The sequence below is a fragment of the Cornus florida genome, unplaced genomic scaffold, assembly GCF_030987335.1.
Source record: "Cornus florida cultivar Cherokee Brave unplaced genomic scaffold, ASM3098733v1 CherokeeBrave_3.0.0_Hap2_Chr10, whole genome shotgun sequence".
In the NCBI taxonomy this organism is placed as follows: Eukaryota; Viridiplantae; Streptophyta; class Magnoliopsida; order Cornales; family Cornaceae; genus Cornus; species Cornus florida.
Window position 1 is genome coordinate 86271427 of NW_026775580.1, and position 71645 is coordinate 86343071.

A 71645-nucleotide genomic window follows, 5' to 3' on the forward strand; every position below is an offset into this window, starting at 1 on the left:
TGAGAATTCATCTCTCTCCCACTCTTTCCCCTTGCACATCTGGTGGAATTCATTCCTTCCTCTCATTTTAACTCCTCTACAACCCCTTCTAAATGTCAACACTTATATTAAAGTTATTTCCGTTTTCTTTCAACAAAACACATAATCATTTCTGTACTCTATTAAGCACTGGGAAGCAAAGTATCCTTGATGTACAAGCAAAGATTAAATTATAAGGAGGATCCTCCGTCACACTTGCACACACTTTGAATGGTCATGCATATGTTTTGAAAACATTTTGTCACGGGACAACTAAGAGTGAACTGTCAAAAAAGAACTTCAACATTTTTTTTTAACATTTCAGTTTGTTGTGGACAGTGGCTGTCGTGCATCTATTTCTCTGAATATATCTTATATCTACAAATAAAAAATACGTATTACATGATTTGACAATCATTTTGTGCAACTAATCAGACCTTAAAGAAACTGGTTCAGCTCATTTGGTGAACATGATTTCTGTTTGTTGTGGACAGTGGCGGTTCAGCTCATTTGGCGAACAAGATTTCTGTACCTTACTAAAACCCAAGGGGTAGATAACTCAAGGGGAAAAAGAAAAAAAAGATACCATCCTGGCTTTAGTGCCCTAAAATAAAATTTGACATTATAAATGTCCAAATTAGGATTTATCACAAAACTGAAATGCAAATCTTCATCAGACTTCTAGGAAGAAGCAATGTTTAGATCCCAAACATGCTTAGATTAAAATTCATAGAGAAAAGATCCTCAATTAAATAAGCCCAAATGAGATCCAGCTGAGCCTCGTATGGCATTTAACCATTTCCTATAGAGCATATTGATCAAGTCATTTAATTAAAGCAGCAACCATTAAAAAAGGATAAGAAGGTATGTTAGCAATTATTGAGTAAACAAAACATCAAATGAGAACATGAAACCAAACTTCCACTCACTAATATTACAACCTCAATGCTAATTGCAATTTCAGGAAGCAGGAAAATTAATATCTCTGAAGACACTGAATTGTATATATTACAGTGCTAAATTTGATCAACATAAAAGAGAACATATGTTCACATTCAAAATTCAAGAAAATAAAAAATGACCAAAAACTGCCATTCTAGATTTGAAGAATTGTCAATACATTGAATAACACAGAGTACATAAACTATATATGAACAATGGTAGCGCAAAGTGATCGGCACATTGGGCAAGAATTGTTTTTTGGCAACCAAGTGCGCAAACAATCATGATGAAATATATGTGAACAGGGCGTGGTTGCGATCTCTGTCCCTGTCAAGAACCTTTGCAGACAAATTGAACAATTATCTACTGATGGTGAGGTATGATTATCGTTCAATCTGTTAACTTTCACTGCAGTCTCAATTTCTTTGAAAAGAAATATTGGTTCGTCCCTAGGAATTGATCCATCGTCTCTTAATGTGCTTAGAATTTCCAAATGATCTTTCCTTGGTACCTCCGCATAGTAACTCTCCTCATCAACCATGTCTGAAATATTATTGTTATAATCCATTAAGTCCTCCTCCTCATCCTCAAATTCTTGTTCTAAATCATCAACACAGTCAACTTCATGTTCTTCTTCAACATTTAAATCCGTTGAATCATAGTTCATGTCCTCATCATCTTCTTCATTTTCAGTTGAGGAAACCATGTCTTGTTCTTCATCTTCAACGTTGCCATATTCGCATTCTTCTTCTTCTTCTCCTTCTTCATTACGAAAATCTTGGGAAGAAGTGGTTTTGAAAACAGAAGTACTCTCCGCAAAAATATCAACAACGACAACAATTTTGGACTTTCTGGAAGGAAACGAGTTTACTGTGGTGGTAAACTGAAAATTACTTACAAGGTACTTAATTAAATGTGCAGATAGAATACGATCATTAGTGTCTAGCAAGAAAATATTCTGGGATTGGGTGGGCAAATCGAACATTGATTCTAAGGATTCTCGAGGAAATAAGTTGTCGAGACGGAATGGAAGAAGAATATCCTTGTTTACTCTTAAATCAATCTTGACTTCCCCAACAAGAACATCCGTCGATACACGGATCATCAACATTCCTTCAGATTCCGAACCCTCGTTTTTGAAAATCCTTTCGTCCCACTCGAATACACGAACATCTGCTTTACGAATTCTTTCGACTACTGCCATCTCTCTGTTTCTCTCTCTCTACAGGACCGTGGTGTTTGCAGTAGGCGGTGATGGAGGTTTTGGGTGGACAGGGTTTTGCACCGGTGGGCCGTGTAGTTCGATCGGGACTGTGGTCGGCGGTGGCAGAGCAGTGGTGGCTTATTTGTGTGAAAGATAATAAAAGAATGAGGATCGGGTGGTGACGCGATGCCGGTGGTGGTTTGGTCTTTCAATTCTTCGGATTGGAGCGACGGAATTCCCGGATTAGTCTCTGGGCAATGCAAGAAAACGGATTATAGCTAACGAGTCAGAGAGAGACCCTTCCTTGTCTACTCGATGATAAGATTTATAGTCATATCTTTCTTTGGTAGCAAGTTTCATATCTTTCTTTGGTAGCAAGTTTCATGTATTTTACTGATCGCTACGGTTTTCCTATTTTGGTAACTAATTTTTCCCTGCTGTTGTTTAAACATAAAATAGAACAATGTTATAATTTATACTAAAATGGAATCAAATTAGGCTTTTGGCCCTTATCCAACTCTGAAATCATTCTTAATTAAGAGCATTCCAAAACTGAAAATTTACTGGTCAATTCTCCTTTTTGTCATGCAACCAGTAAATTATTACATGAAATCACCAACAAATGATATATTACATTGTTCTGAAATGCAATGCAGAATGAAACTACAATTTCCTAACTCTCAAGCAAAGCAACTGCCTCCATATCGAGGACTGCAGTTCTCCCTGTTAGACCTTTCAAAGCTTTTGTTTTTTGCTAAACTTTTGCACTGTCGAGAAAGCCTCTTATTACATTAGCAATTCAATTCACTAACCAGCTCGTGGAAACCTTGGCGGCAACCTCAAATACATTCCATCCTCAATCTCAATTGGCAGATGTGTGCGTGTGCCCACAATCACAATCCCTCCTTTCTTTCGGTGCTCTGCAACAATATACTCCAGCAACTTAACCCCTTCACCATCCAATGCCACTGAAGGCTCGTCTAACAACCAAATTGGCCTATCAATTGCCAGCAACCTTGCAAGCTAAAACCAAAGTGGCAAGCTAAAACCATCATCAAAATACAGCAGACACAGCATACCATGTACATGAAAAAGAAAATTCAATTCTCAGCACTACTATAAATAACAATCATTCAGTTCCTCAAACCTACCAAATGGTCTTTTAGGTTAAAACCGCTATAGAAATGGTCACTTCGACGACTTCAATCCTTCCAAGAACGCCCCCACGCCCTTGTTGAGTTTCTTGAGTTCTTCCTTAAACTCCATCCACTGCAGTCTGCAGTGGCTTCAGCGCCGCCTCAGCATCATCTTAACTTACATACCTAGGGACTTCAGCACGTTTAGAACTATCACGCAAAAAAGAAGTATGAAGCTTAATTACATTCTTGTATCATCGAGCAGTGAGCACCAAAATAGAAGGAAAAACAAAGAGTAAGCGTAACTAAAGTTTCAAAACAACATGAACCTCTTTGTGATCGAATCATGAAAATAATATGTACACATTCTAAAGTATTCATCCAAATCAAATTCATTACCATGTAAAGAAAAGCTGTAAAAACTATGTTATAGAACAGAACCAATATTTTTCCTCAAGTTTTTTATAGCTTCATTAGTTTTTCCCAAGTCTCTTTTATTCTTGTTGTTTTCTTTTCTTCCCTATGGTGTTTTGAGGGTTAAAATTAAGAAAAGAAAAACCACTCCCTTGAACTAAAAATAAAATTCAAAAGAACTAGGCTGAAAATTCATACTACAAGAATTTTCTGAAGCTGATAGAATTGATTGTTCAGCTCTGTTGCCTAATTAGAGAAAGAGTATCCTACCCATCGGACCAGACCTGCAGAAGGGATTTTATGGCTAACTTTGACACTGCGTATAATTAACCTTCAATGGAGTGTAGTGGAGGCTTAGCTTTAAAAGTGGCTTCAGATTTTCTGCATCATGTGAGTACTGCAAGCAGAGATTTTGGTTCATAAACGAGCTTTAAAAATATTACAGAATTGGGGATATAGCAGGAATGTGATGGGATATTAACGTTTTTTTTTCTGCTGCAACAACACCTATTACTGATATCTGAGAGGTTGCAATGGTGCTGATCATTGTGTGAGCAGAATTGCTCTTGAAGCTAAAAGGGGTGATTGTGACTTGGATATTTGGCCTTCTGAGTTGTTGGAGGATTTGGAATTGGACTGTTATTCTTCTTGGGGAAAAAAAAAAAAAAAAACGAAGAAGAAAATTTTCGACAATTTCACATCCAGAACATAATACAAATGCAAACAATGTTAAGCGTCATTGAAAATTGCTTCAAGGCAAATATTAAAGCATGTTCAAGGTCCGCATAGATAAAGATACTGCAAGCTTGTGAATGCAGCTGATATAGTCTAACATGAACATTCCAAAAGAGCAAGGCCAATGCACAATGAATGATTCACAGCCTAAAATGAGAGTTTTGCTTAGCCAGTGCTGCAACTAGATTCAACAAATCAAAATGAAAAGAAACTGAAACAAAAACAATATGCAAAATCACTCACAGTGTTTGACAACCAAAGCATACACGGGGTACAAAGTCTTAGAAAGGAAAGCCATATATCATGAACCACAAACTCAAACCAAAAACAAAAACAAAAACAAAAAGAGGGTTTAATGAGCAGCAAATAAGTGCAGAAACAAAAAGTTAACAGTTAAAAAACAACCAGGGCACAAACTAAACTACAACTCACCATCAGAACAACAATAAACTACCAATAAGGCCATGGACATCAAGGATAAAGCCCCAGAAATCTGAAACTAAACCAGAATGCAGTGAAATATCAACAGCCTAACAAGATAAATATGTGAATAATTGTACAAAAAAAATATTTGTATACCAATAAGGCCATGGACATAAGAGGGATGAATGTTACCAATTGCAAGGTAATGATTTGTATGTATGTGAATAACCGTACAAAGGTAGCAACCCTTAGGCTTGCAAAAAAACAGCAAGGGCTTAGACTAAGAGTTGGATATAAGAATGAAAGAAGGTTTTCTTATATGATGAGGTAAGACATGCTATTATGGTATTACCTGTGAGCATTCTTGGAAATTATCTTTGAGCTATTTTTTTCTCTTGTCAGTTTTAGTTACAAATTCAACAGAAAAAAAAAATTAAAATAAAATACATTGCCCAGTGCATTACACCTACGTTGGCTGCTGGGAGGCGAACAGCAGAAACAAACCTAACCTGTAGTATTATTTAACACTATTAGCAAAGAAAAGAAACTTAACTCAATAGGACTGCAGCAAAGGAGCACAAGGATGCTTAGAGGCCGCAGATGAAGAAAGCTATAAGTCTGAAGGGGGGTAACAACCTGCAAATTGGAATACAGAAGAACCATCCAAACAGCTACAAGTTGAAGTAGTCCATCACACACGAAAGGCTTAGAGAGACCGCAGACTCAAAAAAAATAAAAATATGTACACAGTTTATTAGAAACAAACAAGATTAGAAAAAAAAAAAGGTTAAAAGTTAAACAGGAATTCAGCAGCAAACTGAAACCCATGCACACACTAAGAATTGCGAAGAAGAACGAAAGAAGGTTTTCTTATATGATGAGGTAAGACATGCTATTATGGTATTACCTGTGAGCATTCTTGGAAATTATCCGTGTGCTATTTTTTTTCTCTTGCCAGCTTTAGTTACAAATTCAACAAAAAAGAATTAAATTAAAATATATTGCCCAGTGTTATTTTACACAAAGTGGCTCCTCTAAGACTTGAAGTGTTCTTCGAACCAGGGACTTGTTGGTCTGAGTTTTTACCAGTGTACAAGACAATGTATGACCCCTATATTCAACAGAAAATGTGTTTCTCAATACATTTTCACCTAAATTGCTAAATAAGGAGTGAATAGAAACTTCTCTAATTTAGTAACACAACAACATGGGACTGCAAACTCCTTTCACTGTAATCATGCTAATCAGATAAATTTCTGTCACAAACATTATCCACTTCAAGTCAAAAAGATGATGACAAAATAGAAGTGGAAGAGGACTTACTATTTGCTGAAGCTAAACCTGAATGCAGTGAAATCACCAAGAGCATAGCTAGACCACACAAGACAACGTGTGGATGGGCATCAATCAATAAGAGCAACGGCAAGGAATGCTTCAAACTGCAGCAGTATTTCTGTTAGGAACAAAATCAGAAAATTTCAGCCCCCTAGTGTACACCTTATATTGTAAACTCTTTCAAATTTTGGTGACATCAGTCCCCTGCACACTTTCGAATTTCTCTGTGCAGTGCTTTAAGAGTTTCTGCAATCTTTTGAGAAGCAAGATTATGAACTTTTAGTGGTATGACAAAACAAAACAGATTTCTTGGGATAAACTGTGTGAGCCAAAGGAAGAGGGTGGTTTAAGTTTCAGAAATGTTGAAGCCCTTAATCTAGCTCTTTTGGCAAAAAATGCTTGGAAATTTGACGTGGATAACTCATTACTTTTCAAATTGTGCAGATAGGGCATCTTGGGTATGGAAATGTTTTGCAAGGTATGGAAATGTGAACTCGTCTTTGATCGCATCCTTGAGGGAGAGCCAGTTGAGCCGAAGCTTGTACTGGTGGAAAACCCCTGATTCAGTTATATCATGACCGTTCAAGAGGATCTCACCAGCTGAGGGTCAAGAGAATTCAGCTAAAATGCGCAAGAAAGTACTTTTGCCCGAACCATTGGTGCCCATCAGCACAAGGGCACCACCATCATGAATGGAGACATTTACGTGTCACAGGATTTGTTGTGCATTTCTCATGCAAGAGACCTGGTTAAGGAGGATCCGAGGGAGTGGGGGTTTCCAGAGAGACATTGAGGTTTGGAAATGGAAAATTATGGTGAAGGATTTTGGAAAGAGTTTCAAAATTTTAAAATTAAGATTAGGTGGGGGAGGTCAGAATCCAATAGCCGTTACCGTCCTTGTCTGATTGTATCTTGCAGGAGCCAATTGGCATTTGCCAGCTAGGAATTTCCTGTCAGAAATATAAATAAAGAAAAAAGTAAAAAAAAATATAACAATCATGATCTCTGATGTATTTTAAGTGAAGATATTCTGAAATCAGGATCTAATCAAGAAATGAATTATTCAAAAGAAGTTCTAATAAGAGCACATTGAACCAAAAACAGGTCAAGGAGAAACCACAATCATCTGCCAGTCTAATAAAAATTGTGTTTATGCTTTGGATGCACAAGAGAGTATAAAAGGAACAATTGACATGCAACACCCAAGTCAGCGAACAATACTAATGAGTGTGTCAAAACCCTGCAAAAAATGCTCCATTTATAGAGGTTCTAGAGGCTGAAGTAACTGAAGTCCATTATTACATATCAACCCCATGGATTATAGATGAGTAGGAAGTAAGGATTGCCTCCTTCCTGTCATGCTGTGTATTTTCGGCTGAAAATTAAAGCAGCCAATAGTTTTCAATAATCATCTTTTTCGAGTCATTTACAGTTCAAGGATCTTGTTTTGGCCAAACAATATAAGAACCTTAATCCCCCTTGATCCCATGCTTTATACCATTGAACACCATCCAATACTGTCAAGGCAAAGCTCTAGTACTTAAAACAAGTCATTCGTAATTACAGATTAAACTTAAAAGCAGAGCAATGTAGCTTTCATGATAAATGATATCATGACGTAAACTCTTACGTCATCACAAAACCATGTTTGAGTGGAAACAAAAATGACAATAATCTTTTCAAAAAATCGAAATGTTAACTAGCAAGCAGGATGGTACATGAAAAAGAAGTCGATGAATTTCTTTGAATGCCAGGCTTGCTCAACAAAAAAGATTCATTCTTCCTACTTTCTTGACAGTTGTAATATTATACAAGCATGGGCAAATTAGCTATGTAATAGAGAAAATTGTAACACATTGCCTAAATTAATGAAACTAAAATCACAAAATAGCCCAGACTATCTCATGTCAATAACTCAAACTCATTTACTTCAATGGTATTTCAGTCAGTTCGCCATCAAAATCACAAGTTAGCTTGTAACAGTAATTCCGAAACTTGATGGACTATTGATTTCATCCAAAGCGCCATGAATTACCAACTATTTTTTTTTCACCTGATAAGATATTACTAGCTGGATTAACTATATTAGTTGAGGCATTTTATCGAACAATTATCATTCACTAAAATTGATCAGCCAATTGTTGCAGGGTTAATTACATTAGGAATTCAATTCAATAAACAGCTCATGGAAACCTTGGCGGCAACCTCAAATACATTGCATCCTCTATCTGCCACAATCACAATCCCTCCTTTCTTTCGGTGCTCTGCAATAATAGACTCCGGCAACTTAACCCCTTCAGTATCCAATGCCACTGAAGGTTCACAACCAAATTGGCTGATCAATTGGCAGCGACCTTGCAAGCTGCAACCTTTTCCGTTGGCCCATTGAGAGCATTCTTGCTCTATCTTTCGCCAATCTTCCAAGCCCCATAAGCTCTAGTGCAGGCAGAGACTTCCCTTGCTTGCCTTCAAGAACTTCAAACCACTGAACATTGTCGAGGACTGTGAACTTGTCTTTGATCAACGATCACATCCTTGAGGGAGAGCTAATTGAGCTGAAGCTTGTACTAGTGGAAAACCCCTGATTCAGTAATATCACGACCGTTCCAGAGGATCTCACCAGCTGAGGATCTAGAGAATCCAGCTAACATGCGCAAGAAAGTGGTTTTGCTTTGGTGCCCATCAGCACAAGAGCACCACCATCATGAATGAAGACACTTACGTATCGCAGGATTTGTTGTGCATTTCTCATGCAAGAGACCTGGTTAAGGAGGAGCCAAGGGAGTGGGGGTTTCCTGAGAGACATTGAGGTTTGGAAATGGAAATTTATGTTAAAAGATTTTGCGAAGAGGAATTTAAAAATTAAAACTGGGTGGGGGAGGGGAGTGAGAGAAGGTAATGGCAGAATCCAAAAGCCGTAACTGTCCTTGTTTGATTTTATGCTTACAGGAGCTAATTGGTGTGCTACCAAGGAATTTCCCCTGTCAGAAATATAAACAAAACAAACCAAAGAAAAAGAAAAAAAAATAAAACAATAACAATCTTGGATGGGTTTGAAGTGGAAAATAGTCTGAAATCATGACCTAAATCAAGAAAAGAACAATTCAAAATAAGTTCTAATTAAGAAATAGTGAACCAATTAGCAATTCAATTCACTAACCAGCACGTGGAAACCTTGGCAGCAACCTTGATTACATTGCATCCTCAATCTCAGTTGGCAGATGTGTGGCCACAATCATGATCCCTCCTTTCTTTCGGTGCTCTGCAATAATATACTCCAGACACTTAACCCCTTCAGTATCCAATGCCACTGAAGTCTCACAACCAAATTGGCTGATCAATTCCTGTTGGCCCATTGAGAGCATTCTTGCTTTATCTTTCGCCAATCTTCCAATCCCCATAAGCTCTAGTGCAGGCAGAGACCTCCCTTGCTTGCCTTCAAGAACTTCAAACCACTGAACATTGTCGAGGACTGTGAACTTGTCTTTGATCAATGATCACATCCTTGAGGGAGAGCCAGTTGAGCTGAAGCTGTACTGGTGGAAAACCCCTGATTCAGTTATATCATGACCGTTCCAAAGGATCTCACCAGATGAGGGTCGAGAGAATCCAGCTAACATACGCAAGAAAGTGGTTTTGCCCGAACTGTTGGTGCCCATCAGCACAAGAGCACCACCATCATGAATGGATTACGTGTCGCAGGATTTGTTGTGCATTTCTCATGCAAGAGACCCGGTAAGGAGGAGCCGAGGGAGTTGGGGTTTCCTGAGAGACATTGAGGTTTGGAAATGGAAATTTACGGTGAAGGATTTTGCAAAGAGTTTCAAAAATTTTAAATTAAGATTGAGGTGGGGGAGGTCAGAATCCAATAGCCGTAACCGTCCTTGTTTGATTGTATATTTCAGGAGCCAATTGGAATTTGCCAGCTAGGATTTTCCTGTCAGAAAATAAATAAAGAAAAAAAGTAAAAAATAAAATAAAACAATCATGATCTCTGATGGATTTTAAGTGAAGATATTCTGAAATCAAGATCTATATCAAGAAATGAATAATTCAAAAAAAGTTCTAATTAAGAACACAGTGAACCAAAAACAGGTCAAGGAGAAACCACAATCATCTGCTAGTCTAATAAAAATTGTGTTAATGCTTTGGATGCACAAGAGAGTATGAAAGGAACTATTGACAAAATGCAACGCCCAAGTCAGTGAACAATACTAATGAGTGTGTCAAAACCCTGCAAAAATGCTCCATTTATGAAGTCCATTATTACACATCAACCCCATAGATTATAGACGAGTAGGAAGTAACGATTGCCTCCTTCCCGACATGCTGTTTATTTTAGGTTGAAAATTAAAGCAGCCAATAGTTTTCAATAATGATCTTTTTCGAGTCATGTACAGTTCAAGGATCTTTTTATCGAAATATCAGTTAAAGGATCTTGTTTTGGCCAAACAATATAAGAACCTTGATCCCATGTTTTATATCATTGAACACCATCCAATACTGTTAAGGCAAAGCTCTACTACTTAAAACAAGTCATTCGTTATTACAGATTAAACTTAAAAGCAGAGCAATGTAGCTTTCATGATAAATGATACCATGAAATAAATTCTTACATCATCACAAAACCATGCCTGAGTGGAAACAAAAAATTGAAATGTTAACTAGCAAGCAGTATGGTACATGAAAAAAGTAGTCGAAGGATTTCTTTGAATGCCAGCCTTGCTCAACAAAACATATTCATTCTTCCTATTTTCTTGACAGTAGTATTACTATACAAGTATGGGCAAATTAGCTATGTAATAGAGATAATTGTAACACATTGCCTGAATTAATGAAACTAAAATCACAAAATAGCCCAGACTATCTCATGTCAATAACTCAGACTCATTTACTTCAATGGTTTTTCAGTCGGTTCGTCATCAAAATCACAAGTTAGCTTGTAACAGTAATTCCGAAACTTGATGCACTTTTGATTTCATCCGAAGAGCCATGAATTACTAGCTAATTTTTTTTCCCGTATTACTAGCTGATTAACTACATTAGTTGAGGGATTTTATCGAACAATTATCATTCACTAAAGAGTTTACATCTTGTAGACAAGATCGGTATTTTTCTTTGGATCATAGAGGTGAGAGTGGAATATTAATACCATATGTACGTCTACACTATGAACATCACTGCTGGCTCTGAGATAACATATACTGTACTACATTGACATCAAAAACAAACTTCACTTCTAACACCTCGAACAGAAACTTTAGTTCAGACACAAACATCAAATACTTACTACCCAAAACATGGTTTCCATATTTGGGTCTTTTTCGAGGCCAAAAAAAAAAAAAAGAAAGAGAAATATTAAATACCCAAAATTAAAGCAAGTTTAGTTAAGCAATTTACAGTTTATATAATCGATGCCGTAGTCATTTCCGTCGCCGACCGTCGCCTCATGCCCCAAGCCAAGCGAGGTTACGGCTTAATTTCAGTCACCGATAACGTGGCCGTCCGGGAGATTCCAAGAATGAACAAGAAGAGTAACCGAATAACCTCAGCTTCCACAGTTACACATCACTTTATATATGTACAATGACCCCTGAGACCTATTTTTGAACAATGACGCAAACTCCGTTAAATTTGAAACATGTGAAAAGTTTTCTTTTATTATTTGATTAATTTTTTCAATTGGGGTTGGCTTTGTGATGGGTGGAGGTTTTTGGTGGTTGTTGTGGTGTTTGCAGTAGGCGGTGATGGAGGTTTTGGGTGGACAGGGTTTTGCAACGTTGGGCTGTGTAGTTCGGGACAGTGGTCGGCGGTGGCAGAGCAGTGGTCGCTTATTTGGGTTAGGGTTGGAGAGGGGAAAGAGAATTAAAGAATGAGGATTGGGTGGTGTCGCGATTCCGGTGGTGGTTTGGTCTTCAATTCTTCGGATTAGGATTTGGGTTCTCCATTTTTTTTTTTTTTTTCTTTTTTTCAATTGGGGTTTGGCTTTGTGATGGGTGGAGGTTTTGGGCGGTTGTTGTGGTGTTTGCGGTAGGGGTGGAGGTTTTGGGTGGACAGGGTTTTGCACCGGTGGTCTGTTCGGACAGTGGTCAGTGGCAGAGCATGGTGGCTTTGTTTGGGGAGGGGGAAGAGAAGTGAGAGAGGAGAGAGAAAAAATTGGTTTTTTTTTTTTTTTTTTTTTTGAACCGGTAACCCATTTAAACCTTCCAAAGGTGAATTGTATTATTTAAATTGATAATTTAATGCGTCTAATAAAGTAAATTCACCATTGTCATTTTAAATGTTCAACAAATTGTCCTTACTCTTACTACAGCACATATGTCGTCTTAATTAGGCCATGTGCTTTTGGGATATTAAAATGGGTGACTACTAGCCAGGGTTTTGTGGTTTACTACAGCACATATGTTTGATATATTAGCAAAAGAAAAGAAAGGATGATATTAATTAGAAGGGAAAAGAAAAGAAAGGAAATGAAAGAATATTGTTAACTACTTATTGTTAGGTTAATTAAGAAAGGAAAAGAAAAAAAATAATAGTAATTATATTTGGGGAAAGAAATAAAATGAAACTATTTTAATGAATTTACTATCATACCCGTTTTTATAAATTTTGCCTTCTATAAAAATAAGGACAAAATTAGTATTAATAAAATTTCATAAAAAATTATTGTTTTTCCTTTATTTTCCTTCCATTTCCTCTCATCTTTGAAAGGATAACAAAACCAAGATGCCTAAATTGTATCTTTCCAAATCCCTCAATTTCCTTTTTTTTTTTCTTTAATGACGCCTGATCAAACATGATACTCCCTCCGTCCCGAAATAAACGTCGCCTTTGGTATTATAATGTGAGTCACAAATACATTATGTGAGTCACAAATACCAAATGCGACGTTTATTTCGGGACGGAGGGAGTATTTCATTTCCTTCTACTACCTTTCATTTCTTTTCCTTCCATCACCCTCTAACCAAACTGACTTAGTGTCACTGGCGGAGCTGATCTTAAGGTCTGGGGTGCCTCTCCCTACGACAATTTTTTTGTTAAGAGTGCCTACAAGGTAGCTCTTTCTTTCCTTCAATCAAAGTCTAGCTTGTTTATCCCCAATAAAGGGCTGTAGTTTTGATGCTAGTAGAGGGAATCTATGGAGAAGTTATGGAAAATCCACTCTCACAAGAAAATAATTATTTTTTTGTGGCAAAGTCTTCATAACCGCCTTGCCATTAACTCTTAGCTTCACCTCCGTGGGGCGTCAGAAGTTTCTTTTTGTCTGACTTGTGATAGTTCAATTGAAACGGTTGATCATCTCTTTTGCACTTGCCCACTTGCTTGCTTGGTATGGAAGCTTAGCCCTCTTCGTGTGGATTTTAGTGGTCATCAATCGTCCTTTTGGTCAAAGAGGTGGGGCAATTTATGTGATGGTTGGGCGAACTCTGATGCTCTTGGTGATTACATTAGCTTGGCGGCATTCATTTGTTGAACCATTTGGAAGTGTCATAATGACCTTGTGTTCAAACGTAAAAAGTGGGATCCTTTTGATGCGGCTCAAATAACTCTTACTGCTTTCCATGAATTTTTGGAGGTGTCTCGGCAGCACTAGCTGCTTTCCATTGCCCCTGTCCCGCCTTCGCCATCTATGGGGGGTGGTCTGTGTCAAAGTCTGGTTGCCTGAAACTAAACTTTGATGCGATGTTTAATAGTTCCTGTAAAACTTGTGGAGGTGGCATAATTTTAAGGAATTTTTTGGGTCAGTCTATTAATGTGGCTTCGGTGTTCCTTGTTAATGTTTGTGATCCTATGCTTGCTGAATGTTTTATATTGAGATAAGCATTGGTGTTTCTTAAGGCTTGGGGTTATCATCATATGGTCGTTGAAAGAGACTGCTAATCGATTATGAGGCTTCAGGCCTCTAGTGCCGTCTAGCTGAGGGTTTTCAACGATATTGTCTTGCTTATGAAGGATTGCGTTGGTTCCTTTCTTACTTGGGTTCCTCGTACAGGAAATGGTGTAGCTCATTTATTGAGCAAGAAGGCTTTAGAAGCCGAAGTTAGTGACCTAGAGTGGAGCATTTGGGCCCCATGGTTGTTACATGCCCTACTCCCTGAATGTATTCTCCCTGTTTCTTGAATGAATCTCTCTTGTTGGTGTAAAAAAAAAATGTAAACGGTGCGGCTTAGAGTCCCCAAACAGGCAAAATAGGTATGTGTATTCATTGCCAATGAAAAAAAATACTATAATAAGAACTTGACTATTCTTATAATTTTTTTTTTTTATTTATTTTAATCCAGACAAATTAGGGAAAGGAGCGACTTCATAATGATGGAGCTGGAGTGATTGACCATGTAATAGATAGCGTAAAGCAACAAGAAAGACAAGTCATTGTTCAAATCAACTAAGTTATTAGAAGTTTCTACTGCTCTCAGAGTTGAACTAGGATGGAGGGGGCCAAGGTTGCATGGTCAGCCATTTGTAAACCAAAAATCAATGGTGGACTTGGTTTTTCTTGCCTGGAAATGACTACCAGAATTTCAAGCCTCAACCACTTATGAAAGTTATGTATTAAGATGGATAGTTTATGGGTTGCTTGGATTTACAAGCACCTCATTAAAGCTAAGTGTGTTTGGACCATCAAAATGAACTCTCGATTTTGGAAAAGACTACTCAAAATGAGAGGAATGTCAAGAGGTTTAATTAGGCACACCATTGGTTACCACAAGCATATGGGCAAGTAATAGGAGTCCGATCCAAATTTAAATTTTATTTTCAAAAACTTTATTCACCAAAAAATGTTTGATTTAAATGTTATTTTTCTTAGTCTTTTCTATAATTTTTCTTTAACTCGAAAAAAAATTGATGTTATGTTTTGGAAGTATCAAGTTGGTGACTTATCTAAAATAATCTCCCTTCTGATTCAAAATCATGGTGTAACGTGTATCCTCCCCTGTTCCGGTCAAAAATTTGTTAAAACAAATTTACAATAGATTTTCTCTAATCTCAAATCAAATTCATATTCAGAGAACCAAACAGTAACAGGTATTAATTTCATGTTCTTTGGCTGCTGAAAGTGTGAGTAATTAGAATATGTTTGTTTGTGTGTTAAGCTTTTAGATATATCATCACGAAGAAAAGTAAGATTGACATTGGACAAACAGATATATTAAGTGACCCACACGTGTCAGTTATGTGGTCTGATTCACTTTGAACTCTTTGAACTCCTTTCTACCAGATAGAGTAATGGTGGGATTCATTGGATGCAATAACTCATTGCTTTATACCCTGGATTCTGGAATCATTGCTAAAGTTTATATTTTCTTATGAATGAAAGCAACAAGAACAAAAAATCAATCAACCTACCATGGAAAAGGATCTTGTTTGGAGGGAAAGAAAGTCAAATGTCGAGATTAACACAATTTTTTTATGATTCTTGAAGATCCATGGTTGATTCTCAATTTTATCTTATGTGATATTTAGAAATAGTGCTAATATTTTTTACACATTAATAATACTCCACGTTTTATTTGTAATTCTCACGGTTATCGAATTTGTCTTCTGTTCTATTAATATTATGAGTAATGATAGCGGAACCGAAAAGGAATAACCGAATTAGTATCGAATTTGACGTGAAGACTGTTTAAGTAGATGAGGTGAACAAAAACACGTCAGATTTGATATTTATTTGGGGTTAATTCATCGGTCTCCCTATCATTATTTTAATATTTTATTAAGGATGCAACAATCATACAAAATATTTAAGAGTAATGATAGGGGAACCGAAAAGGAATCACCGAATTAGTATTGAATTTGACGTGATTAGCCATTCTTATCATGTGTTAAACAATTATTTTTGGAAACTGTTTAAATAAATGAGTTGGACAAAAACACGTTAGATTCGATACATATTCGGGGTTAATTCATTAATTTTTCTATCATTATTCAATATTTAATTCAAGAATATAACACACCTGTAACAAATTACAATGTCAATATACAACAAGCCTTGAGAATTTGGTGCCTAAAATTTAACTCAAGAAATCTTTGCCACCGATGGTGTCATAAGACGTGTGAGGTTCGACGCAGTCTAGTAATACACTAATTGGATACGAAAAAAATTCACAATTTTGTTTAAGGTTTTAGCGTCTCTCTCAAGTTCTCAACAGAGAGATAATGAGCTCATTCGGTCCTTAGCACAAGGTCTTATTATGTATCAAAATTTAGTTTAGTCCAAGAAGAGAAATTAAAACTCACTTACAACTCAATTATATCAAGAAGATAGCCTAACAAATTCATAATCCTATCATCCCAAACCACTCTGCTTAATTTTAGTTTGGATTAATCAATTTAAGTTGCCTAACATTGAAGTTCAACCTAATCCAATATTACTAATTTTTTAATTTTTTTTAACAAAAAACCAACATGATAAAATTCCAACACAAGTGTGCCCCCATAGTTGTATCAGTTGCAGTACTTTTCTTTTCTTTGATTTTTTGCGTAAATAGAAAATTAGGAAAAAAAAAAATTAAGTCGAACAAATTGAATGTGAGAATTAAAGTACGTGCATAGCGTGAGAAAAATCACCATAATAGAAAATTAGGCCAATTGTAAGAGGAATGCTAAGTAGCGAACTGTTTCTTCACCATATTAATTTTAACATTCATTAATTACAAATTTTCTACGTTTAATGAAATGATAAAATTTTTGAACAAAACAACTCTTTTAAGCATTTCATCAATCTTGATTACACACACACAAACACGCGCGCGCGCTCACACATATATATATAAAGCATTACTTTACTTTTCTTGTTTTTTCTTTTTTTCCATTTTTTATTTGGGGCTTTTGGCTTGTATTCGAAATCCACCAGCATCATTTTCTCTCCCCCTTAACCTTTAACTCCCTAAAAGCAACTCCAACGATCCAGACTTCAGAGATTCTAGGCCCTTTTTCGCTATTAGACTGCTCCAATAGCATCTCCAAAAACTATGGGTTGCGGAATGGAGTGACCCTCTTGGCGAGCTGCGGGCCTGCCATGCAGGCCCACCTCTGTTTTGTTTTATTTTTTTAATTCTGGTCCAGAACACTATTTTAGCCCATAACACTATTCCTAAAGGCATGTTTGGCTGAAATAAAGGCTAAAAATTAGATTTTTGGCTTTTTTTGGTCTTTTCCCCCCTCCCCCCCCCCCCCTTTCCCCCTCAAAATAATTGAACCAAAGAGCCGTTAAGGCACTGTTTGTGTTAGCCAAATAGTCCCTCAAAGGCTTTTTTGGGCAAAAAAAAGTTTTAGAAAATTGAAAAAAATGTGATTTTATTTCCTTTTCAAAATTTTCAATGTTTATATTGATATTATAGCTGTTTTAGGTACTGTTTGGCTGACCCAAACAGTGCCTTAATGATTATATTGGTTAACCAAACAAATTTTTTTTTTTTATAGTTGTTTTCCCTAACAAATTGAAATTTATTTTAAAATATAATTTTTCTATATAAAAAAAAAATGTGTTTTTGTTTTCACCATAAATTAATAAATCAAATGATATTGAATATTGATTTATAAATATAACTATTAGAAATATAAATGTTAGGAAAAAGTTAAAAAATAAAATTTATTAAGAGCGAAAATGCACCATTCAAGTACATGCAATAGTTAAAATTTAGAAATTCTAAAACGTTGACGTAGTTATTGAAAAGTGTTGATGTAGCAACTTTAAAGAACTTAAATTCCAAGAGCCCATCAAAAATGCTTTAGTCCCACTAACCATTCCCAAGTTAAAAATAAATAAATAAATAAAGAATCCACTCACAAATTGTTAGCTGTATAGGTAATTAAACACCCATATGTGAATGAGGAAACAAGACAAGTCAGCAAAAGTACCAACTATGAGGAAGTCCCACGTGGACCAGAGGACATAATGGGTGGGATCCAGGCCCATCGTCCAAATGGAGCAACGCAAACCAGATGGACCGAACGGTGGAACAAAGACCAGCAAGCATTCAAGACCGGCCCAATGTTTCAGCGAAGTCCGGTTGGGATCCACCACTTGAAGCCCTGCTCAGCTTGACCTTACTGAAATGGAAATTCTTCAACTGCATAACCTAATTTTCAGTTTGCGCGGGCACTCCCAAGCTTCCTACAACATGTTCCATTCTTTGGATCACAATCTTTTCTTGCACAACTCCATAGCATTGCATCTCCTACAACAAAGCCAGACTTGATACAATGGTTACCAAGTGCTCCAGTCTATTTATATGCCCTGCTTTTCTTTTCTTTTCCTTGTTTGCCCTTTTTACTTCTACAGGTTGGTTGGTATGGGTAGCCTAGTGTAAAGGGTATTATGGTCATTTAGGTATAACAAAAGAACGGGCATGACTTGTCATATTGGGAAAAGATTGAGGATATTTGAGTCATTTAATCCCCTATTCCCAACCAAGTTTGGGTTTGGAAATTCTCAAAGTTCGTTCACCATCAAAGCCATTCAACTTTCAAACACAGATGCAAACAAAAACCTGATTAAAAGAAAAAATGCGACACTAAACATGAGACAAAGGCAATTAGCCAACACTAACTCTACACTAGTAGCTAAAGCTAATATGTATTGCTTTTTTCATTCCAATACCACAATGCCATTCATCAATACAGCTATACTGAACAATGTTTTAATTACTAGGACACAATTTATTTTGCTGCAGTTTCAAAATGCAATCAAATTATGCTTTGGCCCTTATCCAACTCTGAAATCTTTGTTGAAGCATGTCTACTAAAGTCATCCTTCGAGGAAACCTTGGTGGCAACCTCAAATACGTTGCATCCTCAATCTCAATTGGCAGATGTGTGCGTGTGGCCACAATCACAATCCCTCCTTTCTTTCGGCGCTCTGCAATAACAACCTGCAAATTGGTACTAACTAATTTTTTTTTTCACCTGATAAGATATTACTAACTGGATTAACTACATTAGTTGAGGCATTTTATCGAACAATTATCATTCACTAAAGAGTACTGCTGACTCTGAGATACATATACTACATTGACATCAAAGACAGCCTTCGCTTCTAACACCTAGAACATAAACTTTCTTTGACAGTTCAGACACAAACATCAAATACTAACTACCCAAAATAGGGTTTCCGTATTTGGGTCTTTTTCAAGGAAAAAAAAAAAAAAAAATTGAGAAAGATTAAATACCCAAAATTAAAGCAAGTTTAGTTAATCAATTTACCGTTTATATAATCTATGCCGCGAATGTAACCGTAAAAATTCATGTTTTGCTATGTAAAATTGTTTAATGAACAGACTTTGGAACATCTACTTATTACTTACTTTATTGCTTCACCTTTAAAAAATACATGATAAGAGTCGAAAAACATTCATGAATTGTATATATTACCGTGTTAAATTTGATAAACATAAAAGATAACATATATGTTCACACCCAAAATTCAAGAAAATAAAAAATGACCTAAAATTGCCACACAAAAGATACAATGGATCACTAGATTTAAAGAATTGTCAATACATTGAATAACAAAAATAGTTAATATGATAACAAGGTACATAAACTATATATACAAGGTACATAAACTATATATGAACTATGGTAGCGCAAAGTGATCGGCACATTGGGCAAGAATTGTTTTTTGGCAACCAAGTGCGCAAACAATCATGATGAAATATATGTGAACAGGGTGTGGTTGCGATCTCAGTCCTTGTCAAGAACCTTTGCAGACATATTGAACAATTATCTATTGATGGTGAGGTATGATCATGATTCAATCTGTTGATTTTCACTGCGGTCTCAATTTCTTTGAAAAGGAATATTGGTTCGTCCCTAGGAATTGATTCATCGTCTCTTAATGTGCTTAGAATTTCCAAATGATCATTCCTTGGTACCTCCGCATAGTAACTCTCCTCATCAACCATGTCTGAAACATTATTGTTATAATCCATCAAGTCCTCGTCCTCGTCCTCATCCTCAAAATCTTGTTCTGAATCATCAACGCAGTCAACTTCATGTTCTTCTTCAACATTTAAATCCGTTGAATCATAGTTCATGTCCTCATCATCTTCTTGATTTTCAGTTGAGGAAACCATCGCTTGTTCTTCATCTTCAACGCATTCTTCTTCTTCTTCTTCATTACGAAAATCTTGGGAAGAAGTGGTTTTGAAAACAGAAGTACTCTCCGCAAAAATATCAACGACGACAACAATTTTGGACTTTCTGAAAGGACACGAATTTACTGTGGTGGTAAACTGAAAATTACTTACAAGGTACTTAATTAAATGTGCAGATAGAATATGATCATTAGTGTCTAGCAAGAAAATTTTCTGGGATTGGTTGGGCAGATCGAACATTGATTCTAAGGATTCTCGAGGAAATAAGTTGTCGAGACGGAATGGAAGAAGAATATCCTTCTTTATTCTTAAATCAATCTTGACTTCCCCAACAAGAACATCCGTTGATACACGGATCATCAACATTCCTTCAGATTCCGAACCCTCGTTTTTGAAAATCCTTTCGTCCCACTCGAATACACGAACATCTGCTTTACGAATTCTTTCAACTACCGCCATCTCTCTGTTTCTCTCTCTCTCTCTACAGGACCGTGGTGTTTTGCAGTAGGCGGTGATGGAGGTTTTGGGTCGACAGAGTTTTGCACCGGTGGGCTGTGTAGTTCGATCGGGACAGTGGTCGGCGGTGGCAGAGCAGTGGCTTATTTGTGTTAGGGTTTGAGAGGGGAAAGATAATAAAAGAATGAGGATCGGGTGGTGTCGCGATGCCGGTGGTGGTTTGGTCTTTGAATTCTTCGGATTAGGATTTAGGAATGCCTGCTTGACGACGGTAATAGAGCGACGGAATTCCCGGATTAGTCTCTGGGCACTGCAAGAAAACGGATGATAGCTAACGAGTCACAGAGAGACCCTTGATTTATAGTCGTATCTTTCTTTGGTAGCAAGTTTCATTTCTTTCTTTGGTAGCAAGATGGACTCAATTTTACTATAATGCAATCAAATTAGGTTTTGGCCCTTATCCAACTCTGAAATCACTCTTAATTAAGAGCATTCCAAAACTGATAATTTACTGGTCAATTCTCCTTTTTGTCAAGCAACCAGCCACCAATAATTTACCCTACTAAATGCAAATTTTGAAAATTCAAATCCAAAACTCTCTGTATTTTTAAATTCAGCAAAATATTACATGAAATTACCAACATATGATATATTAAGATGTTCTGAAATGCAATGCAGAATGAAACTACAATTTCCTTCCTCTCAAGCAAAGCAACTGCCTCCATATTGAGGACTGCAGTTCTCCCTGTTAGACCTTTCAAAGCTTTTGCACCTTCCAGAAAGTCTCTTATAGTTCAATCCCAATTGTTGCAGGGTTAATTACATTGGCAATTCAATTCACTAACCAGCTAGTGGAAACCTTGGCGGCAACCTCAAATACATTCCATCCTCAATCTCAATTGGCAGATGTGTGCATGGTCACAATCACAATCCCTCCTTTCTTTCGGTGCTCTGCAATAATATACTCCAGCAACTTAACCCCTTCAGTATCCAATGCTACTGAAGGCTCGTCTAACAACCAAATTGGCCGATCAATTGCCAAAAACCTTGCAAGCTGCACCCTTTTCCGTTGGCCCATTGAGAGCATTCTTGCTTTATCTTTTGCCAATCTTCCAAGCCCCATAAGCTCTAGTGCAGGCAGAGACCCCCCCTTGCTTGCCTTCATGGGGGCAAGCTAAAACCATCATCAAAATACAGCACCACCTTCCTAATAAGCTCTAGTGCAGGCAGAGACCCCCCCTTGCTTGCCTTCGTGGGGGCAAGCTAAAACCATCATCAAAATACAGCACCACCTTCCTAATAAGCCTGTCGTTACACACCACCTTGCCCATGAAATTTCCTTTCTGCCGGCTTAAATCGGAAAAGGAATATAGAAGTCCATAAACAACAATAAGAAAAAACCAGTGGCAAGCTAAAACCATCATCAAAATACAGCAGACACAGCATACCATGTACATGAAAAAGAAAATTCAATACTCAACACTACTATAAATAACAATTATTCAGTTACTCAAACCTACCAAATGGTCTTTTAGGTTAAAACCGCTATAGAAATGGTCACTTCGACGACTTCAATCCTTCCAAGAACGCCCCCACACCCTTGTTGAGTTTCTTGAGTTCTTCCTTAACTCCATCCACTGCAGTCTGAAGTGGCTTCAGCGCCGCCTCAGCATCATCTTACCTTACATACCTAGGTACTTCAGCACGTTTAGAACTATCACGCAAAAAAGAAGTACAAAGCCTACTTACATTCTTGTATCATCGAGCAGTGAGCACCAAAATAGAAGGAAAAACAAAGGGTAAGCGAAACTAAAGTTTCAAAATAACATGAACCTCTTTGTGATCGAATCATGAAAATAATATGAACATTCTAAAGTATTCATCCAAATCAAATTCATCACCAAGAATTTGTTTGAACCCCATCAAACATTCATAAGCAGAGATTTCAACTATATCAGTTCTTTATATAATATATATGTATATATATTCTTATTTTGTGTGTGTGTGTGTGTGTGGTGGTAGGACTAATATTGTACAGGGAGAAAGATGGTTCCAGCAAGTAAAATCACCCTAATTCAAGATATATCTTCTAACTATTTTGGCATTAGAGTAATGCCTAGGCTTAATATTGAAAATCGACAATATTGTTAGCTACCCATCATATGAGAAATGAATTACCACACATCCAATATTGAATGATGCAGCTCAAAAGAAATTACCCTTTTACTGTCTTCAAGACGTGTTCATTCTCAGAGAGATTTCCTCTTCGAGCTGACCATGGCACCTCAGCCTTGATTAAAGCAGGAGACGGGCTTACCTGGTCCAAACACAGAACATGATTCATTTTAGTTCAAAACAGCAAAGAAGCATAAGACAGATATCTGTATAGTAGCAACACCACAGCGTAACAAAAAAAAGTCAAAACTGCTTCAAAAAAACAAGGAACAAATCAGCACACACTCATATACACCTTACTCAAGCTGCATTTTTGCAGCCGCATCTCCATGCAACTCCTGCATGAGAATTCAACGGATACAGGTATTCATCTCTCTCCCACTCTTTCCCCTTGCACATCTGGTGGAATTCATTCCTTCCTCTCATTTTAACTCAACCTACAACCCCTTCTAAATGTCAACACTTATATTAAGGTTATTTCCGTTTTCTTTCCACAAAACACGTAACCATTTCTGTACTCTATTAAGCAATGGGAAGCAAAGTATCCTTGATGTACAAGTAAAGATTAAATTATATGGATCCTCCGTCGCACTTCCACACACTTTGAATGGTCATGCATATGTTTTGAAAACATTTTGTCACGGGACAACTAAGAGTGAACTGTCAAAAAAGAACTTCAACATTTTTTTAACATTTCAGTTTGTTGTGGACAGTGGCTGTTGTGCATCTATTTCTCTGAATATTATCTTATATCTACAAATAAAAAATACGTATTACACGATTTGACAATTATTTTGTACAACTAATCAGACTTTAAAGAACCTGGTTCAGCTCATTTGGCGAACATGATTTCTGTATCTTACTAAAACCCAAGAGGTAGATAACTCAAGGGGAAAAAGAAAAAAACAGATACCATCCTGGCTTTAGTGCCCTAAAATAAAAAATGACATTATATCTGTCCAAATTAGGATTTATCACAAAACAGAAATGCAAATCTAACGAGAAATTATAAATGTAATGTTCATCAGACTTCTAGGAAGAAGTAAGATTTAGATCCCAAACATGCTTAGATTAAAATTCAGCGAGAAAAGATCCTCAATTAAATAAGCCCCAATGAGATCCAGGTGAGCCTCATATGGCATTTAACCATTTCCCATAGAGCATATTGGTCAAGTCATTTAATTAAAGCAGCAACAATTAAAAAAGGATAATAAGGTATGTTAGCAATTATTGAGTAAACAAAACATCAAATGAGAACATGAAACCAAACTTACACTAACAAATAGAACCTCAATGCTAATTGCAATTTCAGGAAGCAGGAAAATTAATAGTTCTTAAGGAGAAAATATGGTTTTTGGGTGGTGGTGTGGGGGTGTGATAGAACTCCCCTGAATTAACTTGAGAAAGATAAAGTGTTCCCCTAGCTAATTGGTGTGCTACCAAGGAATTTCCCCTGTCAGAAATATAAACAAAACAAACCAAAGAAAAAGAAAAAAAAATAAAATAATCACGATCTTGGATGGGTTTGAAGTGGAAAATAGTCTGAAATCAGGACCTAAATCAAGAAATGAACAATTCAAAATAAGTTCTAATTAAGAAATAGTGAACCAATTAGCAATTCAATTCACTAACCAGCTCGTGGAAACCTTGGCGGCAACCTCAAATACATTGCATCCTCAATCTCAATTGGCAGATGTGTGGCCACAATCACAATCCCTCCTTTCTTTTGGTGCTCTGCAATAATATACTCCAGACACTTAACCCCTTCAGTAGCCAATGCCACTGAAGGCTCACAACCAAATTGGCTGATCAATTGCCAGTGACCTTGAAAGCTGCACCCTTTTCCATTGGCCCATTGAGAGCATTCTTGCTTTATCTTTTGCCAATCTTCCAAGCCCCATAAGCTCTAGTGCAGGCAGAGACTTCCCTCTTGCCTTCAAGAACTTCAAACCACTGAACATTGTCGAGGACTGTGAACTTGTCTTTGATCAATGATCACACCCTTGAGGGAGAGCTGAAGCTTGTACTAGTGGAAAACCCCTGATTCAGTTATATCATGACCGTTCCAGAGGATCTCACCAGCTGAGGGTTGAGAGAATCCAGCTAACATGTGCAAGAAAGTGGTTTTGCCCGAACCTTTGGTGCCCATCAGCACAAGAGCACCACCATCATAAATGGAGACATTTACGTATCAAAGGATTTGTTGTGCATTTCTCATGCAAGAGACCTGGTTAAGGAGGAGCCGAGGGAGTGGGGGTTTCCTGAGAGACATTGAAGTTTGGAAATGGAAATTTATGTTAAAAGATTTTGCGAAGAGGAATTTAAAAATTAAAACTGGGTGGGGGAGGGGAGTGAGAGATGGTAATGGCAGAATCCAAAAGCCGTAACTGTCCTTGTTTGATTTTATGCTTACAGGAGCTAATTGGGGTGCTACGAAGGAATTTCCCGTGTCAGAAATATAAACAAAACAAACCAAAGAAAAAGAAAAAGAAAATAAAACAATCACGATCTTGGATGGGTTTGAAGTGGAAAATAGTCTGAAATTAGGACCTAAATCAAGAAATGAACAATTCAAAATAAGTTCTAATTAAGAAATAGTGAACCAATTAGCAATTCAATTCACTAACCAGCCTGTGGAAACCTTGGCGGCAACCTCAAATACATTGCATCCTCAATCTCAATTGGCAGATGTGTGGCCACAATCACAATCCCTCCTTTCTTTCAGTGCTCTGCAATAATTTACTCCAGACACTTAACCCCTTCAGTATCCAATGCCACTGAAGGCTCACAACCAAATTGGCTGATCAATTGCCAGCAACCTTGCAAGCTGCACCCTTTCCCGTTGGCCCATTGAGAGCATTCTTGCTTTACCTTTCGCCAATCTTCCAAGCCCCATAAGCTCTAGTGCAGGCAGAGACCTCCTTGCTTGCCTTTAAGAACTTCAAACCACTGAACATTGTCGAGGACTGTGAACTTTTCTTTGATCAATGATCACATCCTTGAGGGAGAGCCAGTTGAGCTGAAGCTTGTCCCCCTGATTCAGTTATATCATGACCGTTCCAGATGATCTCACCAGCTGAGGGTCGAGAGAATCCAGCTAACATACGCAAGAAAGTGGTTTTGCCCGAACCGTTGGTGTCCATCAGCACAAGAGCACCACCATCATGAATTGAGACATTTACGTGTCGCAGGATTTATTGTGCATTTCTCATGCAAGAGACCTGGTTAAGGAGGGGCCGAGGGAGTGGGGGTTTCCTGAGAGACATTGAGGTTTGGAAATGGAAATTTATGGTGAAGGATTTTGCAAAGAGTTTCAAATATTTAAAATTAAGATTGGGGTGGGGGAGGTCAGAATCCAACAGCCGTAACCGTCCTTGTTTGATTGTATAATGCAGGAGCCAATTGGAATTTGCCAGCTAGGAATTTCCTGTCAGAAAATAAATAAAGAAAAAAAGTAAAAAATAAAATAAAATAAAACAATCATGATCTCTGACGGATTTTAAGAGAAGATATTCTGAAATCAAGATCTATATCGAGAAATGAATAATTCAAAAGAACTTCTAATTAAGTACACAGTGAACCAAAAACAGGTCAAGGAGAAACCACAATCATCTGCCAGTCTAATAAAAATTGTGTTAATGCTTTGGATGCACAAGAGAGTATAAAAGGAACTATTGACAAAATGCAACGCCCAAGTCAGTCCATTATTACATATCAACCCCATAGATTATAGACAAGTAGGAAGTAAGGATTGCCTCCTTCCCGACATGCTGTTTATTTTCGGCAGAAAATTAAAGCAGTAAATAGTTTTCAATAATCATCTTTTTTGAGTCATTTACAGTTCAAGGATCTTTTTATTGAAATATCAGTTAAAGGATCTTGTTTTGGCCAAACAATATAAGAACCTTGATCCCATGTTTTATACCATTGAACACCGTCCAATACCGTCAAGGCAAAACTCTACTACTTAAAACAAGTCATTCGTAATTACAGATTAAACTTAAAAGCAGAGCAATATAGCTTTCATGATAAATGATACCATGATATAAATTCTTACATCATCACAAAACCATGTTCGGGTGGAAACAAAATGACAATAATCTTTTCAAAAAATTGAAATGTTAGCTAGCAAGCAGTATGGTACATGAAAAAGAAGTCGATGGATTTCTTTGAATGCCAGGCTTGCTCTACAAAACATATTCATTCTTCCTAGTTTCTTGACAGTTGTAATACTATACAAGCATGGGCAAATTAGCTATTTAATAGAGATAATTGTAACACATTGCCTGAATTAATGAAACTAAAATCACAAAATAGCCCAGACTATCTCATGTCAATAACTCAGACTCATTTACTTCAATGGGTTTTCAGTCAGTTCGTCATCAAAATCACAAGTTAGCTTGTAACAGTAATTCCGAAACTTGATGCAATATTGATTTCATCCAAAGAGCCATGAATTACTAGCTAATTTTTTTTCCCCCATATTACTAGCTGGATTAACTACATGGATTAACTACAGAGGCATTTTATCGAACAATTATCATTCACGAAAGAGTTCACATCTTGGAGACGAGATCAGTATTTTTCTTTCGATCAGAGGACATATTAAATACCCAAAATTAAAGCAAGTTTAGTTAAGCAATCTACAGTTTATATAATCGATGCCGTAGTCATTTCCGTCGCCGACCGTCGCCTCATGCCCCAAGCGAGGTTACACCTTAATTTCAGTCACCGATAACGTGGCCGTCCGGGAGATTCCAAGAATGAACAAGAAGAGTAACCGAATAACCTCAGCTTCCACAGTTACACATCACTTTATATATGTATAAAGAAAATAGGGTAGAGTACAATGACCCCTGAGACCTATCTTTGAACAATGACGCAAACTCCTTCGTTAAATTTGAAACACGCGAAAAGTTATCTTTTATTATTTGATTAATTTTTTCAATTGGGGTTTGGCTTTGTGATGGGTGGGGGTTTTGGGTGGTTGCTGTGGTGTTTGCAATAGGCGGTGATGGAGGTTTTGGTTGGACAGGGTTTTGCAGCGGTGGGCTGTGTAGTGGGGGACAGTGGTCGGCGGTGGCAGAGCAGTGGTGGCTTATTTGGGTAAAAGAATGAGGATCAGGTGGTGTCGCGATTCCGGTGGTGGTTTGGTCTTCAATTCTTCGGATTAGGATTTGAGTTATCCATTTATTTTTTATTAATTTATTTACAATTTTTTTTTTTATTAATTTATTTACACTCACCATCTACAATTTTTTTTTTTTTTTTTCAATTGGGGTTTGGCTTTGTGACGGGTGGAGGTTTTGGGCGGTTGTTGTGGTGTTTGCGGTAGGGGAGGAGGTTTTGGGTGGACAGGGTTTTGCACTGGTGGTTGTTTTGGGTGGACAGGGTTTTGCACCGGTGGTCTGTGTAGTTCGGTCGGTGGCAGCTTGTTTGGGGACGGGAAAGAGAAGTGAGTGAGGAGAGAGAAAAAATGGTTTTTTTTGTTGAACTGGTAACCCATTTAAACCTTCCAAAGGTGAATTGTATTATTTAAATTGATAATTTAATGTACTTATCAAAAAAAAAAAAAATGATAATTTAATGTGTCTAATAAAGTAAATTCACGATTGTTATTTTAAATGTTCAACAAATTAACCATCCTCATGTTAAATGTTTAACAAATTATCCTTACCCTTGCTACTGCACATATGTCATCTTAATTAGGCTATGTGCGTTTCGGATATTAAAATGGATAAGTACTGACCAGGGTTTTGTGGTTCAATGAATCTCATTGCTCAAATTTCCCTTAGTGCCACCGGCGGAGCTGGTCTTAGGGTCTGAGGTGCCTCTTTCAATTTCAATTTTTCTATTAAGTAAGGGTAATTAAGTCTTGTTAATCAAAATCTTGTTAATCCTCAATAGAGGGTTGTAGTTTTGATGCTAGTAGAGGGAATATGTGGAGAAGTTTATTGAAAATCCACGCTCACTGTTAAATAATTCTTTTTTTGTGGCAAAGTCTTCATAACCGCCTTGCCGTTAACTCTCAGCTTCACCTTTGTGGGGCGTCAGAAGTTTCTTTTTGTCTGACTTGTGAGAGTTCGATTGAAACGGTTGATCATCTTCTTTGCTTGCCCATTTGCTTGCTTGGTATGGAAGCTTAGCCCCATTCATGTGGATTTTAGTGCTCATCAGCCGTCCATTTAGCCGAAGAGGTGGGGGGATTTATGTGATGGTTGGGCGAAGTCTGATGCTCCTAGTGATTGCATTAGCTTGGCGGCATTTATTTGTTAGATCATTTGGAAGTGTTGTAATGACCTTGTGTTCAAATGTAAGAAGTGGGGATCCTTTTGATGCGGCGCAAACAACTTTTACTGCTTTTTATGAATTTTTAGAGGTGTCTCGACAACACCAGCTTTCCATTGCCCCTGTCCCGCCTTCGCCATTTGTAAGGGGGTGGTCTGCGCCAAAGACTGGTTGCCTGAAACTCAACTTTGATGCGGCGTTTAATAGTTTCCGTAAGAGTTGTGGAGGTGGCATAATTTTAAGGAATATTTTGGGTCAGTCTATTAATGTGGCTTTGGTGTTCCTTGTTAATTTGTGATCCTATGCTTGCTGAATGTTTTATTTTGAGAGAAGGATTGGAGCTTCTTAAGGCTTGGGGTTATCATCATGTGGTCGTTAAAGGAGACTACAAATCGGTTATAAGGCTTCAGGCCTCAAGTGCCGTCCAGTTGAGGGTTCTCAATGATATTGTCTTTCCTATGAAGGATTGCGTTGGTTCCTCTCTTACTTGGGTTCCTCGTACAGGAAATGATATAACTCGTTTATTGAGTAAGAAAACTTTAGAAGCCGAAGTTAATGATCTGGAGTGGAGCATTTGGCCCCTATGGTTGTTACATGCTCTACTCGCTTAATGTATTATCCCTGTTTCTTAAATGATCTCTTTTGTTGGTGTCACAAAAAAAAAATTGTAGATGGTAAGGGTTAGAGTCCCCAAATAGCCAGCAAAATGGGCGTGCGTATTCATTGCCAACGAAAAAAAAAAAAAAAATACTACAATAAGAACTTGACTATATATATATATATATATATATATATTGTAATCCAGACAAATTAGGGAAATGAGTGACTTCATAATGATAGAGCTGGGGTGATTGGCCATGTAATAGATAGCGTAAAGCAACAAGAAAAACAAGTCATTGTTCAAATCAACTAAGTTATTAGAAGTTTCTACTGCTCCCGAGTTGAACTAAGGATGGAGGGAGCCAAGGTTGCATGGTCAGCCATTTGTAAACCAAAAATCAATGGTGGATTTGGTTTTCCTTGCTTGGAGATGACTACCAAAATTTCAAGCCTCAAACCACTTATGAAAGTTATATATTAAGAAGGATAGTCTATGGGTTGCTTGGATTTACAAGCACTTCATTAAAGCTAATTGTGTTTGGACCGTCAAAGTTTCAACTTTGAACTCTCGATTTTGGAAAAGACTTCTCAAAATGAGCGGAATGTCAAGGGGTTTAATTAGGCACATAGTTGGTTCTGGAGTTCACACAAGCATATGGGCAAGTAATAGGAGTCCTAACCAAATTTAAATTTGTAAATTATTATAAATAGGGGTCGTAAATAAGATTGATGAATAAATTCTCTAATACAGTTATCTCTAAATTTCTTCTTGTCGTTATTCTTTGTTTCCATCTTTTTCAATTTATTTTATTTTATTTTTAATTTTTGGTTGTTTAGCAGGGGGTGTAAAAATAATTTGTCTAAAATTAATGTGTAAGTGTTGTTTGGTAAAATTGAAAATTAAGTATTGAAAATATTAAAAGCAAAATTTTAAGTATAGAAGATTTTAAGTGGTACTTAAAAAATAAATTGTTGCCCAAGTAATGACCCTAGAGGGAGGGAAGGAGGGGGAGAGGTGAATAGGGTCATTGGCAAACTATGGAACTTTTTTTATTTAGCTTCTCTAAGATCATTTTATTTGTCTCTATACTTTAGAGCCAAATATGATTCATTGTGATTGAATGCTTTTCTAGTGAGTTGTAGTGTAGATACGACTTAATATTTGGAATGTAAAACAATGAGCTTGCTACACATGAGAAGATTGCTTTTAGCAAATGACAAATTCATTTTGTACATTGAATCATGCTAATTAGTCATGCACTAAGTGTGATCATTATCGATTCAAATAAATGAATTCTTTTAAGCTTCAATGCATTCAATTCAACTAATCATTTAGAATTAGCATTTGCACAATATTAAAGTGATTAATATACAAGGTGTAAATGTTATGAAAACATTATCATAAAGTTTATAACAAATTTATCAAACACTTGGTGTGCATATAAACTCTAAAGGTGAATAATGTGTTGAATATGCATTTTGTCAAATACTTGGTATGCAATATCATTTTAGCTATATATGAATCAAATATAGAACATATAGTCTAAGCTAAAATCAATCACTCACATTAAACTTAATCCAAGCATTCATCCAATCCTCCTCATACAATCAATTAAGCTTCACATACTAGTTAATTGATTTATATAACTATTCTACTCAAAATAAACAAAACATTTGATATATGAAGATTGAGTAAATAAATATGCAATCAAATGTAAAGAGAGTAGAGATTAAAGAGTAGAGAAAATGCAAACCAAGGGACACACGATGTACATGGTTCGGCACAATCTCAGCCTACGTCCATGCCTTGAGAAAACCTCTCAAGGATTCCACTATGGCTACTCCTTACGGGTGGAGAGTAAACCTTTACATGTTCTTGCTTGCGGGTGAAGAACCAACCTTGTAATGAAGCCATCTCGCTTCTCCTTCTTTTGACGGCTAATAAGGAACCATTGCTCACTCTTGTGGGTGGAGAGCTCTACCAAATCCTCTCATTAGAGAGACACCTTCTTTCTTTTATGGGTTTAGAAAGAGAACCCTTACAATAGCTTAAACAAGCTTTCCCTTGCCAAAAACACCTCTTGGTCTTCTTCTCTCAAGAATGGATATATAATGAAGCTTACAATGAATGTCTCTCAAATAGACAAATATACAAATCAAAACTCTCATACTTAGAGTTACAATTGAAATAATCAAATGAAAGCTCAACTCTAAGTTTGCAAGATGAATCACATGAATGATATGTAATGTATTTCAATGGTGATTCCTTGTGTGGACATCTAGAGCAAAAGCTCCACAAGGAGAGGGAGGAACTAGAGCAAAAGCTCTGTAGAAGTTCCTTTTAAAAGCCTCAACACGAAACCAGAAAACCCCAACTCTATTTATAGAGTTTCAGCAGTTAAATAAAAAATATAGCTATTGTACACACTGCCCGAGAGAAAATAGCCGTTCAGATTCAGATCTGGGCGAGGTTCAGTCAACCGAAATGAAATACCATTATGTTTCGGTCGTCCGAAATGGTTAAGATTGGTCATCATCCTCAGTATCTCTGTTTCGGTAGATCGAAGTAAAACCCTTCTCTGTTTCGATCGACCGAAATGAAATGAGATCTGCTGAGTGTCTTATTTCGGTAGGCCGAAATAACTTGCCTATGCATTTCGGTCTGCCGAAATGAAACTGCTACTTCATAAGTTGTGTTCTAAGTTAACTGATGAGTTATATATCCATTTACTTTAAGTTTACAATGTAAATAAGGAAGTACCCCCCATTTGGATTCAATAAAAAATACTAAAAAATTGAAATCCAACTAAATCAAAATGTAGAAATTCAGTTTTAGTACAAATTTGAATTTCTGACTGTTTTGGTAAAAATAAATCCTTATGTAGACCAATGTAAACTTGGTCAAAATTTTTGATAAAATCAGTTTAGGTTAGTTTAAGTATAAAGAGTTATTATCGGGAAAAATTATTTTGAAATAATCATTATTTCAAAAATTCATTTTTCACACTTAGCCAAAAATACAGTTTTTCATGCCGCGTATTCTGGGGTCCTAATGTCCGTTACCAACTCATGATAATGAAGGTTTCTCATGCCTTACTTGTTGACCAATATGAATTATATGATTGATGTGCATGGTCTTAGTATTTTTAGCACAAGTGATGAGTTCTTTCAAAACTTATGCAAGCCTGAACTAACTCACTTTTTAGCAAAGACTCCATGTGCAATTATATATGAATGAAGTGCATAGTCTATTGCTAATGGATATAGGAGCATATGAATGATGATATGATATGCATGGTCCTACAGAGATGAGCTTTCAAATGAAGTTATTTCAAAAATAACTTTACAATTTAAGCTAGCACTCACCAAGCTATCTACATCTTTCTTCAAGCTTTGTTCATGATCTTTTAGGCTTTGAGGTATTCTTGCTTCCTTCCTTTCTTTAAGTTGCTTCTTAATCATTGATGTCCAAGTTATCTTTGGATGGACTTTGCAATTGGTTCCTTGCAACTTCATGTCTTCTTTGTCTCATTTGTTATCCACAAATGTGATCTTGAGTAATGGAATTCTAGGAATGGTCTTTATGATCTTCATTGAGGTTCTTCTTTGAATGTGAATCATCTACAACACTCAATGTGAACATTAGTCCATAAACACCATTAATGGTTTGTTATCATCAAAACACCTAGATTGTCCTTAGATGAAATCCTTAAGGTCAACATAAATATTTTTGAATTTTTAACGTTCAACATTCAGCATTCACTTATAAGTGATATCTATGTCACTTAAAAATTTACCCAATTTTAAGTGGCGTTTACTGTTTTCAGTGATAATCAAAATGATTTACCAAACGCACTTAATTGAGTAAATGTTTAATCCATTATGAATTAAGTACTAAATTAAGTATTCAAACAGTACCTAAATTATTTTGTTAGGTTAAAACCAAACACTAAAAAATAAAAATAATTTTTTTTTCTTTTTTAAAAAATTTTTACATCAAAAGAAACTACACTTATTTTTTAGTACTTTGAATTTTAGTATTTTTTATTGTTAAAATGGTGGACCTATTAAATGCAAACTCTCGGATTAAAAAAATGATCCCACAAAAATGTATTAATATATTATAAATTGTTATGATTGGAGGACTGTTATTAAATCAGTCCACCAAGTGTCAAATAGATCATGACCATCTAATAATTTCTAAAGTAGAAAAGTGAATACGAGTAAAAGGAAAAAAAATTAATTTTTTATTTTCAAAACTTTAGTCACCAAAAAATGTTTTATTTAAATGTTATTTTTCTTAGTCTTTTCTATAATTTTCTTTAACTAGAAAAAAAATTAATGTTATGTTTTGGGAGTACAGAGTTGGTTACTTATTTGAAATAAGAAAAAATTATTTTAAAATTTATACTAAATTTCTTCCAATCGCAAATCAAATTCATCTTCATATAACCATACAGGAACAGGTATTAATTTCATGTTCTTTGGTTGCCGAAAGTGTGATTAATTAGAATATGTTTGTGTGTGTGTGTGTGTGTGTTAGCTTTTAGATATATCATGACGAAGAAAAGTAAGCATCAATTCTCTTATATCTTTGCATAAGCAACCGCAAAGTTAGATTCAAGAAAAACAGAAGAAACTAGTACTTTTAAAAAGAAAATCTCCTCCTTTTTCTTTTCCGACTGATGTTCATGAGAGAACCCGATGAGTTTTACTATTTTCACCTTATTCCTTCAGCCTGCAACTTACTACTTAAATTCTCGACCTTCCAAATATAAGTTCAGAGTTTTACTGTTCCAGCATCTTTTTATACATTTTAGAGCTAACGCATATATATATATATATATAATATTTAAAAATGCCAACAAACACTAAATTGTAAGTTGTAATCTTTCCATTAGAAAGTTGATGATTCGAGTTAGATAAATTAATTGAGCACCTTCGGAATATAAATTGCATTTGAATGGTCACAGCCTCGTGGTGAATTTGAATTAGGCACTTAAGTAATACTCCTAAGAAGATCTGAATCAGTTAAATCCAAAATGAGAAAAAAGTGTTTCTCAACATGATGGAATGAAGCAATTTGAAGACTAATTGAGTTGCTTTAAGCTTAAGCGATAATCTTTATATGCTACATAAATTAATTGTACAATGCAAAGCAAAAGCATCTTGAAAAGAAAGAATAAAGATGCAATCTTTTATGGTTCATTGGATTAGTAATCTATTTCACTGACTTGTCATTTCCCATTTGGTTATTCCATTTTAGCTGTCTTTTTAGTGATGTAGATATTGAATATGTTAGACGCGCAATGTATTATTGTACCTACATAATAATAATGTATTATTTCAAAAAAAAATTGGTCCACTTATCTATAAAATTGTTGATAACATAATTATTACATTTATAACATGACGTGTTTAATGGACCCAATATCTATTCTTTTGGGCGGATGACACATTGACACATACTTTCCGAACAATGCACATGTCTTGAGAATAAATACTTTTGAAGTGGGTGGGAGACAAGGTTAAACTTTATTGAATTCGACAAAAAAAAAAATCTGTATCCTTTTTATTTTTATTTTATTCTTTTCATTTTGTTTTGGTAAGTCATGCTTTTGTGGACACAAAATCGAAATTCTTTCTAATTTTGGTTCCCAAAAATACCGTAACTTTAACTTTTTGATATCATTTGTACTAAGTAACCATCCTCATCATTTGTACTAAGTAACCATCCTCAACTTAAAACTAACATTTTCATAGATTTTTTTTTTTTAAATAATTATATGCTTACAGGATTAATGAACTGCATGTATGTGGTGATAAAAATTATTTTCAACTTCAAACTAACATTTTCATAGATTTTTTCAATAATTACATACTTATGAGATTAACGAATTACATGTATGCAATGATAAATTATGGATGAAATACTCTCGTATTACTAAATCCTTTTATGTCATTTTGCTTATACAAGTTGAAACTAATCCTAAAAAGTATATGCTAAAATCTTACTCTCTCCGACACACAAACAAAGGCGTTCACACGTCTCAGTAACACCGATAAATAACATTGACATATATAAACAGTCTATAGTCTAGAGTCCACAAGAGACCATGAAGACTCAATTACTCACATTCACATGCTTCTTCTTCATCCTATGCTTCAATGTTTTACCACCCTGTTCATGTGAAACCACTTCCAACATGAAAACCAGAGGTGATCATGATCAACTCATGATGCAGGATCAACATCTCACCTGTAAGTTCTTTAAATTTCTCATCATATTGTTGTTATATATATATGTGTGTATATATATATATGTATATGTATATATAACCAAATTAATCCTTGTTAAAGTTAAAAATACATGTACATACATAAATTAACTTTATTTGTTTTTTTTTTTTTTTTCCTCCCCATGTAAATTGTTTGCAGGCAAAAATGATACAGTGATTGAATCGAGCAAAGAAGATATTAATCAATTAAGCTTAAAAGGAGTGCATGAAATAATTCATCATCCTAAGAGTAGAGGAGTTTATGGTGATTCAGATCTTCTTCGGCGCAGCCCTCCTCGCAGTGGAAGCTCACCAGTGAGGCCATTTTCTATCCTCTCTACAACACCACATGGGCATGTTACAATCGGATTGCTTGTTCTTAGTTTCTTCTTTTCGTTGGTGTAGAGGTTTCTGTATGAATATATATATATATATATATATATATATATATATATATGACATATAACTGTTTAGAGATGCAAACTTTCTCACTAGTTTAATTTTCATTGTATGGTTGATATAAACTGCCTATATGCTCTTGTTCTTGTATTATATATAAATGTAACATTAGGGGCTTGCTTAATTTCTGTTCTTGTATTATATATAAATGTAACTTTATGGGCTTGCTTAATTTCTACTTTGTTCTTTTGCTTTTTTATTTTTCCACCGTCAATTTGAATCCGTGACCAGCCTTCTTTAATTTTTTTTTTTTGTTTTTATTTGTACTCACATAACAAATTAATAACTTCTACTATTTTTTTAAAATTTTTTATTTTTCGGTAAAGTAACAAATTTGTATTGGGTAAATTTGCTTCTGGGGAATTATGCATTGGGGGGGATTACTCTTGTGTAGGTCATTATAAATATTTAAAAGTAAATAAAAGTTTTTTTTTTCTTTCTTTTACCAAAAAGAAAATAAAAGATTATTGAGTTACTTCAACCATTTCATATATATCAAAACTACTACTTCTACTTCTACTTCTGTACATCATTAGGAACAAAATCTTTCATATATAAAATTCGCAAAATCTAAGTTACTCTGGATATATAGCACAGAATGTGCTTTAAATTTGAAATTGAAAATCATACTATTTACAACTTTAAACTATTAATTTCAAAAACTCTAAATTTTATACTCAAATACTATAAGCTAAGTTACATAATTCTTCTCAATGGTGCTGCTCTTGCGCTTTCCCATCAGTTCTTACTATGCATAAATTATATTTTGCCACTTTCGCATTCCTGCTCTCGCTCCCACTTCTATGTGACGTAAAGAGAGTGAGCTATATATATTTATATATATATTCGTTAGCAAGAAACTCACACAGCTACTTTGTTAGCTCTCACCTCTGGGTGACGTAAAGGGTATGAGCTATATATATATATATATATTTGTTGGCAAGAAACTCACACAGCCGATTTGCTTCTTTGGAGACTCGAATCCTCACCATCTACTTTAAAAAGTATAGGAGATACCACTTGATCACAAGGCTCTTAATAATTATGTATTTATATGAGTTATCAAACAACATTAAAGATATAAGGATAATGTTTAAAGATATAAGGATAATGTTTTTAAATATATGTGAAAATATCACTTAATTTCCTTATTAATATCAATTATTCTCAGCCAATTATCAAAATTCAAACTTAGAAGTCTGATTTTAAAATTTTATTTTCAAATCAGTGAAAATACTGTGGAATCAGTCTCGAAAAGATGAAGGCTCTGTTTGGGGGAGCTTTCTAAATTTAAAATTCCTTTTATTCTGAAGGGCTTTGAAGAATGCCTTTCAATATGCAAATTTAAATGGAAAAAGTTGTTTGGTGGATGCAATAGTTCAAATTTCTTCAACGATTAACATAATTTTAACTTGACAATTTTACCCTTAAGATCTACCCTTAAAAAAATTTCTTGGAAGATTTCAGAGAAGAGTACAAACCTGTTATCAATTGAATTGGCATATAGCAAGAATGAAGAAAATGAAAAAGTGGGGGAAAAAAAAAAAAAAAAAGTGGTGAAGTACTAAATATTAGCGAATGACGGATTCATAATTCTATTGTTGTGCTGATCAATTATTGAAGATTAATTGTTAATAATAACTTGATAAACAGAAGATATCTCCACTATAAAATCGCAGAAGATATCTCTACTATAAAATCACTTTTTACTATCGAAATTTCTTCTTTGGAGGTTGTCGGCAAACCATCTTTATATGACAAGAAAATATGAGTAACACAATTAGCATGTGCAAGATAATTTATAGAGAAATAAATATAGGTGAAGAGAGATTAGGGTTTTCAAAAGTAGATATTGAAAGAATTAAAAACTTAAGATTAACCTAATGTTAAAATTTTAGTTGTATGCTTGAAGAATTGCAACCTATCTAGAATTCTTAGAGAAATAGTTAAAATAGGAAAAATATCGTAGTATTTGGATGAGAGTAGAAGACTCAGAATCTCTCGTTCTGGTTTATCTATGAAGTGATGTAGATCGGCTAGTTTTAAGGAATATAAAAGGGCAAACTTGTCTATAGAATTTGTTACTTAAAATTAGTATGGCTTCCCAATGAATAAGTTCTAAAAGCAAGTATTTCCAACTTTGCTTGAACGGACCTTTTTAAGATAGGCATTTGTTAGAATTTCTTTTTCATTGTTTCACCAAACATGGACATTTTTTAAGAAAGGCCTTCATGGGCTTGGAAGCCCATTTCCAGGAAGCTCCCCCAAACAAGCATGAAGTTTTTTTTCCCTTAGGTCATGTTTGCCTTTTGTTTTCATTCTCTTGTTTGGTATGTCATATTAAAAGTGGAATGGCCTTTCTAAGGTATTCCAGGAATGCCCACCCATTTCAAGCCTCCAGGAAGCTCCCCTTAACAAGTAAGAAGTTTTTTTTCCCTTAGGTCATGTTTGTTTTTGTTTTCATTCTCTTATTTGGTATGTCATATTTGGTATGTCATATTAAAAGTGGAATGGTCTCTCCAAGACATTCCAGGGAATGCCATTCCATCTAAAAAAAACTTTTTGGTTTGGTCATCACTGGTCTCGCCGGACCTGTTTACAAAGTTTGTTGGAATTGTTGGTCGCCGTGACTGAAGCACGCTGGAACTGATGCTTCAATTGAATCGTCAATGCTCACTGACCAAGCTTCGGATATGAACTTTGGTGGGTCATCGGAGTGAGCTGAAACTTAGCAACTTGCCAGAATGATGAAGATTCTGCAACTGGAGCACATCGGAATTAATAGACCTTTGTTGATCGGAATTCACACCGGAATCACTGGTTGAATAAAGCTCGCCGGCGTTCATGGTGATGGAGCATCAACTGGGTCTATCTTCACAGGAACCGTTGAGCCTTTGAATGCAGCTCGCCGATTTGCCAGAGCTGAAGGGCTTTCACCGGTTTTAATGGAAGTTGAAAGTCCTAGTGTTCACCCGTTTTAATGGAAGCCGAAGGGCTGAACTTTTGCCGAAACAGTGAGAAGACTCCCTTCTTTGCTTGGGCACAATGAACGCTTCAGATTCAATTTCTATCAAGCTCTGATTTGCTTGTAAATGATTTCTTTCACCAGATTCAATTTCTTATTCTCCCTGTTATATCTATAATACCCACATATATATACTTACATATACATATATTTATGTTTCTCTACTTTCTCTCTCTATCTCATTTTTTTTCTCTTTCTTTTATCTATTCTCCCTTTTGTTTTTGTAGAAGTTAATTTTTTTAGTTAAATTTCTTTACTAATAATAAAAATATAATTTAAAGAAATAATATTAATTCATTCCATTCTAACTTTTTTTATCAAACACAGAATTGAGAATGATCATTTTATTTTTATACATTTCATATTTGCAACCAAACAGTAGAACGAAAATCATCATTCCCTTTCCATTCTCTTATAATTCCATTCTCACCTTCATTGTTCTTGTTCCATTTCAGTTCATGCCACCGTACCAACTGAGCCCTTTGTAAAATGTGCACACAATACACATATCTAATCTTTTTTTTTTAAAAAAAAAAAAATTCTAGTTTTTCATATTAAAAATATCAAAATTCTCAAAAACCCAAGAAGCAATAAATTAAATTAGATTCAAAAGAATAAATCCCAATATTTTTTTTTTTTCAAAAATTAAATTAATCACAATACGTTTTTTTTGGTTGTTGAAGTTAAAATATTAATAAAATCAAGCTTTCAACAGTCCAAACGGGAGTGCAAAACAATATTGGTTTATAAATTATATGGTAGTTGCATAATCTATTAATTAATTATCTCATTTACTTGGACTAAAGAATGAATAAATAACTGAAAGAAACAAATATAAAATATTTTGATACATTTTAGAGCTCACGTGTGTGTATATATATATTTCAAATTGACAACAAAATAAAAAAATAAAAAAATAAAAAAAAAAAAAGAAAAGAAAAGAAAAGAAAGAAAAACATTAACCAAAAGTTGATTTTTTTTTATTTTTATTTTTTAATATTTAAAAATTCGAACAAACAATAAATTGTAATTTTGTAATCTTTTGAGTAAAAGGTCGATGATTCAAACCTCTTATGAGACAAAGTGAGTGTATGAATTTTAGCATATAAATTAAATGGACACTTCAAAATCTAAATTGCATTTGAATGGTCATAGCGTTGTGGTGAATTTGAATTAGGCACTTAAGTAATAAGAAGATCTGAATCAGTTAAATCCAAAATGAGAAAAAAAGTGTTTCTCTACATGATGGAATGAGCAATCTGTTGACTAATTGAGTTGCTTTAAGCTTAAGCAATAATCTTTATATGCTACATAAATTAATTGTATAATGCAAAGCAAAAGCATCTTGAAAAGAAAGAAGCAATCTTTTATGCTTTATTGGATTAGTAATCTATTTCACTGACTTTTCATTTCCCATTTGGTTGTTATTGAGGTGCACAAAAATTCCGTCGTATCTAAAATTCAAATTGGACCAAATTGGATCGGACAGTTTGATTTGATTTGAATCGTGGAATTGAACCGAACCAAACCGATTTTTCTCGATTTGGTCTAGTTTGGTTCCTTTGGTCAAATGATTCAGTTTTGTTCTAAATTTTATAAAACCATTAAAATTGATTTTGTTTCAAAAAAATTCTTAAATCGGTCTAAACCAAACCGTATGCACTCCTAATACGCTGGACACGTAATGTCATTATTGTACTCACCTAATAATGATTTATTATTTCAAAAAAAAAATTAGTCCACTTACTTATAAAATTACTAATAACATGATAATATATTATATTTTATTATATTAATACGTTAATAACATAGTATACTGGCGCACCCAAATATCTACTCTTTTGAGTGGATGACACATGCTTTTCATACGATTGGCAATTTGATTAATTTGTTTATCTTAACTATTAATACTTTTGAAGTGGGTTGGAGACAAGGTTAAACTTTTTTATTGAATTCAACCAAAAAAAAAAAAAAAATCTGTATCCTTTTTATTTTATTATTTTTATTTTGTTTTGGAAAGTCCTGCTTTTCTGGACACAAAAATCAAAATTCTTTCTAATTTTGGTTCCCAAAAAAAACCGTAACTTTAAATTTTGATATCATTTGTACAAAATAACCATCCTCAATTTCAAACTAACATTTTCATTGATTTTTTTTTAATAATGATGTACTTACAGGATTAATGAACTGCATGTGATAAAAATTATTTTCAACTTCAAACTAACATTTTCAAAGATTTTTTTTTAATAATCATGTACTTACAGGATTAATGAATTGCATGTGATAAAAATTATTTTCAACTTCAAACTAACATTTTCATAGATTTTTTCAATAATTACATATTTATGAGATTAACGGATTGCATGTATGCAACGGTAAATTATGGATGAAATGCTCTCATATTATTAAGTCCTTTTATGTCATTTTGCTTATACAAGTTGAAACTTACCCTAAAAAGTATATGCCAAATTCGACACGGAAACAAAGGCCTTCACATGTCTCAAAAACACTTATAAATAACATTGACATATATAAATAGACAATCTATATAATCTAGAGTACCCCTCCACCACAACAGACCCATGAAGACTCAATTACTCACATTCACATGCTTTTTCTTCATCCTATGCTTCAATGTTTTACCACTCCGTTCATGTGAAACCACTTCCAATAAGAAAACCAGAGGTGATCATGATCAACTCATGATGCAGGATCAACATCTCACCAGTAAGTTCTTTAAGTTTCTCATCATATTATTGTTATATATATATATATACATATACATATACATATATATATGTTTACCAAATTAATCCATGTTTTGCTTGGTAAGTTAAAAATACATGTACACATACATAAATTAACTTCTTTTTTTTTTTTTCTATGTAAATTATTTGCAGGCAAAAATGATACAGTGATTGAATCGATCGAAGAAGATATTAATCAATTAAGCTTAAAAAGAGTGCATGAAATAATTCATCATCCTAAGAGTAGAGGAGTTTATGGTAATTCAGATATTCTTCGGCGCAACCATCGTCGCAGTGGAAGCTCACCAGTGAGGCCATTTTCTATCCTCTCTACAACACCACTTGGGCAGGTTACAATCGGATTGCTTGTTGTTAGTTTATTCTTTTCGTTGGTGTAGAGGTTTCTGTATGAATATATATATACACACACGCACACACACACATACATATAACTGTTTAGAGATGCAAACTTTCCCACACGATTTATTTTGATTGTATGGTTGATATAAACTGCCTATATGTCTTGTTCTTGTATTATATATAAATATAACTTTATGGGCTTGCTTGATTTCTACTTTGTTCTTTTGGTTTTTCTTTTTTCATTGTCAATTTGAATCCGTGACCAGCCTTCTTTAATTTTTTGTGTTTTTTAATTAATAACTTCTACTATTTTATTATTTTTTGTTTTTTAAAATTTTTTATTTTTCGTTAAAGTAACAAAATTGTATTGGGTAAATCTGCTTCTATCCCTCTGGAAGTCTGGATTAGGGGAATTATGCATAGGGGAGGATTACACTATTGTGTAGGTCATTATAAATATTTAAAAGAAAATAAAGATTTTTTTTTTTTTTTTTTTTTTTTTTTTTTTTTTTTTTTACAATAAAAGAAAATAAAAGATTATTGAGTTACTTCAACCAATTCATATATCATCATAATTAAGCTTCTACTTCTCTACATCATTAGGAACAAAATCTTTCAAATATAAATTTTGCAAAATCAAGTTGCTCTGGATAGCACATAATGTGCTTTAAAATTGGAATTGAAAATCATACTACTTACAACTTTAAACTAATTAATTTAAAAAATTCTAAATTTCAGATGTAAATGGTATAAATTAAGTTATATAATTCTACTCAACGGGTGCTGCTTTCACGATCTCGTATCGGTTTCTACTTTACCAAACTTAAATTTTATCACTTTCACACTCGCTTCCACTTTTACGTGACTTAAAGGATGTAGTGTGTATATATATATATATATTTCATTGACAAGAAATTCATACATACCATCACTCACACGACCACTTAATTTACTCATTTGAAGACTCAAATTGTCACCATTTATTTTGAGAAGACTCTTGATAATTATGTATTTATATGAGTTGTCAAACAACATTAAAAATATAAGAATAATGTTTTTAAATATATGCGAAAATATCACTTGACTTCCTTACTAATACTGTATCAATTATACTCAGCCAGTGATCAAAATTCAAACTTAGATTTCTGATTTTAAAATTCTATTTTCAAAATCACAAAGTGTCAAAGGAGTTAAATCAAGTCTCATGAAAAATGGGTCATTGGTTCAAGTTCAACTACTGCATTAATTTGAACCAAATCTAGCTCCTAATTTTTTTGAACTAACCCGAAACGAGGGCACACATTTTTGGGAGTTTAGAGAAAATATTGGAATCACTCTCCGAAAAGATGAAATAAAGCAGCATATAAATATGTGTGCACGTACGGTTTTTTTTTTCCTAGTAAAATGTGCACACAATACACATATCTAATCTTCTTTTAAAAAAAAATCAATTTTTTCATATAAAAAATATCAAAATGCTTAAAAACTCAAGAAGCAATAACTTGAATTAGATTCCAAAAAATAAATCCCAATATTTTTTTTTCAAAAATTAAACTAATCACAATACTTTTTTTTTTTTTTTTTGGGTTGTTGAAGTTAAAATATTAATAAAATCAAGCAGATTTTAAGTGACCAAACTGCAAAAACAATACTGGTTTATAAATTACATAGTATTTGTATAATCTATTAATTAATTCTGTCATTTACTTGCACTAAAGAATGAACAAATAACTGAAAGAAAGATGAAATATTTTTTCACAACATATTTTTAAAATGTTAATAATTATAGTCTTATAGAGTAATTAAGAAGGAAAAGAAACGTCAGAATAGCAGTGGCCATTATCATGGAAAAGATATCCGATGAAAGAATATAGTTTCATTTTGTGAGTAGTAAACTCAAAAAATATTTTCAAAGGTAATTTTTACTTAGAGCAAGTGAATGTATGAGCGTGTTTATCAAAGAAAGAAAGACAAACAAATCACAATTCAATTAAGTTGAGATAGTATCAATGTCTTACATATTTTTTCTCAAAAATTAACCTAAAATAAAATATTAAAACTGTTAAATCAAACCGGACCTAACATGCTTTGTTTTATTTAGTTCAATTCTATGATAAAAAAATCAAAAACCAATAGATCATCACACAGGTATATATACTTCACAATTTGATTTTTCAATTGATTAATATATATATATATATATATATATGAATAAGAAAGTTAAAAAATAGTAGAATCGAACCAGACGGCAAGTTCGAGCAATCCAGATAGGTCCTGAAGGCCTTTTCTTCACTGGTGATGCAACCGGTGAGCTGATCAGTGTTTGGAAAATGTCGGAAGAGTCTTCCAGCATGGTGGCTACTTCATGAAGATGTATATCTCCTGTGTCCCAACTCATGTTTAGGCCATTTTGTATATAGGCAGCCCATTCTTTGCACTGTAATTGTTACTTCTTATCATGCAAGAGGGAAGATGAAAGTGATGAGAAGCAAAAACAAAAATTCCTCATTTTTGCCCCTTGTGCAAATTTAATTGTTCATGTCAATGTGTATTATTGTACTTGTAACCAATTTAATTAAACAATGCAGTAATTCGATCTGCAAATATTAATTGTTCATGTTTTATCTTTTGTTTTGCAGTATGATTTTTAGCTTTTACATTCAACCCATTTTTTAATGCGGATTATTTTCAATAAATTAGATGAAAGTCTGGTTGGTGATAACATGAACAATTAAATCATTTCAGCCTTTAAAAACGGAAATTGATATTAAAAATTATGTTTTTCATTGTTTGGTTCTTAAGAAAACGATATTTATTTTTTTTTTATGTTAGGAAACCAATACCAATAGCATTAGAAGTATATTAAGCAATTAGTATTTTATTTATTTTTTAATTTGAAAGGTCAATTAGTATTTAATTGATTTAGATAATATATTATTTCCTTATTTATTTTCTTAATTCTTCTATATATATAAGGATGCTATAATAATAAAATTAAGAAGTAACTTATTACCTGCCTTAACAGAGTACAGAAATCAATCAATCATTGACATATGCACAACCATTTTTTTTTTTTTTTTTACCAAGAATGGCAGCACACACATTCTCATACTATTTTCATCATCTTTGTCTTTGTCCTGTCACCAAGTACATATCATTTAATGCTATTACAACCCTTTAGAATGGGTTGAACCAAACGGACCCTATATTAGACCATCAACGGGACAAATTATAGACCCTCAACACTTGACATATGGTACGAGAAAGACTTACTTGTACCGATAATACTATATCATTTGTGCCATTAATTAATTATATCTTATGATTATGAAAAACTAACAAAAGTAGTAAAAGATATGGTTAGATTTAATATTTTTTATCAAACTATTTACAATTACTTAAATTTTAAATCATAATAATTGATGATATTTAAGACTGAAATTGTAAACGGTCAAGTTAGAAAGATTGTCAAAGGATTTCTTACAAAAAGGATGTAGAATTATGATTCAAATAGGTTGTTATGGTTCATAGGATTCTAATTGTAAATCATAGTTCCATTAGGATCATAGTTGTTGAAGTCTCATGATTTACTGGCTGAATCCTACAATATGAATTGAATCTTAGCCAACATTTATTGAATCTTAGATATCTGTCCTTCTTGACTGGATTATTTGGATTATCTTTGAATTTTATAATTCACGACTTGAAACTTAAATCCTTTTGAATAGTATGGTTGTTTTTTTTAATTAAATTTAATCATAAGTGTTTCAATTGAAATTATGAGTTCCCCTCCCGCCACTCCTATCCCTTTTTTTTTTTGTGTGTGTGTTATTTCATCTTCTCTTATGTAATTATTACACAGTAATGAATATATATGCGAAAAAATCACTTAACTTCCTTATTAATATCAATTATTCTCAGCCGATTATCAAAATTCAAACTTAGAAGTCTGATTTTAAAATTTTATTTTTAATGCAGTGAAAATACTGTGAAGTCAGTCTCGAAAAGAAGAAGTTTTTTTCCCCTAGTAAAATGTGCACACAATACACATATCTAATCTTTTTTTTTAAAAAAAAATCTATTTTTTCATATTAAAAATATCAAAATTCTCAAAAACCCAAGAAGCAATAAATTAAATTAGATTCAAAAGAATAAATCCCAATATTTTTTTTTTCCAAAATTAAATTAATCACAATACGTTTTTTTTGGTTGTTGAAGTTAAAATATTAATAAAAACAAGCTGATTTCAAGTGTCCAGACGGGAGTGCAAAAACAATATTGGTTTATAAATTATATGGTAGTTGCATAATCTATTAATTAATTCTCTCATTTAGTTGCACTAAAGAATGAATAAATAACTGAAAGAAACAAATATAAAATATTTTCATACATTTTAGAGCTCACGCATATATACATACACACACACACACATATATATATATATTTCAAATTGACAATAAAGAAAAAAAAAAAAAGAAGAAGAAGAAGAAGAAGAAGAAAAACATTTACCAAAAGTTGAATTTTTTTTTTTAAATATTTAAAAATGCGAACAAATGCTAAATTGTAAGTTTGTAATTTTTGAATTAGAAGTCGATGATTCGAGTCTCTTATGGAACAAAGTGAACGGATGAATTTTAACGTATAAATTAATTGAACACTTCGATATCTAAATCGCATTTGAATGGTCATAGACTTGTGGTGAATTTGAATTAGGCACTGAAGTAATAAGAAGATCTGAATCAGTTAAATCCAAAATGAGAAAAAAGTGTTTCTCAACATGATGGAATGAAGCAATTTGAAGACTAATTGAGTTGCTTTCAGCATAAGCGATAATCTTTATATGCTACATAATTAATTGTATAATGCAAAGCAGAAGCATCTTGAAAAGAAAGAATAAAGATGCAATCTTTGATGCTTCATTGGATTAGTAATATATTTCACTGACTGTCATTTCCCATTTGGTTATTCCGTTTTAGTGCGTTTTTTTAGTGCAGTAGATATTGGATATGCTACAGGGGTGCACAAAATTTCGGTCAAATCGAAAATTTAAATCGGACCAAATCGGATCAGTTAGTTTAGTATGGTTTGCTAATGGTTTGGTTCGGTTAAGGTTTTAAATTTGTAAAACCGTGATACGATTTGAAGTCTCTTAGAACCGAATTAGACCAAACAGAACCGCTATGTTTTTATATATATGTATTTATATATATGTTAAATTATACCGTATATATAATATAATATAATCCTACAATCCAAATCACTTAGAAATTTATAACAACTATCAATGTTATGGCCTAGATCTTATCAATTTATTAGATTATTCTTTTTTTAATTTATTTTTTATTTTTGATAGTGGCTAAATTTTGAATTGTGTCTAATATTGTTTGTTATATGAATTACTAATTCTAAATGTATTAGGTTATTAGCAATTCTGAATTTATTCATTTTAGTTTCAGAAATGATACAGAAGAATGAATTAAAAGTTCTGAATATGTTAATAGTTTTGAATGTGTTGGTAACTTAATTTATTGTTGTACATGTGGATTTTGAAATATGAAAAAAAAAAAAAAAAAACCGTGGAACCGAACTGAACCAAATCAATTTTTCACGATTTGGTTTGGTTTGATTCCTTTGGTCAAATGGTTCGCCTTGGTTCTAAATTTTATAAAACCATTCGAATTGGTTTGATTTCAAAAAAACTCTTAAACAAGTCTAAACCAAATCGTGTGCACCCCTAATATTCTAGACCCATCATGTCATTATTGTACTCACCTAATAATAATGTATTATTTCAAAAATAAAAATAAAAAATAGTCCACTTACTTATAAAATTACTAATAACATGATAATACGTTATATTTCATTGGGTTGGTACGTTTATGACATGACGTACCTGACGCACCTAATATTTACTTTTTTGAGTGGATGAATCTTAACTTGAGGTTTGGTAGCAACAGAGGCCTAAGGCGACTATTGTTATCAGTTGCGTGATTTTATTGATCAATTTTGAGCTCGCTATTACACGTTTGGGAATCTAAAAAGTAGTTTATTTATATTATAATTATATTACTTTATGAAACACACTTTAAAAAAAGTCTTTTGAGTTACCTTGTAACCGGTTCTACACGTTACCTTTTTTTATTTTTTTTTTATTTTTATACTAACATCCTTCCACACAGAAGAAAAAAAAAACATCCAAGTTTCAACAGATTTATACTATTGAAACACATTGACAGTAAATAAATTAAAATTTCAATGGCCTCTTCAACCATTATCTCCCAAGAAATTCTGTGGCAATAAATTAAAAACTGATGCACTATTTTGCTTGCTAATAAAATTATATATATAAAAAATTAACTAAACAGATTTTTCATTCTTTGCAAACTAATAAATCAACAACTGATGCACTATATGATTTTTTTCCTTTACAATAAATTTCTTAGCATGTTGCACTTTATATAGAAAATTAAATTTTAAAAAGTATATATAAATTATTTATTTTTACCATAAATTTATTATATATATAATATTATTTATGAAAAAATTATATTTGCGTCCCACCCTGTAGTATGCATTTCACTTGTTTTTTTTCCCTGGTTATTTGGTCCAGTTTTTTCAAATAGCTTTGAGTAGAAATTCTTATGTATTGAAGGATGTTAGTATAAAATATATATATATATATATATATATATATAAACAAAAAAAAAAAAAAAATCTTTAGAAAGGTCATCTAAAAGTGGGTCTCAAGATAAGTAAAAAAAAAAAAAAAAAAGCAAGTTAGCCAAGTTTTTTTTCCTGTACAAGTTAGAAGCTAGCAAGAGAGAGGTCTGGATAGAATAGAAATAAAATAAAATAAAAAGTAAGAAAAGACAACTTGGTAAAAGTTGGACCGGCCACAAAGTAACTCAAAAGATTTTTTTCAAAATATGTTCCATGAAGCAATATAATTAGAATATAAATAAATCACTTTTTAGATTCCCAAACTAAGTTTCTAGAACAAAAAAATCAATAAAAACCACTCTATTTAATGTAGTATGCATTTGATTTTCATAATTTTTTTCAATAATTACATATTTATGAGATTAACATTGCATCTATTCGATGGTAAATTATGGAAATGGATGAAATACTCTCATGTTACTAAGTCCTTTTATGTCATTTTGCTTATACTAGTTGAAACTAATCCTAAAAAGTATATGCTAAAGGATTACTCTTTCCGACACGCAAACAAAGGCGTTTACACGTATCAAAAACACTTATAATTAACATTGACATGTATAGACAGTCTAGAGCACCACAACAGACTCATGAAGAAGACTCAATTACTCACACTCGCATGCTTCTTCTTCTTCATCCTATGCTTCAATGTTTTACCACTCTGTTCATGTCAAACCACTTCCAACATGAAGACCAGAGGTGATCATGATCAACTCATGATGCAGGATCAACATCTCACCAGTAAGTTCTTTAAAATTCTCATCATATTGTTGTTATATATATATATATATATATATATGTAAACTAAATTAATCCTTGTTTTGCTTGGTAAGTTAAAAATACACGTATATATACATAAATTAACTTCTTTTTTTTTTTTTTTTTTTTTATGTAAATTGTTTGCAGGCAAAAATGATACAGTGATTGAATCAAGCGAAGAAGATATTAATCAATTAAGCTTAAAAGCATTGCATGAAATAATTCATGGTAAGAAAGGAGTTTATGGAACATATGGTAATTCAGATATTCTTCGGCGCCCTTCTCGCAGTGGAAGCTCACCTGTGAGGCCATTTTCTATCCTCTCTACAACACCACTTGGGCATGTTACAATCGGATTGCTTGTTCTTAGTTTCTTCTTTTCGTTGGTTTAAGAGGTTTCTGTATGATATATATATATATATATATATATTACATATAACTGTTTAGTGATGCAGACTTTCTCACAAGATTAATTTTGATTGTATGGTTGATATAAACTGGCTACATGTCTTGTTCTTGTATTTTGAAGGGTGAAGTGCAAAAAATATAAATTTAAAATCAAATTTGACTAATGTACCCTTAGTCAATAATTTTATAAAATATATAAAAATACAAAATTTGTAAAAAGACCAAAACAGCCCCTGCCTCTCATGCGACAGCCGGCACCAACAAGCAAGGAGAAGACGGCTCTGCCATCGTTGTACAGCCATCAGTCCAGGCGAGCTTGATCACACCCAAAGCCACTGCCAAACCGAACCCATCTCACCGGCCGTCCATCTGAGAAAGCAAAGTACTGCTGTTATAAATTCCTTAGGGTGTGTTTGGTAGGGTTGATTTGGAGGGATAGGGAGAGAAAAGAAAAGAGAGGATAGTGTAACTTTGTGTTTGGGTAACTTAAGTGGAGGGATAAGGAGGGATAAGGAGAGATAGGGAGGGATAGCTATCACTTCTTTTCTTTTCTCTCCTTTTCTTTTCTCTTCTATCTATCCAAACACAAATAGAAATTATTACTATCATTTCTTTTCTTTTCTTTTCTCACTAATACTATCCTTTCTTTTCTTTTCTTTTCTCTCATTACTAATACTATCCAAACACACCCTTAATTCCGAGTTTGCTATAAATTCTTTACTTCCGAGTTTGCACCTTAGGAAAGAGAGGCAAGGAACCGCTACTCAAAATGAACAACTGAGAAAGCAAAGTACTGAACAAGCTCTGGTTGAATAGAGCTAGCAGGAGGCTCAGATCGCGGATGATGTTTAGCCAACCTTTGTCCTCAGTTTTCTTCCTCAGATCACAGACCCATGCCCTTACCCAAGTCAATCACACTCAACGACAGCATCGTCGTCGTGAACGCCATCTCTAATTTCCGGCATCAGGCTGGAAATTTCAGTTCTCGCCATCAATATTTGAATTTTCAATTTTAGCTGCAAGCATTGGCTGTTGTTTTTCAATTTTGTGCGATCTTCAATTGTGAGTTTTGTTCTACTCGCTATAAACAATAATATATGATGTCATTGAAGATGCAAGAAATTCATTCCCTCTTTTTCTCTCTAGAATTCTTACACTTCAACCAAAAGATCCTCCTCTTCTTTCCATTCCTTCCCTTCTTTATAGATATTTACAAGATATTTACAAATATTGACGGATTGCTGGATCTGGGCCTGTTCCTCCATAAGTCCTGGTCACCTTTGATGGGCTTATTCGCGTTCGGCCCATATGGCAGTGTCTTTTTATGGGCCGACCCAGCTGTACGGACCGGATGTCGTGCTTGCAAGTCAGATCCGGCCCATGTCGTCCTGGGCCTCCTCAACTGCCCTCATAATTGCCCCTTATTTAATAAGGGGGTAATTATTGATGGCGTCTCATCATGACGTTGACGGCTCGAGAAAACCACGTGGGGGAACGGACGGTCAGATCCAGAATCAATGTTCCGGGGCTCGAGGAATTTCTCGCCTTCCCGACGCTTCGGCCCTCGGGCCCCCCTCGCCTTTATAAGGCTCTAGAATACCACTTCACGTCCTTTTACCGTCTCCCTCATCAGTCAAATCTCTCTCTTTCTAGAACAGTGCTAAGCTTTTTCTGGTGAAATCCTTCAAGAGTCATTCTTCCAGCGATCTTGCAGTCCTCTGAGGTTAGTTTTGTTCCTTTTTACTTTCGGCGGGCTTCTATTTACCCCTTTTTAGATCCTTCAAGCACTTCCACCATGGTTGTAGATCTGGATGTTCTTCGTATGAGACTTAGACTTCCTGACAACATCGAAGTTAGGGTCTGCCCTCAGGACGTTAACATTATGACCGGTGCCGGCCTCCTGCCCGGCGAAGTCTTATTCACGAACCTTCAATTGAATGTCGTTAGGTTCCCTCTGCACCCTTTCTTTAGCTATGTCTTCAATAGATTGGGGATATCCCCCCTGCAGGTAAACCCCAATTTCTTTAGAATCATATCCGTTATGCTCCTGTTGATGCGTGACAGAAATCTGGACCTTGACCTCATAGACCTTCTTCTGTGTTATAAGGTCAGTAAGATCCGTACTAACGAACCCTTCTACCACCTCTACCCGTTCGAGAAGATGTCCATATGTACGGACACAATAAAATCTGAAAAGGGTTGGAGGGATAGTATCGTGGGCATTAGTGGGGCTTGGTCTTCGCCGGCTGCAGAGGGTTACCCAATCCCGAGCGCCTTTGGTGTCTGTTCTGTTTCCTCCTATAAGAAATTCAAATCTCATAAACATGATTGCCCCTGCGAAACATGCGTTCCCCGTTTTTGTACTTTCTTATGCCGTTCCTTAGGAATACCTTGTGATGACTTGAGCTACAGTGTTTGCAGGGATAGGAGTAATTACTTGAAGAAATACGTTCTGAACGATATTCCTTCCTGCTCAGATCTCCTCACTTCAGACAACCTCTTAGCGCTCTCATTACTCGGCTACAACATGAGCAGGCTTCAGATTCCTTCTTTTGGCAGGAAGAAAAATACTCCCCCAGCCACTCCTGCTGCTGGGGCGACCTCCTCTCCAGCATCAGCCTCTTCCTCAGCCACCATCTCTGACACTATCCCGAGCACAGTGGCTATTAACTCCGTTGTCAGCACCCCTGCTGCCAACCCGAGCGCGTCTCCCCAAACTACCACAGCTCCTGCTGCCGCGGGGGGCGTTCGGGATAAAGAACGAGGCAAAAGGCCTCACCCTGACAGTGAAGTCGATCCTGAGGAGGAACCTCTCATAAGAAGGACCCGGGTCTCCGGTCCGGGTGCTCTCTTGCACCGTGCGATCAGAGCTCCTGCTCCCTCTGGGCCTACTGTAGCTGGTGGCTCCGCTTCTGCTTCAGGCCCCCCTTCTATCCCCACCTTACCGCCATGGGCCCCTCGGTACACCCGAACGGATGGGACGTTCGTGAAACCGAACGAGACCATGCTGAAGGATGGCCAGACCGCCATGGCGTACTATAGGAGCATGTGGACTCCGAAAGACCTTGAGGCGGCAAAGGGCCTATCCCAGAAGGATGTGTTCAGCCGCTTTCCCCAATCTGCTATGGAGGTGACTTTTATTTTCCAACTCATGAATTCTCTCATATTATTTGGTCTTGCCTTCGCCCGACCTGACTATTGGCTTAACCGTTCTTAATGTACACCTATGCAGACATTGTTCGGAATGATGGCTATACAGAAGCAGGTGGAGATGGGGAACGCCAGGGCTCGTAAGTTTTCTGATAGCCTAGAGGTGGCTAATAAAGAAAACGACCTTCTCGCCATGAAGAATACCGAGGTACTGGCTCGGCTTGAAAAAACTGAACAAGAGAGAGATGTCCTGAAGAAGGAGAATGACTCTCTTCAGGATGAGAAGGATGCCCTCCAGCTTGAAAAGAGCGTCTGGCAGACTGAGCGTGACTCAATCAGAGACGAAAAGGCAGAACTCCAGCGCCTTCTGGCTGATGAACAGTCTGCTCGGATGGCTTTTGAGAAAAGAGCTCTGGACGAGCGTACCGCTCTGATCGATGCGATCAGCAGAGTGAGCGGTGGGATGCTGGCTCTTCACGCTCGGTTCTCAAGGGTCGGTGCTCTTAGATATGCTCAAGGATTCCGGGAAGGTTTCGCCGACCGAGTTCCGGATGAGGGACAGACCAGTTCCACTCCAGATGAGGTCGACAAGGATCTAGGGATCGAACCTCTGGGGGTCTATGTCGACCCAGAACCCACCGAAGCGGAGCGCATATTCGATGAGTGCCAGGACATTGCTTCCTCAAGGATCATCACAGCTCCTCCTACCGCTCTGCCTCTGACCGCTCCTCAATCGTCAACTGTGGTACCTTCCATAGCCACTGCTGACGCTGAGCCCCAGCCGAACGATTCAGTCATTCATCTTGATTCCCCACCTCGTGAAGGTGAGACGGCTGATGGGGCCGAGGAGGCGGGTCGGCACAACCAGGATGCTGTTGGTACTGAGGCGTCTAGCTAGGGCTCCTTTGGACTCTTCCATTCCATATCTTTTTGTAATGATGGACATCTCACTTTTTGTAAACTCAATGCTTAATATCAATGAAATGACAGAACTCTTTTTCCCTTTGTGTTGTGCTCTGTTCAACCTATTTTCAATACATATATATCTTTTCTCTTTTCTTTTATATTAGCTTTGCCGTGTGTTTGTTTATGGCAAGTGCCTGGCGCTCGGCTAGAATGCCACTTGCCACTTGGCTTTAAATTTTTAGCAAGTGTCTGGCGTTCGGCTTATAGTGCCAGCTGCCACTTATCTTGCTTAAGTGCCTGGCGCTCGGCTAGAATGCCACTTGCCACTTGGCTTTAAATTTTTAGCAAGTGTCTGGCGTTCGGCTTATAGTGCCAGCTGCCACTTATCTTGCTTAAGTGCCTAGCGCTCGGCTAGAATGCCACTTGCCACTTGGCTTTAAATTTTTAGCAAGTGTCTGGCGTTCGGCTTATAGTGCCAGCTGCCACTTATCTTGCTTAAGTGCCTGGCGCTCGGCTAGAATGCCACTTGCCACTTGGCTTTAAATTTTTAGCAAGTGTCTGGCGTTCGGCTTATGGTGCCAGCTGCCACTTATCTTGCTTAAGTGCCTGGCGCTCGGCTAGAATGCCACTTGCCACTTGGCTTTAAATTTTTAGCAAGTGTCTGGCGTTCGGCTTATGGTGCCAGCTGCCACTTATCTTGCTTAAGTGCCTGGCGCTCGGCTAGAATGCCACTTGCCACTTGGCTTTAAATTTTTAGCAAGTGTCTAGCGTTCGGCTTATGGTGCCAGCTGCCACTTATCTTGCTTAAGTGCCTGGCGCTCGGCTAGAATGCCACTTGCCACTTGGCTTTAAATTTTTAGCAAGTGTCTGGCGGTCGGCTTATGGTGCCAGCTGCCACTTATCTTGCTTAAGTGCCTGGCGCTCGGCTAGAATGCCACTTGCCACTTGGCTTTAAATTTTTAGCAAGTGTCTGGCGTTCGGCTTATGGTGCCAGCTGCCACTTATTTTGTTTAAGTGCCTGGCGCTCGGCTAGAATGCCACTTGCCACTTGGCTTTAAATTTTTAGCAAGTGTCTGGCGTTCGGCTTATGGTGCCAGCTGCCACTTATCTTGCTTAAGTGCCTGGCGCTCGGCTAGAATGCCACTTGCCACTTGGCTTTTCATTTTTTAGTAGGCCGTTGGAAAAGAAAGTTATTTCTTTGTAAATTTCAGTAACTTGCACATTCATACGTATTTGATTGACAACAAACAACATCCAATTAAAGCCGAAACTTAGCTTTTATTTGTAGTACCTCTTCAGAGACGTGGCGTTCCAGGGCTTGCTGACCAACCTTCCCGCCATGGTTTCCAACGTATATGCCCCCTTGCCTATGACTTCTGCAATTCTGTATGGGCCTTCCCAGGGTGGCATCATTTTTTTGACCATCCCCACCTTTCTTTTCAGAACCAGATCGCCAGGGGCAAAATCCCTGTGTTTTACTCTTTTGTTGTGACTATTCGCCAATACTTGCTGATACGATGCTAACCTTATAGCCGCTGTGTCCCTCCTTTCGTCTATCATATCGAGGTTCAATCTTAACATCTTGTCGTTCTGATCTCGACTCCATGCTAAGCTTCTGATAGTGGGGACCAAATGCTCAACCGGTATAACTGCCTCGGTACCATATGCCATTGCAAACGGGCTCTCCCCAGTCGGCCGCCTTGGGGTGGTTCTGTAAGCCCATAGAACGTTCGGGAGCTCATCCAACCACTTCCCTTTATGGTCTTCCAGCTTCTTCTTAATGCAGGCGAAAATGGTTCTGTTTGTGATTTCTGCTTGTCCGTTGGCCTGAGGATGACTTACTGCAGCCAACTTCTGGTTGATTCCATACTCCTCCAGCAGCTCTCTTACTTGCCTGCTGTCGAGGTTTGTGCCATTGTCCATGACTATTGATCTGGGAACGCCGAAACGGCAGATAATATTGTTCCAAATAAATCGTCTCACATGAGTCTGAGTCACGCTAGGATATGGTTCTGCTTCCACCCATTTAGTGAAGTAATCCGTGGCCAGTAAGAGGCCCAGGACGACATGGGCCGGATCTGACTTGCAAGCATGACATCCGGTCCGTACAGCTGGGTCGGCCCATAAAAAGACACTGCCATATGGGCCGAACGCGAATAAGCCCATCAAAGGTGACCAGGACTTATGGAGGAACAGTCCCAGATCCAGCAATCCGTCAATATTTGTAAATATCTTGTAAATATCTATAAAGAAGGGAAGGAATGGAAAGAAGAGGAGGATCTTTTGGTTGAAGTGTAAGAATTCTAGAGAGAAAAAGAGGGAATGAATTTCTTGCATCTTCAATTGGCGCCGTCTGTGGGAATCGCATGGAAGTTTGGTTGATCAATGAGGAATATCGAGTAGATTCAGACCAATTCGGTTGATCGAGACTCGATCTTTGGGATTTGGATCCAGATCTGAGCGATTGTGACCTACTCTGGAGGAATTACAATTCTTGAAGCTTTGGCAGAAGTGGCTTCAGATCTACGCAACAACGAGTTGTTCGATTGTGGCAGGATCTGACAGATTTAGAGTTCAGACAATTCAGATCTCGTAAACGGTGAGCATAATTCGGAGAATTCGAAACCAGATCTGAAAAATTCCCACTCACGAAGCTCGGATCTACTCGCGAACTTGAGATTAATGCCTTTACTCCATTCAGGAATAATGATAGGTGAAAGCTCCAATCCGATGGAGGCTGTCCAGCAAACAAAGCTTGAGGAGTTGATGAACTTGATTGAAGCTCTCAAAAAAGAGAATGCAGAATTGAAAGCTGGAATGCAACATCGGCAAATACCTGCGGTTTCGTATCCACTTCCGGTCGGTGAAGGAGGTGTTCAATCTAATATCGCGCGTCAAGACGAACAGGACGAGAACAATCAGTCAGCTCACCACCGTGATGAAAGGATGATGGACAATTTGCCGCCAAATGTTCGTCGAGTTGAGGATCACGAAGGATCGACTCACGTTGATCCGCGACATGAGCAGATTAGACGGAATGAAGCCATAACCTTCGATCCGCATCGGGAAAGGTTCGACCGAGAGGAAGTGATAGAGGTTGATCGCCGTCAAGTAGCATCGCCTTGGCAAAGAGAGTTCATAGAGGAACGGTCGTTCGATCCGTCTTACCGGCCATCCATGGCTACTATCACTCATCGCGGTTCGGAGGGCAGAACCGTAACTCACAGAGCTACCGCTGGACTCCAGAGAGAGAATGAAGCTCTCCGATCCGCAGCTCGGACGGTTGATTCACCATTCACCGACGAGATCTTGAATGCCCCGCATCCAAGGAAGTTTGCTATGCCAGTCTTTATTCTGTTTGACGGAACAACCGATCCGATCGATCATGTGTACCATATCCAGTTGAAAATGGCCCTGAATACGGAAAACGACTCTTTAATGTGCAAATGTTTCCCTACAAGCCTAGCCGGACCGGCGCTCAGCTGGTTCAAAAACTTGCCTAGGAGCTCCATTGGTAGCTTCAGAAACCTGTGCGATCGGTTCATAAGCCAGTACTATGGGAACAAGTGCCCGCCGAAGGACATCTCGAGCCTATTCACGATGAGGCAGCACAAAGATGAACATCTCCAGGCTTTTCTTACCATGTTTAATCTCACTAAGAGTATGGTGATCGAATGCCACCCTTCTACAGTAGTTCAAGCCTTCAAGTTAGCCATGACACGTGGAACTCCGTTTCACACCAGTCTGGTAGTGAACACGCCGACTACTTTGGATGAACTCAATGAAAGAACCGATGGCTTTGTGCGCCTAGAAGAAGAGGAGGCAGCTAATGCTCGGGCAGCGTCGCTCGTGTCGACCGAGGAAAAGTCCAAGGCAAAGATCAGGCAGAAGCAGGCTCAGCCGCAACGTCAGACCTCTTGGAAGGCAGAAAAAAGGTCCAGGGAGGAAGAGCTGATTACTCCGCTGAAGGTCACTCTGGCGAGGCTGTATCAGGAGAACAAAGATAAGTTTCATCCACCACTACCAATTAGGCAACCCCTCGAACAGAGGGATCAAACTAAACATTGTGCTTTCCATTCCGATTTCGGTCATCAGACTAACGAATGCAGGAACCTGAGGAGGCAAGTGGAGATGTTGATAGCTAGAGGGGAGTTCGCGAGTTATGTTCAAGGCTCGGCGATAGAGCAGAATCGACCGGTGGAACAAATAAAAAGGAGTCATAAACAAAGCTCCCACAATTCACAACCAGTTCGTATAATCAATGCTATCCATGGTCGACCCGAGCCTAGTGAAGAGTCAGATGAGCTACTCCGGGCGCGCCTGCGGCAGGCGCAGATGAAGAAAAGGGTCAGCAGTGTGAATACTCTACACCAGCAGAGCCCGTCGATGCAGATAAAGTTCGACTGGACAGACCTGCAGCGTGTTCAACTGCCCCATGAAGACCCGTTGGTAGTCAGTTTAACAGTGGCGGACTGCTTGGTGCGCAGAGTTCTGATCGATCCTGGGAGCAGTGCGAATGTCATGCCGAGAGACACATTTGATAGGCTCGAGATTAAACCAGAGAGGCTCAAGCCCACTGGAAATCCCTTGTTAGGGTTCGATGGGAAGAGGGTGGAGCCCGTCGGGATGGTGGAAGTGGAAGTTCAAGCTGCAGAACGAGCTCTTATGGAAACTTTTGTGGTTGTAGAAATTCACCCCTCGTATAATCTCCTGATAGGAAGAGGATGGATTCACAGAGTCCAAGGTGTACCCTCAACTCTGCATCAGGTCATGAGGTGCCTCGGACCCGATGGAGATAAAGTGATAGACATTCGGGGGGATCAGGTTGCAGCCAAAGAGTGTTATTCCGTCACACTAAAGCATGCTGGGAAAGGGAAGGCGCCCGTCCGTTCGGCAAGCCCCAGATAGCAATTACAGGAACCTCCGCCCGAGCAGAACAGGGTGGAGGAGTCAGTCGACTTGACCGAGGAGCCCCTTCTGGATGTGCAGATCAATCAGTCCAGGCCAGAACGAACTACCAGAGTAGGTATAAGACTGACCAGAGAAGAGCAGCAAGAGCTAGTGGATTTCTTGTCCCACAATGCCGACGTATTTGCATGGAGTCACCTAGACATGCCTGGAATTAGTCCCTCTGTATCCTGTCATTCCCTGAATGTCAATCCCAATTTCAAACCAGTGAAACAGAAGCAGCGAAGATTTGCTCCAGAACGTAATCAAATCATAGCGGAAGAAGTCGATAGGCTGCTTGATGCGGGATTTATCAGAGAAGTGCACTACCCTGATTGGTTGTCCAACGTCGTTGTCGTGCAGAAGAAGAATGGGAAATGGCGAGTATGCATTGATTTCACCAATTTGAACAAAGCCTGTCCGAAGGACAGCTTTCCGCTGCATAAGATTGATCAAATGGTGGATGACACCACCGGGTATGAGCGTTTAACCTTTCTGGACGCTTATTCAGGTTATAATCAGATCCCTATGGACCCCGCAGATGAAGAAAAAACTTCTTTTGTCACCGAGCGAGGAACATACTGCTACAAAGTTATGCCTTTCGGACTAAAGAATGCGGGAGCAACTTATCAAAGACTTGTTAGCAAAATTTTTAAGAATCAAATGGGAAAGATTGTGGAAGCCTATATTGATGATATGGTGGTAAAGAGTAGGAAGAAGGATGATCATCTGAAGCATCTGCAAGATGTATTTGATGTACTGAAGCGATATGGGATGAGGCTCAATCCAACCAAGTGCTCGTTCGGTGTGAGTTTCGGACAGTTTCTGGGACACGTGGTCAACCGCAGAGGCATCGAAGTTAGCCCCGCTCAAGCAGAGGCTTTGATTAAGAATGCCGAGCCAAAGACGATCAGAGAGGTGCAAGCCCTCACAGGACGAATAGCTGCATTAAGTCGATTTATTTCAAAATTGTCAGATCACTGCAAACCGTTCTTTGACACGATTCGGAGCCATGGAAGGCAGGTCTGGGGGGATGAGCAACGACAAGCATTGACTCATTTGAAGGAATATATGCAGAATCCACCAGTCCTGTCAGCCCCAGATCCGGAAGAAAAGTTATTTCTATATCTTGGAGTATCTGGTGTCGCGACGAGTGCCGTTCTGATTCGTTGCAAGGAAGGGGTGCAATACCCGGTATTTTATGTAAGCAAAACAATGACAGAGGCAGAAAAAAGATACTCAAAGGCCGAACGGGTGGTACTTGCACTTGTAAATGCAAAAAGAAAGTTGAGGCATTATTTTGAATCCCACCCCATAGCTGTTCTAACAACTTTTCCAATCAGAACGCTTATGCACAAGCCAGAGCTCTCGGGCAGAATGACAAAGTGGGCCATAGAGTTGAGTTCATTTGACATAACGTATGAGCCGAGAACAGCTGTTAAAGGGCAAGCGGTGGCCGATTTCCTGCTAGAATGTGATGCCGAGGATACGGAAGAAGACCTTAGATGCGGCTCTTGGAAACTTTTTGTGGATGGCTCCTCTAACCAGATGGGGGCTGGAATTGGGATCAAACTGCAAACCCCAGAGGGTACTTCCTTGAGCCAAGCACTCAGACTTGAGTTCCGAGCCACTAATAATGAAGCGGAATACGAGGCGTTGCTAAATGGATTAAAGTTGGCCAGAGAGCTACAGATCAAAAGTTTGACTGTGTATAGTGACTCGCAGCTGATTGTTCGGCAGGTAAATGGTGAGTACGCGACCAAGGATGACACGATGGGGGCATATCGTTCTGCCGTTCTGCATAAAGCCAAGGACTTTGCAAAGATTGAATTCATACAGTTACCGAGGGAACAGAATGCAGATGCGGACCGGTTAGCATGTAGTGCTTCGAGTTCTGGTGAAACATTGGCGAGGGTGATTCCAGTAGGAATACTGACCCAGCCATCTATTTTCGAAGAACCCTTGGACTCTGATCCTTGGCAAGTCAACGTCATACCGTATGAACCGAGTTGGATTGACCCCATCATTACCTATATTCGAGATGGCGTTTTGCCTATGCAGAGGGATGAAGCTAGGAGACTCAAAAAGAATGCTGCAAAGTACGCCATCGTGCGTAACCAGCTGTACAGAAGGTCCTACTCTGGCCCATACTTGAAGTGTGTCACCCCCGCGGAGTCGCAGCAGGTATTGCGAGCTATTCATGAGGGTGTGTGTGGCAATCATTCTGGGGGGCGATCGTTAGCGCATAAAGCAATGACACAAGGGTATTTCTGGCCAAACATGTCAAGAGATGCGGAGGAGTTCTCTCGAAGGTGCGATAAATGCCAACGATATGGACCATTGATCCACCAACCACCTGAGGAATTGCACGTAATGGCCTCGCCATGGCCTTTCGCGCAATGGGGGATGGATGTGGTCGGTCCTCTGCCAACTGCAAGAGCTCAGAACAAGTATGTATTACTGGCCACGGATTACTTCACTTAATGGGTGGAAGCAGAACCATATCCTAGCGTGACTCAGACTCATGTGAGACGATTTATTTGGAACAATATTATCTGCCGTTTCGGCGTTCCCAGATCAATAGTCATGGACAATGGCACAAACCTCGACAGCAGGCAAGTAAGAGAGCTGCTGGAGGAGTATGGAATCAACCAGAAGTTGGCTGCAGTAAGTCATCCTCAGGCCAACGGACAAGCAGAAATCACAAACAGAACCATTTTCGCCTGCATTCAGAAGAAGCTGGAAGACCATAAAGGGAAGTGGTTGGATGAGCTCCCGAACGTTCTATGGGCTTACAGAACCACCCCAAGGCGGCCGACTGGGGAGAGCCCGTTTGCAATGGCATATGGTACCGAGGCAGTTATACCGGTTGAGCATTTGGTCCCCACTATCAGAAGCTTAGCATGAAGTCGAGATCAGAACGACAAGATGTTAAGATTGAACCTCGATATGATAGACGAAAGGAGGGACACAGCGGCTATAAGGTTAGCATCGTATCAGCAAGTATTAGCGAATAGTCACAACAAAAGAGTAAAATACAGGGATTTTGCCCCTGGCGATCTGGTTCTGAAAAGAAATGTGGGGATGGTCAAAAAAATGATACCACCCTGGGAAGGCCCATACAGAATTGCAGAAGTCATAGGTAAGGGGGCATATACGTTGGAAACCATGGCGGGAAGGTTGGTCAGCAAGCCCTGGAACGCCACGTCTCTGAAGAGGTACTACAAATAAAAGTTAAGTTTCGGCTTTAATTGGATGTTGTTTGTTGTCAATCAAATACGTATGAATGTGCAAGTTACTGAAATTTACAAAGAAATAACTTTCTTTTCCAACGGCCTACTAAAAAATGAAAAGCCAAGTGGCAAGTGGCATTCTAGCCGAGCGCCAGGCACTTAAGCAAGATAAGTGGCAGCTGGCACCATAAGCCGAACGCCAGACACTTGCTAAAAATTTAAAGCCAAGTGGCAAGTGGCATTCTAGCCGAGCGCCAGGCACTTAAGCAAGATAAGTGGCAGCTGGCACCATAAGCCGAACGCCAGACACTTGCTAAAAATTTAAAGCCAAGTGGCAAGTGGCATTCTAGCCGAGCGCCAGGCACTTAAGCAAGATAAGTGGCAGCTGGCACCATAAGCCGAACGCCAGACACTTGCTAAAAATTTAAAGCCAAGTGGCAAGTGGCATTCTAGCCGAGCGCCAGGCACTTGCCATAAACAAACACACGGCAAAGCTAATATAAAAGAAAAGAGAAAAGATATATATGTATTGAAAATAGGTTGAACAGAGCACAACACAAAGGGAAAAAGAGTTCTGTCATTTCATTGATATTAAGCATTGAGTTTACAAAAAGTGAGATGTCCATCGTTACAAAAAGATATGGAATGGAAGAGTCCAAAGGAGCCCTAGCTAGACGCCTCAGTACCAACAGCATCCTGGTTGTGCCGACCCGCCTCCTCGGCCCCATCAGCCGTCTCACCTTCACGAGGTGGGGAATCAAGATGAATGACTGAATCGTTCGGCTGGGGCTCAGCGTCAGCAGTGGCTATGGAAGGTACCACAGTTGGCGATTGAGGAGCGGTCAGAGGCAGAGCGGTAGGAGGAGCTGTGATGATCCTTGAGGAAGCAATGTCCTGGCACTCATCGAATATGCGCTCCGCTTCGGTAGGTTCTGGGTCGACATAGACCCCCAGAGGTTCGATCCCTAGATCCTTGTCGACCTCATCTGGAGTGGAACAGGTCTGTCCCTCATCCGGAACTCGGTCGGCGAAACCTTCCCGGAATCCTTGAGCATATCTAAGAGCACCGACCCTTGAGAACCGAGCGTGAAGAGCCAGCATCCCACCGCTCACTCTGCTGATCGCATCGATCAGAGCGGTACGCTCGTCCAGAGCTCTTTTCTCAAAAGCCATCCGAGCAGACTGTTCATCAGCCAGAAGGCGCTGGAGTTCTGCCTTTTCGTCTCTGATTGAGTCACGCTCAGTCTGCCAGACGCTCTTTTCAAGCTGGAGGGCATCCTTCTCATCCTGAAGAGAGTCATTCTCCTTCTTCAGGACATCTCTCTCTTGTTCAGTTTTTTCAAGCCGAGCCAGTACCTCGGTATTCTTCATGGCGAGAAGGTCGTTTTCTTTATTAGCCACCTCCAGGCTATCAGAAAACTTACGAGCCCTGGCGTTCCCCATCTCCACCTGCTTCTGCATAGCCATCATTCCGAACAATGTCTGCATAGGTGTACATTAAGAACGGTTAAGCCAATAGTCAGGTCGGGCGAAGGCAAGACCAAATAATATGAGAGAATTCATGAGTTGGAAAATAAAAGTCACCTCCATAGCAGATTGGGGAAAGCGGCTGAACACATCCTTCTGGGATAGGCCCTTTGCCGCCTCAAGGTCTTTCGGAGTCCACATGCTCCTATAGTACGTCATGGCGGTCTGGCCATCCTTCAGCATGGTCTCGTTCGGTTTCACGAACGTCCCATCCGTTCGGGTGTACCGAGGGGCCCATGGCGGTAAGGTGGGGATAGAAGGGGGGCCTGAAGCAGAAGCGGAGCCACCAGCTGCAGTAGGCCCAGAGGGAGCAGGAGCTCTGATCGCACGGTGCAAGAGAGCACCCGGACCGGAGACCCGGGTCCTTCTTATGAGAGGTTCCTCCTCAGGATCGACTTCACTGTCAGGGTGAGGCCTTTTGCCTCGTTCTTTGTCCCGAACGCCCCCCGCGGCAGCAGGAGCTGTGGTAGTTTGGGGAGACGCGCTCGGGTTGGCAGCAGGGGTGCTGAAAACGGAGTTAATAGCCACTGTGCTCGGGATAGTGTCAGAGATGGTGGCTGAGGAAGAGGCTGATGCTGGAGAGGAGGTCGCCCCAGCAGCAGGAGTGGCTGGGGGAGTATTTTTCTTCCTGCCAAAAGAAGGAATCTGAAGCCTGCTCATGTTGTAGCCGAGTGATGAGAGCGCTAAGAGGTTGTCTGAAGTGAGGAGATTTGAGCAGGAAGGAATATCGTTCAGAACGTATTTCTTCAAGTAATTACTCCTATCCCTGCAAACACTGTAGCTCAAGTCATCACAAGGTATTCCTAAGGAACGGCATAAGAAAGTACAAAAACGGGGAACGCATGTTTCGCAGGGGCAATCATGTTTATGAGATTTGAATTTCTTATAGGAGGAAACAGAACAGACACCAAAGGCGCTCGGGATTGGGTAACCCTCTGCAGCCGGCGAAGACCAAACCCCACTAATGCCCACGATGCTATCCCTCCAACCCTTTCAGATTTTATTGTGTCCGTACATATGGACATCTTCTCGAACGGGTAGAGGTGGTAGAAGGGTTCGTTAGTACGGATCTTACTGACCTTATAACACAGAAGAAGGTCTATGAGGTCAAGGTCCAGATTTCTGTCACGCATCAACAGGAGCATAACGGATATGATTCTAAAGAAATTGGGGTTTACCTGCAGGGGGGATATCCCCAATCTATTGAAGACATAGCTAAAGAAAGGGTGCAGAGGGAACCTAACGACATTCAATTGAAGGTTCGTGAATAAGACTTCGCCGGGCAGGAGGCCGGCACCGGTCATAATGTTAACGTCCTGAGGGCAGACCCTAACTTCGATGTTGTCAGGAAGTCTAAGTCTCATACGAAGAACATCCAGATCTACAACCATGGTGGAAGTGCTTGAAGGATCTAAAAGGGGGTAAATAGAAGCCTGCCGAAAGTAAAAAGGAACAAAACTAACCTCAGAGGACTGCAAGATCGCTGGAAGAATGACTCTTGAAGGATTTCACCAGAAAAAGCTTAGCACTGTTCTAGAAAGAGAGAGATTTGACTGATGAGGGAGACGGTAAAAGGACGTGAAGTGGTATTCTAGAGCCTTATAAAGGCGAGGGGGGCCCGAGGGCCGAAGCGTCGGGAAGGCGAGAAATTCCTCGAGCCCCGGAACATTGATTCTGGATCTGACCGTCTGTTCCCCCACGTGGTTTTCTCGAGCCGTCAACGTCATGATGAGACGCCATCAATAATTACCCCCTTATTAAATAAGGGGCAATTATGGGGGCAGTTGAGGAGGCCCAGGACGACATGGGCCGGATCTGACTTGCAAGCACGACATCCGGTCCGTACAGCTGGGTCGGCCCATAAAAAGACACTGCCATATGGGCCGAACGCGAATAAGCCCATCAAAGGTGACCAGGACTTATGGAGGAACAGGCCCAGATCCAGCAATCCGTCAATATTTGTAAATATCTTGTAAATATCTATAAAGAAGGGAAGGAATGGAAAGAAGAGGAGGATCTTTTGGTTGAAGTATAAGAATTCTAGAGAGAAAAAGAGGGAATGAATTTCTTGCATCTTCCCACAGACGGCGCCAATTGAAGATGCAAGAAATTCATTCCCTCTTTTTCTCTCTAGAATTCTTACACTTCAACCAAAAGATCCTCCTCTTCTTTCCATTCCTTCCTTTCTTTATAGATATTTACAAGATATTTACAAATATTGACGGATTGCTGGATCTGGGCCTGTTCCTCCATAAGTCCTGGTCACCTTTGATGGGCTTATTCGCGTTCGGCCCATATGGCAGTGTCTTTTTATGGGCCGACCCAGCTGTACGGACCGGATGTCGTGCTTGCAAGTCAGATCCGGTCCATGTCGTCTTGGGCCTCCTCAACTGCCCCCATAATTGCCCCTTATTTAATAAGGGGGTAATTATTGATGGCGTCTCATCATGACGTTGACGGCTCGAGAAAACCACGTGGGGGAACGGACGGTCAGATCCAGAATCAATGTTCCGGGGCTCGAGGAATTTCTCGCCTTCCCGACGCTTCGGCCCTCGGGCCCCCCTCACCTTTATAAGGCTCTAGAATACCACTTCACGTCCTTTTACCGTCTCCCTCATCAGTCAAATCTCTCTCTTTCTAGAACAGTGCTAAGCTTTTTCTGGTGAAATCCTTCAAGAGTCATTCTTCCAGCGATCTTGCAGTCCTCTGAGGTTAGTTTTGTTCCTTTTTACTTTCGGCAGGCTTCTATTTACCCCCTTTTAGATCCTTCAAGCACTTCCACCATGGTTGTAGATCTGGATGTTCTTCGTATGAGACTTAGACTTCCTGACAACATCGAAGTTAGGGTCTGCCCTCAGGACGATAACATTATGACCGGTGCCGGCCTCCTGCCCGGCGAAGTCTTATTCACGAACCTTCAATTGAATATCGTTAGGTTCCCTCTGCACCCTTTCTTTAGCTATGTCTTCAATAGATTGGGGATATCCCCCCTGCAGGTAAACCCCAATTTCTTTAGAATCATATCCGTTATGCTCCTGTTGATGCGTGACAGAAATCTGGACCTTGACCTCATAGACCTTCTTCTGTGTTATAAGGTCAGTAAGATCCGTACTAACGAACCCTTCTACCACTTCTACCCGTTCGAGAAGATGTCCATATGTACGGACACAATAAAATCTGAAAAGGGTTGGAGGGATAGCATCGTGGGCATTAGTGGGGCTTGGTCTTCGCCGGCTGCAGAGGGTTACCCAATCCCGAGCGCCTTTGGTGTCTGTTCTGTTTCCTCCTATAAGAAATTCAAATCTCATAAACATTATTGCCCCTGCGAAACATGCGTTCCCCGTTTTTGTACTTTCTTATGCCGTTCCTTAGGAATACCTTGTGATGACTTGAGCTACAGTGTTTGCAGGGATAGGAGTAATTACTTGAAGAAATACGTTCTGAACGATATTCCTTCCTGCTCAGATCTCCTCACTTCAGCCAACCTCTTAGCGCTCTCATCACTCGGCTACAACATGAGCAGGCTTCAGATTCCTTTTTTTGGCAGGAAGAAAAATACTCCCCCAGCCACTCCTGCTGCTGGGGCGACCTCCTCTCCAGCATCAGCCTCTTCCTCAGCCACCATCTCTGACACTATCCCGAGCACAGTGGCTATTAACTCCGTTGTCAGCACCCCTGCTGCCAACCCGAGCGCGTCTCCCCAAACTACCACAGCTCCTGCTGCCGCGGGGGGCGTTCGGGACAAAGAACGAGGCAAAAGGCCTCACCCTGACAGTGAAGTCGATCCTGAGGAGGAACCTCTCATAAGAAGGACCCGGGTCTCCGGTCCGGGTGCTCTCTTGCACCGTGCGATCAGAGCTCCTGCTCCCTCTGGGCCTACTGCAGCTGGTGGCTCCACTTCTGCTTCAGGCCCCCCTTCTATCCCCACCTTACCGCCATGGGCCCCTCGGTACACCCGAACGGATGGGACGTTCGTGAAACCGAACGAGACCATGCTGAAGGATGGCCAGACCGCCATGGCGTACTATAGGAGCATGTGGACTCCGAAAGACCTTGAGGCGGCAAAGGGCCTATCCCAGAAGGATGTGTTCAGCCGCTTTCCCCAATCTGCTATGGAGGTGACTTTTATTTTCCAACTCATGAATTCTCTCATATTATTTGGTCTTGCCTTCGCCCGACCTGACTATTGGCTTAACCGTTCTTAATGTACACCTATGCAGACATTGTTCGGAATGATGGCTATGCAGAAGCAGGTGGAGATGGGGAACGCCACGGCTCGTAAGTTTTCTGATAGCCTGGAGGTGGCTAATAAAGAAAACGACCTTCTCGCCATGAAGAATACCGAGGTACTGGCTCGGCTTGAAAAAACTGAACAAGAGAGAGATGTCCTGAAGAAGGAGAATGACTCTCTTCAGGATGAGAAGGATGCCCTCCAGCTTGAAAAGAGCGTCTGGCAGACTGAGCGTGACTCAATCAGAGACGAAAAGGCAGAACTCCAGCGCCTTCTGGCTGATGAACAGTCTGCTCGGATGGCTTTTGAGAAAAGAGCTCTGGACGAGCGTACCGCTCTGATCGATGCGATCAGCAGAGTGAGCGGTGGGATGCTGGCTCTTCACGCTCGGTTCTCAAGGGTCGGTGCTCTTAGATATGCTCAAGGATTCCGGGAAGGTTTCGCCGACCGAGTTCCGGATGAGGGACAGACCTGTTCCACTCCAGATGAGGTCGACAAGGATCTAGGGATCGAACCTCTAGGGGTCTATGTCGACCCAGAACCTACCGAAGCGGAGCGCATATTCGATGAGTGCCAGGACATTACTTCCTCAAGGATCATCACAGCTCCTCCTACCGCTCTGCCTCTGACCGCTCCTCAATCGTCAACTGTGGTACCTTCCATAGCCACTGCTGACGCTGAGCCCCAGCCAAACGATTCAGTCATTCATCTTGATTCCCCACCTCGTGAAGGTGAGACGGCTGATAGGGCTGATGAGGCGGGTCGGCACAACCAGGATGCTGTTGGTACTGAGGCGTCTAGCTAAGGCTCCTTTGGACTCTTCCATTCCATATCTTTTTGTAACGATGGACATCTCACTTTTTGTAAACTCAATGCTTAATATCAATGAAATGACAGAACTCTTTTTCCCTTCGTGTTGTGCTCTGTTCAACCTATTTTCAATACATATATATCTTTTCTCTTTTCTTTTATATTAGCTTTGCCGTGTGTTTGTTTATGGCAAGTGCCTGGCGCTCGGCTAGAATGCCACTTGCCACTTGGCTTTAAATTTTTAGCAAGTGTCTGGCGTTCGGCTTATAGTGCCAGCTGCCACTTATCTTGCTTAAGTGCCTGGCGCTCGGCTAGAATGCCACTTGCCACTTGGCTTTAAATTTTTAGCAAGTGTCTGGCGTTCGGCTTATGGTGCCAGCTGCCACTTATCTTGCTTAAGTGCCTGGCGCTCGGCTAGAATGCCACTTGCCACTTGGCTTTAAATTTTTAGCAAGTGTCTGGCGTTCGGCTTATGGTGCCAGCTGCCACTTATCTTGCTTAAGTGCCTGGCGCTCGGCTAGAATGCCACTTGCCACTTGGCTTTAAATTTTTAGCAAGTGTCTGGCGTTCGGCTTATGGTGCCAGCTGCCACTTATCTTGCTTAAGTGCCTGGCGCTCGGCTAGAATGCCACTTGCCACTTGGCTTTAAATTTTTAGCAAGTGTCTGGCGTTCGGCTTATGGTGCCAGCTGCCACTTATCTTGCTTAAGTGCCTGGCGCTCGGCTAGAATGCCACTTGCCACTTGGCTTTTCATTTTTTAGTAGGCCGTTGGAAAAGAAAGTTATTTCTTTGTAAATTTCAGTAACTTGCACATTCATACGTATTTGATTGACAACAAACAACATCCAATTAAAGCCGAAACTTAGCTTTTATTTGTAGTACCTCTTCAGAGACGTGGCGTTCCAGGGCTTGCTGACCAACCTTCCCGCCATGGTTTCCAACGTATATGCCCCCTTGCCTATGACTTCTGCAATTCTGTATGGGCCTTCCCAGGGTGGCATCATTTTTTTGACCATCCCCACCTTTCTTTTCAGAACCAGATCGCCAGGGGCAAAATCCCTGTGTTTTACTCTTTTGTTGTGACTATTCGCCAATACTTGCTGATACGATGCTAACCTTATAGCCGCTGTGTCCCTCCTTTCGTCTATCATATCGAGGTTCAATCTTAACATCTTGTCGTTCTGATCTCGACTTCATGCTAAGCTTCTGATAGTGGGGACCAAATGCTCAACCGGTATAACTGCCTCGGTACCATATGCCATTGCAAACGGGCTCTCCCTAGTCGGCCGCCTTGGGGTGGTTCTGTAAGCCCATAGAACGTTCGGGAGCTCATCCAACCACTTCCCTTTATGGTCTTCCAGCTTCTTCTTAATGCAGGCGAAAATGGTTCTGTTTGTGATTTCTGCTTGTCCGTTGGCCTGAGGATGACTTACTGCAGCCAACTTCTGGTTGATTCCATACTCCTCCAGCAGCTCTCTTACTTGCCTGCTGTCGAGGTTTGTGCCATTGTCCATGACTATTGATCTGGGAACGCCGAAACGGCAGATAATATTGTTCCAAATAAATCGTCTCACATGAGTCTGAGTCACGCTAGGATATGGTTCTGCTTCCACCCATTAAGTGAAGTAATCCGTGGCCAGTAATACATACTTGTTCTGAGCTCTTGCAGTTGGCAGAGGACCGACCACATCCATCCCCCATTGCGCGAAAGGCCATGGCGAGGCCATTACGTGCAATTCCTCAGGTGGTTGGTGGATCAATGGTCCATATCGTTGGCATTTATCGCACCTTCGAGAGAACTCCTCCGCATCTCTTGACATGTTTGGCCAGAAATACCCTTGTGTCATTGCTTTATGCGCTAACGATCGCCCCCCAGAATGATTGCCACACACACCCTCATGAATAGCTCGCAATACCTGCTGCGACTCCGCGGGGGTGACACACTTCAAGTATGGGCCAGAGTAGGACCTTCTGTACAGCTGGTTACGCACGATGGCGTACTTTGCAGCATTCTTTTTGAGTCTCCTAGCTTCATCCCTCTGCATAGGCAAAACGCCATCTCGAATATAGGTAATGATGGGGTCAATCCAACTCGGTTCATACGGTATGACGTTGACTTGCCAAGGATCAGAGTCCAAGGGTTCTTCGAAAATAGATGGCTGGGTCAGTATTCCTACTGGAATCACCCTCGCCAATGTTTCACCGGAACTCAAAGCACTACATGCTAACCGGTCCGCATCTGCATTCTGTTCCCTCGGTAACT

The 71645-nt window shown here is 38.2% G+C and overlaps 5 protein-coding genes and 2 pseudogenes across 6 annotated transcripts; 3 read left to right on the plus strand and 4 right to left on the minus strand.

Moving 5' to 3' along the window:
* Nucleotides 1-7921: 7921 nt before the first annotated feature.
* LOC132279694 (ABC transporter I family member 1-like) lies at nucleotides 7922-9018 on the minus strand (annotated as a pseudogene).
* Nucleotides 9019-9055: 37 nt separating this feature from the next.
* LOC132279695 (ABC transporter I family member 1-like) lies at nucleotides 9056-12412 on the minus strand (annotated as a pseudogene).
* Nucleotides 12413-18845: 6433 nt separating this feature from the next.
* LOC132279696 (E3 ubiquitin ligase BIG BROTHER-related-like) lies at nucleotides 18846-28667 on the minus strand. Of its 2 annotated transcripts, XM_059781722.1 has the most exons (6): nucleotides 27585-28663; nucleotides 25565-26364; nucleotides 24570-25198; nucleotides 22982-23079; nucleotides 22283-22452; nucleotides 18846-22112 (listed from the first exon to the last, which is right to left on the minus strand). In XM_059781722.1, the coding sequence occupies exon 6, from the start codon at nucleotides 20763-20765 to the stop codon at nucleotides 19776-19778; it is 990 nt and encodes a 329-aa protein (XP_059637705.1). In that variant the 5' UTR covers nucleotides 20766-22112; nucleotides 22283-22452; nucleotides 22982-23079; nucleotides 24570-25198; nucleotides 25565-26364; nucleotides 27585-28663; the 3' UTR covers nucleotides 18846-19775. The 2 variants fall into 2 exon arrangements, with proteins under 2 accessions (XP_059637705.1, XP_059637706.1); XM_059781723.1 differs by having other exon boundaries at nucleotides 25565-28667.
* Nucleotides 21658-25894, minus strand: LOC132278051 (ABC transporter I family member 1-like). Its single transcript, XM_059779881.1, has 5 exons — nucleotides 25809-25894; nucleotides 24584-24742; nucleotides 24336-24390; nucleotides 22990-23079; nucleotides 21658-21936 (listed from the first exon to the last, which is right to left on the minus strand). Exons 1-5 carry the CDS (start codon nucleotides 25892-25894, stop codon nucleotides 21658-21660), a joined length of 669 nt encoding a protein of 222 aa, XP_059635864.1.
* A 7188-nt stretch (nucleotides 28668-35855) lies between the features above and the next one.
* Nucleotides 35856-36734, plus strand: LOC132279700 (uncharacterized). The gene is made up of 2 exons (XM_059781726.1): nucleotides 35856-36086; nucleotides 36264-36734. Exons 1-2 carry the CDS (start codon nucleotides 35942-35944, stop codon nucleotides 36506-36508), a joined length of 390 nt encoding a protein of 129 aa, XP_059637709.1. The 5' UTR covers nucleotides 35856-35941; the 3' UTR covers nucleotides 36509-36734.
* Nucleotides 36735-42144: 5410 nt separating this feature from the next.
* LOC132278620 (uncharacterized) lies at nucleotides 42145-43199 on the plus strand. The gene is made up of 2 exons (XM_059780453.1): nucleotides 42145-42314; nucleotides 42488-43199. The coding sequence occupies exons 1-2, from the start codon at nucleotides 42170-42172 to the stop codon at nucleotides 42730-42732; spliced, it is 390 nt and encodes a 129-aa protein (XP_059636436.1). The 5' UTR covers nucleotides 42145-42169; the 3' UTR covers nucleotides 42733-43199.
* A 6786-nt stretch (nucleotides 43200-49985) lies between these two features.
* LOC132279151 (uncharacterized) lies at nucleotides 49986-50672 on the plus strand. Its single transcript, XM_059781081.1, has 2 exons — nucleotides 49986-50152; nucleotides 50318-50672. The coding sequence occupies exons 1-2, from the start codon at nucleotides 50002-50004 to the stop codon at nucleotides 50560-50562; spliced, it is 396 nt and encodes a 131-aa protein (XP_059637064.1). The 5' UTR covers nucleotides 49986-50001; the 3' UTR covers nucleotides 50563-50672.
* The last annotated feature ends 20973 nt before the right edge of the window (nucleotides 50673-71645 follow it).

What these genes read in the sequence shown, in the direction of transcription:
- LOC132279696 (XM_059781723.1), bottom strand. Translation starts at nt 20,765, where the DNA reads ATGGCGGTAGTTGAAAGAATTCGTAAAGCAGATGTTCGTGTATTCGAG.
- LOC132278051 (XM_059779881.1), bottom strand. Translation starts at nt 25,894, where the DNA reads ATGTTCAGTGGTTTGAAGTTCTTAAAGGCAAGCAAGGAGGTCTCTGCC. An exon ending in GAACACTTTATCTTTCTCAA is followed by an intron (nt 23,080 to 24,335) that starts GTTAATTCAGGG and finishes TGTTTGGACCAG; the next exon opens with GTAAGCCCGTCTCCTGCTTT. An exon ending in ATGAACACGTCTTGAAGACA is followed by an intron (nt 21,937 to 22,989) that starts GTAAAAGGGTAA and finishes TGATGGTTTTAG; the next exon opens with CTTGCCCCCATGAAGGCAAG.
- LOC132279700 (XM_059781726.1), top strand. Translation starts at nt 35,942, where the DNA reads ATGAAGACTCAATTACTCACATTCACATGCTTCTTCTTCATCCTATGC. An exon ending in GCAGGATCAACATCTCACCT is followed by an intron (nt 36,087 to 36,263) that starts GTAAGTTCTTTA and finishes AATTGTTTGCAG; the next exon opens with GCAAAAATGATACAGTGATT.
- LOC132278620 (XM_059780453.1), top strand. Translation starts at nt 42,170, where the DNA reads ATGAAGACTCAATTACTCACATTCACATGCTTTTTCTTCATCCTATGC. An exon ending in GCAGGATCAACATCTCACCA is followed by an intron (nt 42,315 to 42,487) that starts GTAAGTTCTTTA and finishes AATTATTTGCAG; the next exon opens with GCAAAAATGATACAGTGATT.
- LOC132279151 (XM_059781081.1), top strand. Translation starts at nt 50,002, where the DNA reads ATGAAGAAGACTCAATTACTCACACTCGCATGCTTCTTCTTCTTCATC. An exon ending in GCAGGATCAACATCTCACCA is followed by an intron (nt 50,153 to 50,317) that starts GTAAGTTCTTTA and finishes AATTGTTTGCAG; the next exon opens with GCAAAAATGATACAGTGATT.